This window comes from Cuculus canorus, chromosome 1, assembly GCF_017976375.1.
Source record: "Cuculus canorus isolate bCucCan1 chromosome 1, bCucCan1.pri, whole genome shotgun sequence".
Classification (NCBI taxonomy): domain Eukaryota; kingdom Metazoa; phylum Chordata; class Aves; order Cuculiformes; family Cuculidae; genus Cuculus; species Cuculus canorus.
This window is the reverse complement of record NC_071401.1, coordinates 131816965-131868051: the sequence shown is the minus strand read 5'-3', so window position 1 is coordinate 131868051 and position 51087 is coordinate 131816965. Positions and strand designations below refer to the sequence as shown.

General features: G+C 41.9%; 2 protein-coding genes across 2 annotated transcripts; one reads left to right on the top strand and one right to left on the bottom strand.

The window, feature by feature from the left end:
- The first annotated feature begins 19144 nt into the window (after positions 1–19144).
- FGF23 (fibroblast growth factor 23) lies at positions 19145–22552 on the top strand. Its single transcript, XM_009569250.1, has 3 exons — positions 19145–19367; positions 21497–21600; positions 22115–22552. Exons 1-3 carry the CDS (start codon positions 19145–19147, stop codon positions 22550–22552), a joined length of 765 nt encoding a protein of 254 aa, XP_009567545.1.
- A 15002-nt stretch (positions 22553–37554) lies between these two features.
- TIGAR (TP53 induced glycolysis regulatory phosphatase) lies at positions 37555–49810 on the bottom strand. Its single transcript, XM_054053936.1, is given in 7 exon segments — positions 37555–38970; positions 39364–39474; positions 41836–41892; positions 41894–41914; positions 45183–45304; positions 47540–47577; positions 49685–49810. Coding segments are annotated over 7 exon segments (834 nt in total). The 5' UTR covers positions 49717–49810; the 3' UTR covers positions 37555–38517.
- Between the last annotated feature and the right edge of the window lie 1277 nt (positions 49811–51087).

Below are 51087 nucleotides of genomic sequence, written 5' to 3'. Positions count from 1 at the left end.
CTCAATCAAGACTAACTCTGGAGGGCAGCTTCATGAAACCATTTCTGAAGGTTTTTGCCTCACGGTGCCTCAAAGTTGAGTACTTTGGAAACCATGCTACATTTCAATGATTTAGTAAGATTTGTGTTCTGCCCCTTCACTCCCACATTTCCACTTTATCAGTCCTGTTATGTGACTGCAGACCTCTCCCAGTCAGGGACTCAAACTGAAGTATTAGAAACCAATAGCTGAGAAACTGCCCCCCTGCTTCTTGGTTCAAGTGCACTGTTTAATCCACACCAGCACGATATTGCAGAGTAGACAGGCTTTCAATGGTCTGATTGCTGGTGGCCTTTTTCAGGAGAGTATCAACACCACCACACTGGCTAAATTCCATTCTCTGCGTTTGAGTTTCAGCTGACTACACTCCTGCAAAATCACTCCCTTGGCTTACCAGTTGTCGTGACTTCTTGCATATCATTGCTCTGTGTATGTGCCACATTTCACCTGAGAGAGGACTGCATTTCACAGGTGGTTTAAGCAATGATTGTTTCTGCTATAGAAGCACCTTGTTTACAGCTCTGAAGGCTGGTCACTGTAGGCAGAAGTGGGAATGGGAGAAGATGCACAGCCCACTCGCAGTGACTGGAAACAACAGGGCAAACTGACAGCTGATGTAAACCAGCCTAGCCTCAGCAAAATAGAAAGATAAATGATATGGTAAGGAGCCATCTGCGGAGGCTAGGAAAAGGCTACATGTGACAACCTCACAAGACACCCCCTCAGATGCAGGCTAGTCTCTTCTCCCTGTATTGCAGTTTGCCCGTTGGAGGGAGATGCTCTCTAGATACACCTAGGCGAGTGCTCAGGTGCCCTGGAAGTCAGACAGTCCCATGCTCCTTTCTCAGTATGCACTTTCAGCTCAGGGGATGAAAAGCATTCAGGGCATTTGAGGGGCAAGAGGTGATGGCTAAGCCCTACATCTCTGTGAAGACCAGGAAAAATTTTGGCTGAATGCTGCTTGGTTTAAGCTGTTTTATGCTTTTTCCTGAGTAATATGAAACTTAAAGGTGTACCTGTTCCTATAGGTACAGCTGTGAAACAGTAACCTCGTCCTTCTTCTTGCCACTTTGACTTGGGTTCCCATCTCAGCAGTTCTGCATTGCTCACCCCAGGCTTTGTTCCCAAAACTCTAAGGCTGTGGGATGATTACCATGGAAGGAGAAGATTTAATAGACAAGGGAAAATGCAATTTAAACCAAAATAGAATCAAATGGCTTTAAAAAGAACCATTCCTATCATTCTGCACTAATCCTGTCCCTCTTCTTTCTTCCACATCTTCTCCTGACCTATCACTGAAATTCTAACTGCTCCTCTGAAAAGTCTCTCCCTATATCCAGAGCAGAGCAGAAGTATCCCAGTATGTCCCTTCCTTCCAGCAAGTCATGATGCCCTCTGTGTCCCCTGGCACGAAACCGTTGGCAGAGACCCATAATCTGTCTACTTACTCAGGCTCTGGCTTCTCTGATGAGCCACCATCTCCATAAGGCAGCAGGTGCTGTTTTCATTAGCTTGTTGAGCCTGGGTTGTCAATAGCTCCTGATGGACATGCCAGCCCTGAGCTGGCTGAAGCTTACAGTATGAGCAACACACTACTGTGTCAGCAGGCAACACTACATCTTCCTGAAACCAACAATTACTCAGCAATGGTAGCAAGATGTAAAAAAAAAAAAACCCAAAAAATTACACATGAGAATGTATTAAAGAGCAATATATAAATATATATGAAAGAGCAGGAAACCCTTTCTACTCACGGAAAGTTAAGGGCTAAATAGGCGTTGCCCTGGGAACATCCTGATCATGGAATCAGAAATATTTAGACTAGAAGGGATTGCTGGAGGGCTTGAATCCAACTCCAGTTTAATGCAGGACCAACTTTAAAGCTAGGGGAGCTTCCATCAGGAAGAATCCCTTCTTTCCACCCCTTCCAACAACCCCTGCAGTAGCCTCATAATTCATTAAGTTTGGGATGAAACTCTGGATAGCAACTCAAAAATGGTGAATCACATATAAATCATAGAATCATAGAACCACTAGGTTGGAAGGGACCCACTAGGTCATCGAGTCCAACCATTCCTAACACTCCCTAAAACATGCCCCTCAGCACCTCCTCCACCCATCCCTTAAATACCTCCAGGGAAGGTCACTTGACCACCTCCCTGGGAAGTTTATTCCAGTGCCCAATGACCCTTTCTGTGAAAAATTTTTTCCTGATATCCATTCTGAACCTCCCCTGGTGGAGCTTGAAGCTATTCCCCCTTGTCCTGTCCCCTGACACTTGGGAGAAAAGACCAGCTCCCTCCTCTCCACAACCTCCTTTCAGGTAGTTGTAGAGAGTAATAAGGTCTCCCCTCAGCATCCTCTTCTCCAGGCTAAACAACCACAGCTCTCTCAGCCGCTCCCCATAAGACTTGTTCTGCAGCCCCCTCACCAGCTTCGTTGCCCTTCTCTGGACACGCTCCAGAGCCTCAACATCCTTCTTGTGGTGAGGGGTCCAGAACTGAACACAGTACTCAAGGTGCAGTCTCACCAGTGCCGAGTACAGAGGAAGAATAACCTCCCTGGACCTGCTGGTCACACCGTTTCTGATACAAGCCAAGATGCCATTGGCCTTTTGACCACCTGGGCACACTGCTGGCTCATGTTCAGATGACTGTTAACCAAGACCCCCAGGTCCTTCTCCTCCATGCAGCTTTCTAATCACTCTTCCCCCAGTCTGTAGCACTGCATAGGGTTATTGTGTCCCAAGTGCAGGATCCGGCATTTGGCCTTGTTAAACCTCATGCCATTGGTCTTAGCCCAGCGGTCCAGCCTGTTCAAATCCCTTTGCAGAGCTTCCCCACCCTCGTTCAGATCCACGCTTCCACCCAGCGTAGTGTCATCCGCAAACTTGCTAAGAGTGCACTCAATGCCTTCATCCAGGTCATTGATAAAGACATTGAACAGGGCTGAATCTGGTACCGAACCCTGGGGAACCCCACTTGTAACTGGCCTCCAGCTGGAGTTAACTCCATTTACCACTACTCTCTGGGCCCGACCATCCAACCAGATTTTAACACAGGAGAGTGTGTGCCTGTCCAGGCCAGAGGCTGACAGTTTCTGAAGCAGAACACTGTGAGAAACTGTGTCAAAGGCTTTACTGAAGTCCAAGAAGACTACACCCACAGCCTTTCCCTGTAGTCGAGTCACTTTGTCATAGTGGATGATCAGGTTTCTTTGGCAAGACCTGCCTTTTGTGACCCCGTGTTGACTTTTTTGAGCCTGATCACCCGGTTCTCTTGCATGTGCTTTTCATGATAGCACTCAAGATCACCTGTTCCATGACTTCCCCCAGCACTGAGGTCAGACTGACAGGCCTGGAGTTCCCTGGATCCTCCTTGCAACCCTTCTTGTAGATGGGCACAGCATTAGCCAACCTCTAGTCCAGTGGAACTTTCTCAGTCAGCCAGGACCTCTGGAAGATGATGGAAAGTGGTTTGGAAAGGACATCTGCCAGCTCCTTCAATACTCTTGGGTGGATCCTATCTGGCCCCAAAGATTTGTGGGTGTCTAGCCTGGCAAGCAAGTCTCTAACCACCTCCTCTTGGATCATGGAAGCCTGATTCTGCTCCTCTAACTCCTGGGTTTGTACACAGGGGGAACAACTTCCCTTACTATTAAAGACTGAGGCAAAGAAGGCATTAAGTACCTTAGCCATGTCTTCATCCGTTGTCACTGTTGTTCCTTCTGCATCCAATAGGGACTGAATATTCTCCCTAGTCCTCTTTTTCTTGTTAATGTGTTTGTAGAAAGATTTTTTGTTATCTTTCACAGACTTAGCCAGTTTGATCTCTAGTTGGGCTTTAGCTCTCCTGATTTTTCCCTGCATGATCTCACTTCCTCCCTGTAGTCCACCCAAGTTGCCTGTCCCTTCTTCCAAAGCTCATAGACATTCCTCTTCCTTCTGATATCTCTCAAGATCTCCCTACTCAACCAAGATGGTTTTTTTCCCCCGGCTCCTTTTCTGGAACACAGGGATGGCTTGCTCCTGAGCTGCTAGGATTTCATTTTTTAAGAGCGCCCAGCACTCGTGGACTCCCTTGCCCTTAAGGACTGTCTCCCATGGGACTTTGCTAACCAGCCTTCTGAACAGTCCAAAGTCTGCCCTCTGGAAGTTTAATGTGACTGTTTTGCTAATCCCCTTCTTCATCTCACCTAGAACTGAAAACCCTATCATCTCATGATCGCTTTGTCCCAGGCGTCCTCCAGTTGTCACAGCCCCGACAAGACCTTCTCTGTTCACAAACAGCAGGTCGAGGAGGGCACCCTCCCTTGTTGGCTCACTCACCAGTTGTGTGAGGAAGTTGTCCTCCACACACTCCAGGAACCTCCTAGACTGCTTCCTTTCTGCTGTATTGTACTTCCAGCAGATATCAGGAAGATTGAAGCCTCCCACGAGGACAAGAGGTAGCAATTTAGAGACTACCCCCAGCTGTTGTCTTAATGTCTTAAGGTGATCACAAAAACAGCTCATGCTTTGCTGGAAAGCAGTCTAAAAGCTGATAACATCTTCCTTTTGGACCTTGACATAGGCCACACCTGTCCTGTGCACTGAGCAGAAGAGGGCTTTCCTACTAGAGCTCACCCCTGCCAACACACATGACTGCTGAAGCCATTTGAAGAATTCATTTCACTTAAGGGGAAAAGAAAAAAAGATTTTCTGTCAACTCAGGGATGCAAGGCTACCTCAGCTGCAGACACACAGGATCTGGGGGAGGACACACTCACAAGAATTGCACAGCTTCAGTGCAACCCCAGACCACTTTCTGGGAAAAGAGCAGCAGCGGTGCTATTCTGAAATGGGACCGCTAGAGACAGGTAGAAAGAGTCTGACCTCCTGAGGCTGATTTCTGCACATTTTCATTGGCTGCTATTATTATTGCCCTCTGGTGGCTATTTTGTTAGTTAGCAGCTAGATGTCTGAAACCAAGTATGGGTTCTGCACCCATGGGCCTGGGCACACAGAGGAAAGGAGGCTACCACCTCATGGCTCTGATTGGATACAGGCTTCATGTCCTTCGATGTGTTAGCATCTGTTGTGTCCTTATGCAGGAAAGCCACTTGCACGGGTTGCCCAGGGGAGTCGTGGATGCTGCCTCCTTAGAGGTCTTCAAGGCCGAGTTGGATGGGACCTTGAGCAGCCAGGTCTGGTGGGACGTGTCCCTGCCAGTGGCATGGGGGTGGAACTGGATGATCTTTAAAGTCCCTTCCAACAGAAACCATTCTATGATTCTCTGAAGGTCACTATTTTAATTGGGGGGCCACAGAACACAGGATTTGGGACTCACGTATCTTCTTGAGCAACTTTTCTTAACAGTAGACAGGTAAATTGATCATGAAAACTACTTTATTTTTACTCCAAATTTTTAAGCCTGAAGATTTGCCAAGTAAGACCTGAGCATATGCATCAAAAGCAGTGCCTCATGGAATGCCTCAAAAGATATAAAATGACACTGAATACCCCCCATGTTCCTTGTGACACCTGTGGCAGAAAATGCCATTTAGCAGCATGGAGCATCTTGAGCTGTAAAGCAGAAAGCAGCAGCCAAATTATAATGAACAGAGCAATGCTAAAGCATGTTAAGAAACCTTTTTCTTTCCTCTGTTACTTCACTAAGTGCATGATTAGAAACTGTGCCGTGGGACCATAAGAGATCGCAGAAGTGATCCAATCTCCAGTTCATTGACTGCCAGAGATGCTCTTCACAGGAGCAGGAGCCCCAGGGAGGATGCTGGTGCTCTGGCTGCCAGGGGGCAGTGTGCCACCTGCAAAAACGGTAATTTGGGGGAGGGAGAGGAATGCAGCCTGGACTAGGACAAAGCTAAGTGAAGATATTAGAGCTTCTGAAGAGCGCATGTAGGGGCAGCAGTAATGAAGCAGGGTACGCTGGAGCAGGATTTTTTTTTAAAGAGAGAAAAAGAGGTGTCCCAGAAAAAAACATCCAGGGAAATGGGGCTGAAGGATGCAGAGGGAAGAAAAGTAAAGGAAACAGCGGGAGGCAGGCAAGATAAAATCAATGCCTGACGAAAACTCAAATGATACCTAACAGACTTTTTTACCTAATTCCTATGTCTATGAAAAAAAGTCATCTGACTGGAAATGAAAGCACAGCAGAGCAGGCACTACCTATACAGTGGCCATGGTAACAGTGCTTAGCCCTCCTCGTTAAGCTGTGTGTTTGCCCACCTGGGCAACTCACAGCCCAGGGAGGCTGGCCAGGCCAGCCCTTTGTCCCTGCCAGTCCCACCATCCCTCTTTATTGCTCCCTGAGGGCAAGTGTAGGACTTTCTAAGCCCTGAGACAGTGTCACGGGGCTACTTTCTGGCCACATAGGGCATCAGTGCTACAAGCCCTTCTGAGAGACCAGCCTTCCCCTGGGCTCTGGCATCAGCACCAAACCCTTAAAGAAACCTCGTGGTCCCCCTCTAGCCTGCCTCATAAGGGGCAGCCTGAGCCCTCCCTGTCACCACTCCTCAGCTCTAAGTTGCTTCTGCCTTGTCCCTTTACTATCCCTTTTCTAGCTCTGCACCCCACAAATCCCCACTAGTAATGCAGTCAAGTCCCTCCTAATCTCCTATCAAGGTGAGGATCTGCCTGGCTGGGCAGAGAGGCTGCTGCCAGAGCCCTAGGGACACTAATTAGCCTTAATGCCGATGACTAACTTCACCCAGGACCTCCTGGATTGAGAGACAACTGTAAATCTGGAGATGAACATGTTTCTCTGGATATTGGCAATATTACGGAGATTTTAGCATGAATTTAGCATGAATTTTCACAGTTCTGTACATTATTTCTAATTCTGGAACTGGAGGAGAACAAAACCTCTGGGAAAAAGTGCACATTGAGGATCTGTAACTGGAAAGGCAGTAAGGAACAATTTACAGGGTGCTGGACTAGCGTTTCGGAATCACAGGCTGAGTTCTCAGCTCTGCCACAGGCTTCCCATGTGACCTTGGCAATGCACTGAGTCTCTGCACTGTGCCTTGTATGTAAGGAATGCAGCAGAACCAATAGAATAGAAAACTAAGTTATCTATATATACTAGATTGTGGCACCTCTGATAAATGGGAAGTGGATAAATCCCTCAGCAATGTATTTTTCACATCCTAATAACATCACTTCCATCTTCTGTATGTTGCCTTCCATGTGGTGAAACTGCAGCCAGATTTTTCGCTCCATCTCTTCCAGGCTGTACAAACCCCGCTGCCACTGACACTCCTTGTGTATCATGTGCTGCAATCTGCATACCTCTTAGTGGCCCTCCACTGGACTTGCTACTCTCTCTATTGCAACATGAAGCTCAAAACTAGACACGGTGTCAGATGTGGCCTCACAAAAGGGAAATAAACATTTCCTTCAAGCTGTTGGCTGTGCTTCTGCTAACGCAATCCAATTCACCATTGTTTTTTAATGGTTGCATTCAATATCTTTCTTACACTAAGGAATCTTGGAGGGTAAGGAGCAGCAAAAGTAGAGAGTCTGGGGATTCCCCCTCCAGCCTCTCAAGGGACTTGCCAGACATTCATTTAAGACAGATTTGTGTAAGAGCATAACAATAGGGTGAGGTTGTTGTCTGGATTTCATAAAGTGATTTGCAAATATATTAAATTGTCATGAAATAATCCAGTCCCTGCAGAGCTTAGCAATGCTTGTTTCCATTCTATTGTTGCTAAGGAAAGCAGAGGATATTTGACATCTTTGACAGGCAATTACAGACCATGATCTAAAGGTGTCTCAGTGACTTCAAAAGAATTGTTACTATTTGTCATATAACTTAAGATATCATCATAAGAATTAATAAATAGCCCCAAATCCCTTTTGCATTCTCTACTTTTTTAGTTTTCCCTTTGGCATTGACTGAAGCTGCCATCTCTTCATCAGTTTAAACAACGGAGGACAGAATTAGGTGCCCAGTATTGAACTACAGATTACTTTTTTTCTTGAAAAAATGACCCAACTGTAAACTCTTGTGTCTCAAGTCTGGAATCACAAATGACTCAGCAGAAGCCAAGAGGACATTTGGTTTCCTTGTCGGAATGCAAGAGTGAAGGGTGAAGTAAGGATTTCTTCCAGCTGTTGGGCAGTTGAGGGAGGGATTGAAGCTAAAACAGACAGTGTGGGAATCTTCAGGTTAATATACATAATGCAACCTGGAGTAACAGTTAACTGCAATGAGCAATGCTAGCTGATGAAATAGGTGTCACTGGAAAAAAATCCTAAAAACAAACAACCAAGTATGCAACCATAATCAGAGATTCCTTTTTCCTATCCAGCCAAGCTCTGCATCCAGCTCAACCGAAAAGCATGTTTGTTTTGGAAGCAGTAGTCTGATGAAAAGTGTTTGGCCAAAATCCAAGGAGCCAATAAACCCTCATGAGTTGAACAAGCTGTGCCCTTGGATCATGAGATGTGAGAGTATTATTCAATCCTGAATTGCATATGCACATATTATTGGTTATTTTTTTGGTACAGGGTGTGGACAAAAATTCCTTGATCGGGACTAAATTTCTTTCCTCTAAATTAACTGTTTACAATTCAGAACTTTATTGTGTGCTTTTGATTTCATGGGTCAGAGCTTGCACCACTAGAATAGCACCTCCGATGACAATATGACTATATTAATTTACATTAAATGAGAAATTATTAGCAATAATATATAAACCATCAGAGTTGTTTGCAATTATTTTTGTTTCAGGGCTGTCTGGAGATAAGAACCTATTTTTTTCTTAAATATTTGTTATGAGAAGTGATCCAGCCTGAGATATGCCAGGGGATCGAACCCTGTTTTTTCTCCTGAGGTTACTCTGTGACCTGGACTCAGGGCTCACTGCACCAACACAAATCTTCCAGTTTATTGAAGAGGCAACATCTTGGTGATGCTTCGATACAGCTGGGTATTCAGATACCAAGCTGAGCAGATGATAACAGCAAGTAGCACAAGCAACATATTTGACTCTAACATCATTAATTTGCCTGGTTTCATCCACAGTCCCTTAGTGAAAACATGTCAAATACTTCTGCACCTTAATATAACCATGTGGACAATCCTATGCGAAAGCACTTAGGCCAGTGCCAGCAGCAATACCGGGGAACGGCAAACTTTACACAGAACAAAGATTTTTTTGCAAAATAAAGCAGTCAGTCAGACTACTTTTAGCTGCCTTGCAGTGTAATGCAACAGAAGATGAATGCATGAACTGGTTTTCTTGTTGAGGCTGTATATCTGCATCCTCAGTATTCCAAAGGACTTAGAAGAAAGCAGACTAGGAGAAACGATACACATTTTTAAACACATGACCTTGTTAAGCAGGTCAGCAAGATGGGGCATGGCCATGACCTGTAGCACAGGGCAGATTTTAACCTCTAGACAGGAAAGTTACAGCCCTTCCACACCAGTTAACCAGGAAACAGCATTTGCAAAGGCAACAACTAGAGCCATAGAAAATGTGGGAAAGGGAAGGGGATATGTGTGAGGCATGTAAGATTCCATAAATCTTGAGCAAATCTGTAAACGTGTTGTAGATTTTGAAGAGAAACTTGTAGATTTCAAAAGAAGACATGGTTAATATCAAATAGGATTTATCTCCTACATCCCTGTAACAATCAACATGCAGGTCTTCAGGTCACTTGGGTGACTGTAAAACTTCTTCTGTATGAAATGCCTTATGCTTTGCATTCTGCACAACCTCAGTCTATCTTGAGCTGGTCATCAGCTGTAATGAAGGTGTTAATTTGAATTAATTTCCATTTTTCCCCAGCACTGAAAATTGAGTTATGAATGAACCATGAAGAAGGGGTCTTGAAGCGATACCATATCAAAGAGACATAGATACATTAAGGCTAGGCAGGCGTCTAGTCAACCTCTGGCATGTAAGAAGGTCCATTATGGCTACGGAAAGGATAATATAGAAGACTTTTTTAATTTAAAAAAAAAAGTGTTAGGTTGTATTTATAAGGTTTTTTTAAAAAAAGTCAGCCAGCAAATCTTTGGTATTGGAAAACTGAGTCCAAAACTTCAATAAAGATGATAAGAACAGATTACTTGTCTTCTTTGAAACAGAATGCATTTCTCAACCAGCCCTGGCATGACACCAGCTTGTACAAGCTGTGAAAATGGGCAAAGATCAGTATAGCCCAGGTGCAGGATCAGTGTCCCAGCAGCTGATGAACTTGTGCATTCAGGGCACATGTGTCACTCAAGTCCTCTTTGCCAGCAGCGTGACAGGCTAAGAAGGCAATGGGAAGAACAATCACGTCTGCAATGCACAAATACTGCAGCTGCAAATCTACCTGAAAATCCATTCTGTGATGGAAATACAGATTCCCCTGAATATTTCAAGACATACCTTTGCCAGATTTCCATCAAATCTAAGAAATCCTCGTCTATATGCTCCAGGTGCATCACAGAAATACCTCAACAAACCAACCCTGAACAAAGCTGAGCTAATAGAGTTTTAGGTGAAAAAATGAAGTCATTGTTACCCATCTTGCCATGCCCCTTACAAAGTCTGATACCCACGTTCCTTTTAAGAAGTCCAGAACCATTTATTGGTCTCGCAGTAGCTTAGGACACCTTTTTACTTTTATTGTATTAGAAGTACTGGCTGCAAGAGCAATGTTTGGCTCACTTATGGGCTCCTTCATTTACTGATTAGGCTTTCAGAGTTGAAAAATTACTCTTAAAACTTATAAAGTAAATGTTTCTGAAATCAAGTTTTAGTTCCAAAGAGATCCCACTAAAAATATATCTCAGCCGAAAAGCAAGACGTGCAATTCTACTGAAGAAATTCTAACCATATCAGTCACATACTATATCATTACTGTCGCACAGCAAAAGGGTTCCTGGCTGATGATGAGGTTGTCTACATATTTTATCTTTCGACAGTTTCACAACACCCTCTCTTCCCTTGTTGCATTTTCTATTCTTCGTTTCTTTAAACTAAGCCTTCCTTTCTCTTCTTCCAGGAGACAGAATTGGGTGAAATGTGAACTCAAGAGACTGGAGTAAGTTTAAAAATAGGTTAGAACAAAGTTTCTGATCTATTCTCATCTTCTATCTAAGAAGGGGAAATTACCCTAACTACCGTATTAGTTTATTGCAAACTGTCAATAAATGCAGAGAGGTGTATTACTATGCCAAATATCATAGAATCAGAGAAAGATTTAGGTGGGAAGGGACCCTTGGAGATTTCTAGTCCAAACTGAGACAGCAGCACCAACTCCCAAGACAGATCAGCTCACTCAGGACCTTGCCCACTCAAGTTTTAATGTCTCCAAGGCTGTGGGCTACAACTTCTTTGCGCATCTGCTCAATTGCTGCATCTCGAGGGAATGATTTTTAATCTGCCCAACAAATCTGTCCTTTTTTTCAACTTGGGATCATAGCACATTTTACCCCAAAATTACTGATACTTACTCTGAGCCTTAATGGATTTTGATGTACAGTTTTTGTACAGAAATTGTTCATTACTAGTAGAGCAGATCGTTTGAAATAATTCATGGAGATGGCAGGGGACCAATTCACTTGCTTTTTTATTTTCTGGCCAAGGAAAAAGATATGTTGGGTGTTCTGCTTCTGCTTTATTAATTTTAAGCCAAACACTACTCTGGAATGCTTCATAGCTGCATTTCAGATCAGTTTGTCAGAATATTTTGTAATATCTGTGTCTTGTAAGATCTTGCAAGGTTGTTCTTGTTTTTTTTACATCTGAAACCAAACTCATGCTAGAGAGGTCCATTGCTAAATGTCATCTCTTCCTCAGAAAAAAAAGATCTTGCATAATCAATAAAACTCAGGTGCAAAGCTGTGAAGGTTGACTGGTGAGATTTGACTGCTTAGACTTTATTTTTAATTATGTCTAGATCAAATATCATTGCTGTATAGTTGAAAACTTAAGGGTTGTGGATAGTGTGTTGATTTTTTCTCCTCGAAATAAATTTGGAAACATAAAATAAGAAAACCATTTAAAAAAAAGTGCCTTTTAAAACTTTTGTTTATGCTTATAAGGCTGTCATCTCTGTCTCTCCTACCCCTTGTGTAAGGGCAGACATTTCTCAAGAGTAAACTCATATTGCAGCTGTGAAAACAAATGTCCTTCAAAGACTGTAAGTGGTTTGCCATGCTAGCCTACTAGATGTTACAATATCAGACCCTAAACCAAGTGCCACAACGCCTTACAAGGTTCTGCAAGAAACAAGGAATTCACACATCTAAAGAAGTATCTATAAACCTGAGTCCTCTACTTCATGAGTGTTGATGAGCAGGAGAAAATTTGTTTCCTTGCCTGGCTTAATAGCAACACTATTTCAGCGGTGTTTGGCTATGAGGGTTTGGATTCAGCAAGTGACCATAATTAAACATGAAACATGATAAAGGCATCAAGAAATTTAAGTTCCCTACAACCCCGAGTGCCCAGATGCTTCTGTTTCAAGTCTGAAAAACAACACAGGAAAAGGTGGCTTCCTCTAGGGCACATTTCTATTTATACTGACTTTGTTCCCAGTACTAAGAAGAACTGAACAGAAGTGAAAGACAACAGAGCTGTTGTGGGCAAAATGCTTCACAAACAGCTGAGTGTCGGCCTTTAAACTAGAGTCTATCTAAGAGAAGTCCTTCAGAGGCTGTTCCCCTCCCATGCAGATGAATCAGAAGATATTATAGTTATCTAACTGGTTTGTGAAGAAAAAAAAAAAGGCAAAAAGCAGCAACTTCATTATTTTTTCACTGCTATCTTCTTCTGAGACACTTCAGCTGCTGATTCAGCTGCTGCTTACCCCTGGAGAGACCTGCCGGAGCTCTGTGGGCAGCTGGTGGCCTCTGCTGGCTCTGTCACTCTGGGAACTGCCTCTACTCTCGGTCAACCTGCTAGACAAAAGCTGCCGGACACACATTTAATGTCCTTCTCATCTCAGGTCTGCTAGGTTAAAGAGCATTTAGTTATGCCACATTAGGGAATATGGGAAACAACAGAGATATATCCACGGAAGACAAGTGAGTCATGCAGTGAAATGAGGAACGGAGAAGTGCTGCAGGTTCCTACTGTAAGGCATGTGGATTTTCTTTTATAGAGGGTGGACTGAAGAGAATCAAGGTGTTCTGGCTAGGATCTGAGTGGCAAGAGCAACAATCCAGGCACTCTCACTGAAAGCATGGAGGTATCTCTATGTGAGAACTCAGATTGACATGGGCTGTCTAGTTTTGAGGAGAAAAAAATACTTGAAAGCTGATACAAGCTTGTGTGTAAGTTCATGGTACATTATGTGAAATTACAAGTTGTACATTGAGAGATCAAAATATGTATTTTTCAAAATATATATTTATTTACATATTTTAAGCCACAGATGGTCAGAAGAACTCAACATCACAAGGCACTGAGAAAGAGCATTTTGTTCAGCCACCTGCATCTTTCAAGCAGATTACTTCAGAATTCGCTCACGTACAAAGAGCAGCAGCTACCACAGTCATTATTAAAAGAGGTCTGTTTTCACACCCTCTTCCTTAACTTTCCTTGTGTACACCCTCACAACAATACCTCCCACCTGGACTATTTGCCTCCCACTTACTCCTGTGCTGTGACCCACCATCAGATCCCCACAAACTTCACTTATTTGTCTCATTCTACTGCAAGGACACCACCTCATCTACCTACCACCAAGCGTATTGGATGATCTAGGGGGTTGGCTGTGTTCAGGTGCTGTCTTGAGCTGCAAGAGAAGCGGGTAAGGGGCTTCCCATCCCCAGAGGAGTGCGTGCCACAATCTGAGAGGCTCCATTTCAATAAACTAGAAGCATCTCTTTGGAAATGCAGTGTATAAGGAGCTCTGATTACAGATTGTAACCATTCTCTATTCCACAATACCTAAGAAAATTCAGACCCTTTAAAATGACAGAAACACTCTCTGTGCAGAAAACACAACCTTTTAGGGACTCGTTCTGCTTTGACTGGGAGCTCTGCCAAGGATTTCAGCTGGAGGAGGCATGAGGCCCTTCATTTCTGTTAGTTAGAGCGAAACAACATAAACAGCATCACAATTGTGCATTTGGGACATTTGCAGGCAGGGAATTCTGTTTTCCTATCTGCCTTCTCAGAATGCAGTGAAATATTGGGGCTTTCTCTTTCTACCTGTCTTTGTTGCATTAAATTTTGAAAGCTCACAGTCTCTAAAGCCACCGCTAAAAAGCAACAACCCCCTCCCTCCCAACCTTTGGACTTGTGAACCAGAGCTGAAAGCTTATACCAGTCTTCTTCCTGACTGGAAAGAAAAGTGCCAAGAAGGAAAGACAGACACTTCTCAGGAAGACCCATACATCCCACATTCTGTAAAGAAACGCATCAAGGAAGCTCCTGTTGCAGTCTCACTGTCTGAGCTGCCTGTGCAGGTGACTTGGCACTTCTGAAACTGGAAATGGATTTCCAAAATGCCTACTGTATGAAGAAAGGATGAGAGGGGAAAAACAGCAGACCCAAACCAACATATCTGGCAAGAACATTGCAGAAACTGCTAGTGCATGCTGTGGTCCCAGATCCGGTGGGTAGTGCTTACCTCACTTATTTCACGTAGGTGAACCTAGCCAGGATGTTTTCTTTAGTCGTGGGCAGTGTAACAAGAATGGGACGTCCAAATAAGGTCACTCAGGATGTGTTTAACAACACCGGGTAAAGTCTGTGGCAAAGGTTCATGCACACACATACACAGAGAGCATCCTCTGTACATACCATTGACTTTAGTGCGTCATTATTCCTAGAATAACTTCTGGAGAGGCACTCCACCCTTGTACTTCCAACACAGAAGATGTGATTGTCCCAGAGCCAGCTATTACAGTGATTTTAAGGATGAGGAGTGAAGGAGAAGGGCCCCTGATTTCTCTTACCTCTTTGAAGAGATGCAATACAAAGAAAATTGTTAAAAGCAGAAGTATTTTCAAATCAGCTAACCCAAACTCCCTTATGATCGTTGAAACAGAAAAGAGCAAAAGGCTTCCTGAGGCCATCCCAGAAACCTAGATAGCACAGAGTTCTGCAGAACAACCACCCACACACCTGTTTAAATATAAGTCAATATGCTTTATTAAGCAACAGCAATACAGGTGCTCCTAAATGATTAAAGGTAGCCCAGCACTGTGAGGGAACATGCATATTTACACGTAGGAGAATCCTGGAAGGCAACCTGTTCCTATTGAGTAGAAAACTCAGTTCTTAACCTGCAAATTCTTCATGGTGTATAAAGCCCTTTCAAGGAGTCTGCAAAAGGTAACTGAGTGGAAATCACTTGTAGTAACTTAAAAATGTTGTAAAAAAAGTTTTTTCCCTTTCCTCTGCAGTTGACTGAAGTGACAAGCAATGAAAGAAAGGAGTTAGTTACTTTGGTAGCAGCTAGATAAGGGATGGCATACTGTTGCTGAGATTAGGAGTTCACACATCTGAAAAGGTAATATTTGATTAAAAAATGACCTAAGACTGAAACTTAAAGCAGTCCAGATGGAGAAAGTCAGGTCCCAGGCTTCTCCCATGACCCTAACTCAGTTCTTTCTTTGTACAGTTTTGGGTATAATTTGCAGTTAAACTATCGTGTTTGAATATATTACAAAACTTCCCAGGGAACATTTGTTTCATTCAGCACAGAAAGATTTGATGTCCATTTACAGATATTCAGTGCTTTGTGTCACATTTACTTGTGTCCTGGGATGGCATTCCTAGCACATGCCGTACCAGCAAGGCACAAGCATTACAGGTGTCATTGCTGAGGCACTTGTCCCAGCAGAGCACCCAAACTAACAATCTTAGCAAGACCTGTGCTGCCCCTGGAACAAGGAGCAAGGAGCTGGCAGGAGCAGACCTGATCAAGGCATGGCAGAGAGGTGGAGGGGAATGGGAACCACTAAGGGTCAGAGCATCAATGATATTCTCAAATAAATTCCAGCCTGAAGTTGTGGCCTGTCTCACCATGTTTTCCTTTTATCCTTGCTCTCAAATGAGCATTTCCTCACTTTGTCTTGGTGGTTCCTGACATCCCCCAGAACTGGTATCCCATGGGTTGTTTTCAGCTGCCTTTGCAGGATGATTCCAAGGAAAGCCTTGTGCCACTCTGGCACCAGCCACTGACCGTATAGCATCTCTGCAATGGGAAGAGGAAGAAGGGCCATCCTGACCCTTGAAACATCTGTATTCAGTCCTAAGCCATAAGTCAGCCCTGTTCTTTCCACCAGCATGTCTCAAGACCCACGTGTGCTTACAGTGCTATTTTCACAGCACCCACTTTCCCTCCTTTCTGTTTAAAAAACATAGGGTCCTCAGAGGAGGGATTAAACAATTTCTACATTTGAACAAAACTTAGCTCCAGCTGAATTATGCATTTAGACCAAAGTAATGCTTAAAGAGCAACTTAAGAGCAACTTAGCGGTTCTGAGTTTGCTGAAACTTTTTTGGTCTTCAAATGCAGTTTCATTTCTTTGTTCCTTCTAAATCAAGTGAAATATGCGAGATTGCAGATAATTCTTTCCTGAGAACTGAGAAAAACTATCTCATTAGGATGCAGAGATCTAAAAAGCAATATCGACATATGTGGTAAAAGTTGCAGAAGTACTGTTATTATTGATGGAAAAGCATAACAATACACAAGAAAAAAGGTTGTCATCACTTCTATTGGACTAATGGACACAACTGAAAAAGTAAGCAAGCTTTCATAACTTGGTTACTTCATCAACAGCCCAAAGGGGAGAGGAAGGTAAGGGGCAAACAACAGAAGGAATAAATGTATCAGCCTGAAATAAAAAAAGAAATGGACTGTTAAAACAAACAAACAAACAAACCAAAACACATAAGTTCAAAAAAAAGACAAAGTCTATGCAAAATTTGCATTACTTCCTCATGCTTTGTGAGGCTTAAATAAATTCAACCATCTAGAATTTTTGCTGACTCCATGGGAAATCTGAAAATGCTAGACAATTTAAGCATGTGAAAGTAGTATTTGCTTATTTGTCATATAAAATAATGAGATAGCTGCTCACAACTAGCATGTGCTAAAATGGGGCTGGAATATTTTTTCAAATGTCTGAGAACAGTTTCTCTGCAACTGAGACACCAGAGAGGGATCAGATAGCTGCATAATGACAAGCACAGACAAATTTCATGATGAATGTGAGGTATCAAAAGAGAAAAACTGCATTCACAAAAGAATCACAAAAAAATACCAAGAGGACACACTGTCCCATCAGTGTCTCTCATAGAAATCTTCGCAACCACTTCTGAGGTATGCAGATCTACGTTTCCATGGTAGTCCAATGAAAGGGAACGAAAGAAAAACAAAACAAACAAGCAGCGACAGAACCCCCCCAAAACTTTTGTTTTAATATCAGAGTGAAAAATGTTGGTGGGTAGTTTCAACAATTGATAGATATATCGCTTTAAAAAAAGAGAAATAAAAATATCCCTCCTTCCAAGTTGTCTCTTAATTAAGATAGTAAAGAAATTCAGATATCATAATCAGTAAAATATCTAGCCTAGATGAAGACAGCTTTGTCAATCTACTCAGTTTAAGGTATGACCCTTATACAGCCTGGCTAAAAAATGCTGCCATTTACACAGGTGTATATACACTGACGCAAGTCTCTAAATTTACACAGGTGAGACAGAAGAATTTGGCAGAGCTCTGTTAATTTTAAAGAACAACGAAAAAAAAAGAGATCAAATTTTGCTGTTGGTTACAGTTACAACAATCCATAATATGCTTGGTGCTGATGGCACAGTTCCACAGCTTGTTAATGAAACTAAGAATTTTGCATACTGTGTCCAACTAGAGATGGTAAATGAGGCTATTACAATTTGAATTCTCATGCTTCTCTGAAAAGAAAAGCATTAATGTATTGTTTATTATTCTGTTCATGTTTTTATTATTTTTTGAAAGAAACCTTAACATAGTCAAGGTTTATAACCTGTTATTCCTATCATAATTGTTTTACACTGTGTCCCATTATCACAGAATTTTCATACGAGAAATGAAGCCATATTTTTTTATATCAGAAGATTTGTTTGTAAAGTTGCAGAACACTGGCAGGACAACTAGAAAACAGGTATTGTGTCTCAGGATATTTTTTAACATCATTATCAACTTATTAGTTTTCAGCTTGGTCCTGTCCCTACAGTTTTTCCAAGCTTGCTTGCTGTACCTGAAGTGATAAAAATGTGCCAATACGAGTGATTTCAGGTTTGATTCAAATTCAAGACCTGCTGGCCATGCTAAGCTTCATGACTCTGTAAAAGACTGCCAGCCAGATGTGCAATGTAGGAAGAAGCATGCAGGTTCTCATTGTTTCACAGGTTGTTTTCAGCTGCTTGGCCAACTACAAATTATTTGAGTGAAATAATGAAACCAGAGAAATGAAAAGGACAGCTTATTTGAAGTGGATTTTGCTCATATCAAGTTTCCTTTGATTAAATGCAGTGGCACAAGTATCAGCCCAGCAGGCTCACTGCTAAACTTACACCATAATGAAGTCGGGGTCAGGTCCAGGACAACCTAATATCAGCTTTTGATTCATTTGCAAAAAAAAAAATTAGCAGTGTTTGATTTTTCCACTATATCAGAAATTATTATGGCAACTGAGAGGTGAGGTGGGAATCTGAATAAGCATATCTGAGAAATAAAATGTAATCCAGGTCTAAAGGGTCATTGCCTTCAGTAAAAGCAAAGTGCAGTGGACTGCTCTTCCTGGATCCAACAGCAGGGGCGTGGGAAGCTTTCAGATGTCACAGGGTTGCAGATAACATTTGAACATATGATTAGCTTTTGTGAGCTGTCTTTAGAAACCTTACATTTTTCCCCCACACACCTTAGCCAGAGATCCTTCCCTTGAGGTTTCAGGACACTTAAAATGTTGCTTTGAAAAGAATCAAGGATGTGGAGAAGTTTTTCCTGTGTGATGTCACTTTGCTGCCCTTTATAAGTCTGTGCAGAAAAGAAGGGAACCTATCTGAGGATTCATGCTCCAGACACAGGAGAAGCAAGCAAGAAGCACAGAGGCATATCAAGTTGCAGGTACCAACCACCCACCAGGAACAGTGAGCCATGCCACAGACCAGTCCCTACAGCTGCCTGGGGTGCATGCTACTGGCACTCTGGAGCCTGAAGGCTACCCTTGCCTTTCCCAACTCCTCTCCACTGCTGAATCCCAGCTGGGGAAATGAAGATCGCCTGATGCACCTCTACACAGACACTGAGAGGAATAGCTTCCATCTCCAAATCAATGCTGATGGCTATGTTGATGGCGCTCCTCACCAAACCATTTACAGTAAGTAGCTTACTATGCACCTTCATGTTCACAGAAGCAGGAGAGGGAGAACAAGACTTCTGCTTTCTCACTACCTCTAAAAATTCCTTTCTTATTAGTCAGGCAGATAGAGGACTAGAGCTACAGGGTGGGAAGCAGATGTAATTATAATCCTCTTTTTGTTTAACAAAAAAACCAAAGGACTCCAAAGAAATTTAGCGGATGGGGAATTTAATTCTTGCCTAACAGAAGTAAAGTCCTAAGGTTCCTGTGATACTCTGCAAGAAAACTACCTGAATTGCCCTTCGTTTGATTATTTTACCCATGGATTATTGTGGAAGTTTGCATTAGAGGCTGGTGATGCCACCTCCCCAGTAGCTACTTCCCATTGCAATAACAGTGTTACCAATGGAACTGCACTGAGGAAATTCACCACAGCAGTGAGGGAAAACTGGTGGTATCTGTAAAATCTTTATTTTGGAGTAGAGAGCTGATAATTACTAAAACTGAGTAATTTACTTCCAGATACGTCAATACCTCTTTGCATTGGAAACTGCTACGTGAAACAATGTTTAGAGTTGTGTCTTTGATGTTAGTGCATGGCAGAAACTCAACTGACCGTAGGACTGAGTACGCAACAGTCAATTCATAGTTTCAAATGGGAAACTATGATAGGCCAGACTTTATAAAAGAAGTGGTAAGCCTCTGGAGTAACCATTCCCTACTGCAGCTAAAAGGTTCTCGATTTGTTTCATCATAGTTTATTTTTGTGGAAAACTAAGATATTATTATTTGTTTGCTGAATACCTGGCCCAAACACCACAGTTAGTAAAACAAAAGGGGTTTTTTTAAGACTTAGCATTCTTTTATAACATTTCAAAGGTATTTCTCTTCTAGCAGCACTCAAATCACAAGTAGCTAGGCATCATAAGATCACGTTTATTGTTATCATTGCTGTATAGCATCTTCTGCATCCACTTAATTAAAAATGTAAGCACATGTAATTATGTTTTTACCTAAATATACAAGGAGCAAAGGATGTTTTAAAAAGTTATAATTTAATCTAAGAGAAAAAAAGATCAAGTTCTACTATTTTTTTAATCATTATTATTTTAGGAATTACTAATGAAACTTGGAGGGATGCTTGCACTACGTTATTGTTATTCATCCAGCATATTTAAAGGTTTTATAAAACTCATTTTAAGCATGTTGGTCGAGCACCAGTGTGATGTTCTAGAGAACAGTAGCCAGCAAAATACCATGCCAATTTCTGCCATGAAGCAAATCCACCAGTATTTGGAATGGTGGAGCAGGAAGGTTGGAAATCAGACAATGAAAGGGATTGTGAAAAGGAGGGTGACTGAATCTCTGCCAGGTCACCGTGGTACCACTGAGGTGCCAGATAAATTAGAAGTGCAGAGTTCCACACCAGGGCTGCAATAACTCCCTGCAGCCACACAGGCTGGGAGGAGACTGTGGGTGTACAGCCCTCCTGGGTAGGATATCGGGGTTACTGCAGGCACTGAGTCAAACGTTCAAGTCAAGAGCACGGTCAGTATGAGAGTAAGGCGAACCACCTACTGTGGTCAGCAGATCAAGGAGAGTTATTATTCCCACTTTACTCAGCACCAGTGAAACTGTTCCTGGAGTGCTGTAGCAACCGCAGCTCAAGACGGACAGGGAGAAACAAGCTGGTCTGGCAGAGGGTTTTCAGGATGCACGATCTATTAGGGAAGGTTGAGGGAGATGGGCTTGCTTAGTATAACCAAAAGGAGGTTAAGAGTCATCTAATACCACAGGGCAGTCACAAAGATGAGGGAGATGAACTACCCTTGGTATTGGCCAATGACAGAACTAAGGACAGTGGCCCCTGACTGTAGATTGGGAGTTCAGAGGGGATGTTAGGGAAAAAAAAATTAAGAAGTTAGTGCAGCACAGGAATAGGGCACCCAGAGAGGAGCTTTCCATCCTGGGAGCTTTCCAAAGCTCACACAGACAAAGATAACCTGATCTGGGGTGGGTAGTGGTCCCAGTTCACATGGGAGGTTGGTTCAGACCCCCAAAGGACACTTGCAGCTAGAGCATCTGTAGATCTGTAAGTGTGGTGTCTAACTGGGTCCTGAATTTGGAATCTTTGTTTTCCTAAACAGGTGCCCTAATGATCAAGTCCGAGGGTGCTGGCTCAGTAATAATCACAGGTGTGAAGAGTGGACTCTACCTATGTATGAACATGAAAGGAGACATTTTTGGTTCGGTGAGTAAGCTTTACTAAGACTGAGTACGAAAAGGCAGGTGCAGTTTGCTGCTGTGGTGCTTATTTTCTCTGCTAGAACAAATTCTGCAGGAGGATGTAGATATAAGTGAGCTGAGGACCTGGCATTTAGGTTAAACTTTTCTCTCTTCTTTGATTATATTGAGTTGCAGAGATGACAAAAATCATCTGAGTTTCTATTGGGTAAACAAAGGCAGAATGAGATCCAGTGATGGACCAACCTGAATTCCTGCTACAGTGTAGAGCCATGGGTTAAGAGTAGCTTAAACAATGCAGCCTTCTGAAAGAAAACAATGTTCTCACTATAATCCTCTTGCTGAAAACATGGCCATGCATCTCAGATCTACATTTGGCTGAACTTGAGTTGTCTGAGTCACAAAGCAGGCAGATCAGAAAAACACCTGCTGACAGATCTCTTTCCTCTTTCCATCTTTGATCAGCATTTGTCATTTGCCAAATCATTCTGCTCACAGGTGTCATTTTTTTTTTCCCTAAGCATTACTTCAGTGAAGAGGACTGCGTGTTCCACCACAGGACACTGGAAAATGGATATGATGTGTACCAATCTCCCAAGCACAACTTCCTAGTTAGCTTAGGCAGAGTTAAACAAGCTTTCTTCCCCGGTATGAATCCACCACCATACTCCCAGTTTTTGTCTAGGAGAAATGAAATCCCTTTGTTTCGATTCAACACACCTGAGCCCCACAGAAATACTAGAAGTGCAGATATTGATCCAATGGATCCTCACCAGATCCTGGTCCCACAGAGAAAGATCTCCATGTTCGGGTCTCAGCTACAGCAACAAGCACACATTTCACACATGCCCAAAGAACCTGTGAGAATCAATCAGAACGATGTCGTCGACCCAGATGATCCACATGCTATGATGCATGCCAGGAGGTACCCAAGTCCTCGGTTTTATATTACAAGATAACTGTCGCCCCGTCACTTGCAAATTGAAGACACGAGTGAATATAATAGGCAAAAGGAACTGTCTAGCACACTCAGCCTGAATGTCAAATGGCTTTCAGCAATCTGAAAGACATCGGGAAAAAAAATCTGTAATTTCAAATTTTGTACTTAAAGAGGACAGTTTACAACAAAAACAAGTAGGACATTTTCCAGTTGGGGCTCTGTTTTACTGGAAAGAAGGTACATTTTTGAAAATAATAATACAAACTAGTCATTTTTAGGATCTGAATCATCTTAAGTATGCATCAGTGAAAAAAAGATTTCACAAGAAACTAATGTTATGTTACTGATGTAACTGGGAAGAGATATGGAGCACATGAGTTTCAAAGAGAGGGAGTCCTCTTACTACCACCATCATTGCCTGTGCAAGCGCAGCAGAAAAACTAACTGATGGTGTTTTACGCTATTACATAAAAATTACGGTATATGTTTTTAGATCTTAAGTTGGAGCTTCAGTCTCTTTTCATGCCCATACGAGTCAAATAGTGACCACTGTGCTCTCATAGGTACAGCACACATGGAAATCTGAAAGGAGAATAGGACAGGAACAAACGGACTGGTGCAGGAATCATTTCCACACTTATTGAATCCAAGCTGAAGTCTGGAAACAAGGGAGAGTCTCATTGTCTCTCAAGTGTTAAGGATTCTGAAAATTGTGTACATACTTAGCTATTTTTCTCCTTAATTTCTTTTCATTTTCATTTTATATTCCTGAAATCTTAAATCTGTGTGGTTTTGAAAAAGTTATTCTCAATGTACTCTGCAGACATCAATAGCAAAGTACCAATGAGCTGAACAAAAAAATCCAGTGTGGCAGATACTTAAGAAGAACTCTTTATTTATGTTTATGTGTCAAGATGCAGATCCTTCTGTTTTGCTTATTTAGTATATTCAACAGCCAGACAACAGCATGAAAATGGTACATCCATTCCAAGCATGCTCATAGCAAAAATGCAAAAGACATTAGACTAGATTCTGATCCTATTCTTTTTTTCCTGTCTCATGATGTAATTCACTGGAGTCACTGGAGTTACAGCAGTATAACAAAATAAAAATAAGGCCCCCCGTGTTTCTAGCTTTTGTGAAATTGTTCTAGGTTTAGTGCAGAGTCTTTCCTGCTGACAGCATTTAAAATATCTTTTTTTCCCCTATATATGTATATATATAAGTGATATCTCTTTATCTGCAACATTCAAGTTCTTATGTTAGAAAAGTCATAGGGCCTGATTCTGCTGTTAGAATAATTTTTGTATGAGGAGTGACTCCTAATTCATATATGTTCTTAGTAGCACAGGACAAGCCAAATCGTTAGGATTAGACCAACAGTTCTCTCTCGTAATTTTTTTTGTTTTCATCCTCTAAGTTCATCATGTATTTTATTCGTTTCAAAAGGAAAGGATTGATTCTAATGGATTTAGGAGAACTGCAGGACAGGCAAATAGTTGTGTATCTTCTTGCGTATTTGAAATACAGAAAGACCTTGCTATCTATAGAGTGGAGAGGTGATATTATTTATGAGTTCTAGTTTACTAATGTGACTTGATTCCTACATCATTCTTATTGGCTTTTACTCCTTGAGAAATCCAGATTACAATTATACAAACTAAGTTTTCATTTGTGTCAATTGTTGTAAGCCCCACAGACCTCTCTAGGACTCCAAGTCAATGGGTTGACAACAATTTCAATCATGAAAAGTTCTGTCTCAGTCCGTATTGAACTTCAATGAGAAATGTCAGTGCGGTTAAATCTCTATACCATCTCTGTATTCATAGATTAGAACAAAGCATGAAGGGTTGCTCACTCCATCAGTAACCAGAGAATTTAGTCCCTAAGATACAAGTGAATGCTCTGCGGATTTTGCATAAGACCCCCATATTTGCAACTATAGAGAAACGTATAAAATTATCGAGAAAATTAATTTTTCAAAGGAGATGCTGGTCATCACCAGCTAGTGAGAAAGCATTACTTATTTATATTGCAATATTTATTTATTTATTTGAGTGGGTCTTAATTCCCACAGAATATTTATGACTATTTATAGCAATGTATTATAAATACTATTTCCTTTTATAAAAGTACCAATAAACTTTTCCTTCTCTCTAAACGCTGGATTCTGCATTGTCTGTTCAAGCTCCCCAGTCCAGAAGGACTTGAGTCAATAAATGATGCTAGCTGTGTCTGAAAAATCCTGTGTCCAGCTACCCCCTGTGATTTTCTGCCTCAATGGCGGCAGCTTCCTGGGTATTTCATGCACCACAACTGTGAAAGTTCTGTGAAAGATGAAACCAAAGTCTTAATAGGTCTAGATTGACCATGAAGGGACTCTCATCTCTACTGGGAAACTTCTTTTGTGACTCAAAAGTGATGGAAAAACCACTGCTCTGGTAGTTCAGTCCTGCTAGGAAATATTTGTGATCCTGGCTCGAAAGTCTTAGAGTAGGAAATACTCTAAATTATCATTACTGCCTACTTACTGCTGTTGATACAAAACACTCTAACTCCATTCCTAGGGCTATGCTAAGCCTCTGTTCTACAGCAGAGAGGTTATAGACCCAGAAGAGAGCTGCAAAATGGCAAGTGCCCATGGGTCTGACAGATTATCTCCTTGGAGTGCTTCCTTTCAGCACAGATATTCTATGGAACTCTGTCATAGTAGCATCATCTGCACCTGTTATCTTGCCAATATCAAGAGAAGCATCACATTACCACCAGGTGCTATAGTGCTGTGACAAGAGTACTTGTGGGCAAGAGCCGGTGGGCTTCGATGAGAAGATGGTCGAGTTGGTGAGAAACTGTCCTCTCTTCTCCAAGATCCCTTTCTTCTCCTGTTGCTGAAGTTTAGGTCCATGGAATTCAAAAGGGGAAGAAGCACAGCAGGAATGTGCAACAGTATTGAAGCATATGAGAGATTCAACAGATGCTAAGGTATCAAAAAAACCCAGTATCACTTAGTCTCCCATACACTGGAAATCTCAGTACTGCCTTGGGACTGTTCAAATTCACTCATGGGGAAAGAAGAAGAAACCATTCTGCAGAGCAACTGTGGTCCTAGAAACCATCTCTGCCATCTTCTTCTCTGTCCAAGAACAGGGTAAACACAAAGGTATGTTTAGTTATTGTTTCTCCTGGTCCAGGAAAGCTTGCTGTGTTGTGAAAAGAAGCTGCAACTGCATCATAAAGCAAGGAATAAATAGTGAGCAAGAGAAACAGACTGTCACTTTTGTGGATCATGAGGTGTTATTAGAAATTATTCCTGAGACTGTTTTCTCTATGGAGTAACCAAATAAAATCCTGAGCATCTACAAGGCACAGGACTGAAGGTGACAGCATAGATGTCTATGGACAAAGGACTGACTATCAATGAAATCAAGACTGCCTGTTCCTGGTGTCCTAAAAGCAGACATCTCCTAGAAAAGCACTTGCTCCCCCATATAAATTCTGGGAAATGCAACTGAAAAGAAAAGTGACCGTGTGTCTAGAAGTGTTTGTAAATGGTGACATTAAATAATAGCACTTGAGAAATGGCACAAAGGCAACTCTCAAAGGACATCTCAAAATGTTCAACTGGGCCTTTTTTATTTAGTTACTAAATACAAAAAGCTTTATAATGTAAGCCTACAAAAGACCAGCAGAAAACTGGACTGCGTGTAAACTACTGTACGTATGTACGTATCTGAAATATCTTTTTGTAAAAACTTTTCTCAGTTTCCACCTTTCAGGTAAACCCAAATTAAAGAGTCAGCAGAATCAGTTGCATTGGCCTTTTTATGGGTAATGTGTATCTGCAAAGTGAGGGGAGCAAAATAACTACAAAGAGTGGACTTCTCACAGCTGAGAACAAAGTGCCAGGTAGACATCACCCATCTGTATTTCGTCCCGATACAATTGCTAGGATTGTAATGGCAGAGACCGTGCCTCTGCTTGGGCTGTAGTGTATTTGTCTTTATCTATTTTACAGCAAAGGAAAAGTTAGGTCAGGAGTTAGAGCAATGGTGATGCCAGTAGAGCAAAACCCACACCCCACCTTTGGGGTGCAGGAGGGCACTCTTAGCAGCCTGGGTCTGCCCAGCGCAGGGCTTGTCTGTACACAAGTGCCTGCCAGGGAAAATTTCCAAGACCTCTTTTCACAGCAGCTGTCTCGTTATGGTTCCTTCCTTCTCAAGTCTATCCATGCTTTCTTTCTAAAACCAGATACAGAGAAGGTAAACTCGTTCCAGTTCAGGCTTTATTTCTCACTAGTCTGAGGTGCAGATCATGACACCTACTAATTCTTAAGTTTTTGCTCCTCCCCCCAGGTTATTTCCAGATCCCAGCAGAATTCTGCCTTGATGTGACAGAGGACAACATGGCACAACTATAATCTAGCTTTTTTTCCTCACTGTTCATTATTTCTTACTCACAAGCCACATAGAAGAGTAGCTCCAGCATAAGTTCATCTACAGCTTTATTTCCTCCTAGATTTCTGTGAGTTTAATAGAGTATGTTATAAATTAAACCCAGTGTGGCTTAAATCTAAATAATATTTCTCTGACTCTCCCATGAGTCACACAGATCTGTACAGAGAGCATGTCTCATGTCAGGTCACACACTGATCACACACAGAAATTATCATGTTGTCCTAAGCACAAGGCAGCTTCAAGTTTAACATAACTCCCAGTTTTCAAAGAACAGGCTCAAAGCCTAACCCGTTGCGGGATCCCAAAACAAACTTTGAGGATCCTGCAAAACCAGGAACCTACAACCCCTGCCTAAGGGCAGTGAGTGTTTGGTGCAGGAGGAAGAGTTGTTGCTCACCCTCCCTTTCGCTCACTGTGGGTGTCCTGCAGGAAGACCCAAAACTCTTCCTACCACTCCTGCTTCTGAGAGAGAGGCCCACTGGTGTGCGAAGATGGTCCTGGCAGCCCATGCTGGGCTCTAGTCAGGAGCATGCAAGTATGTAACAATGTACTTTTCCAGGTCTTAATATATAAGGAAGAACAAAAATTTTCCCTTAAGTTTCCCTTAAGGTCATACACAATGCTTACCTTGCTTCTCAAGTTATCAGTGCCTTCACGGCATGTCCTAGGCTTGTAACCTGCATATGTTTTTATTCCTCATGTACAAGTCAGTTAAAATGATTTTGTTGCAAGCTGGAAATAATTGATGGTATTTTCACAGGCTTCTGGGTGCTTTTTGGACATATTTGCAGGACAGGACCCCGTGTACAACTGCTGTGTAGCTCATGTAACCTGTAACTGCATACGAGTGATTCCACCTGCGCTGGGGATCAAGGAGCCTGCCCTGGTATCAGCCACAAGGCTACGCAGGGCGGGGCAACTTGGGAGCCAAGTTCCCACTTGCTTTTTCACAGGGTTGATGTGACGCTAACAATGTCTTTATCAATGACCTGGATGAAGGCATTGAGTGCACCCTCAGCAAGTTTGCAGATGACACTAAGCTGGGTGGAAGTGTGGATCTGCTGGAGGGTAGGGAGGCTCTGCAAAGGGATCTGAACAGGCAGGACTACTGGGCCGACGCCAATGGCATGAGGTTCAACAAGGCCAAATGTCGGGTCCTGCACTTGGGGCACAACAACCCTATGCAGTGCTACAGACTGGGGGAAGAGTGGCTGGAGAACTGCATGGAGAAGGACCTGGGGGTGCTGGTTGACAGCCGACTGAACATGAGCCAGCAGTGTGCCCAGGTGGCCAAGAAGGCCAATGGAATCTTGGCTTGTATCAGAAACGGTGTGACCAGCAGGTCCAGGGAGGTGATTCTCCCTCTGTACTCGGCTCTGGTGAGACTGCACCTCGAATACTGTGTTCAGTTCTGGGCCCCTCACCACAAGAAGGATGTTGAGGCTCTGGAGCGTGTCCAGAGAAGAGCAACAAAGCTGGTGAGGGGGCTGCAGAACAAGTCTTATGGGGAGCGGCTGAGAGAGCTGGGGTTGTTTAGCCTGGAGAAGAGGAGGCTGAGGGGAGACCTTATTGCTCTCTACAACTACCTGAAAGGAGGTTGTGGAGAGGAGGAAGCTGGCCTCTTCTCCCAAGTGACTGAGGACAGGACAAGGGGGAACGGCCTGAAGTTCCACCAGGGGAGGTTCAGGTTGGATATCAGAAAAAAATTCTTCACAGAAAGAGTCATCGGGCACTGGAACAGGCTGCCCAGGGAGGTGGTCGAGTCACCTTCCCTGGAGGTGTTTAAGGAATGGGTTGATGAAGTGCTTAGGGACATGGTTTAAGGGAGTGATAGGAACGGTTGTACTCGATGATCCAGTGGGTCCTTTCCAACCTTGTGATTCTATGATTCTAAGGAGGAAAAGGAGAACAAAAAAAGGGGAGCAGATGAGAAATGGCAAGTGACCATTTGATTACATGATGTCACACAGAGCTCAGCAGCTTGCTGCAGTGTGAGGCTTTCGAGCTGTATTTGCCTTTGAAGCACAAAAATGTTTGTGGAGGAGGAGGAACGAAGGAAGGAAGATGATGATGGGGAAAGCAGAGATGAGAGAAATGCCAAGGAAGGATCAGGAAGGGCATATGCAGCATCAAGACGGTCAGCTTGCAGAGGCTTGGGTGGGGTGCAGTGCTGAGGGATTGTGGATCTCACCACAGAACAACACAGGAGATTGAAGTAATGCTAAATTCTATACAGTTCTTTGCATTTTGACTCCTTTTGGGTCAAATGACTGATATGTAGAAAAAAAACATGGGGTATAGCTGTTGATGCACGGGGTAGCGCAAAATTTCTCTAAGTTACTGAACACAGAGAAGGAATTAAGTCAATACACCAGAAGGAATACTAATAGAGAAGGCAAATAAAGAGTGCAATTCAGTATTTTGAGCCTTTTCACACAGAGTTTGGGATGAATCTGGACCCAATTTAGGCAAAATCCAAATGCATGAAAAAAAATCTGTGTTGTGAAGTCAACATGGAGTTACAAAGCTAACATCTACAGCACAGGTTCAACTTCCCACAGATGGATATACCACAATAAAGAAGGCAGGACCTCACTTTTGGTTTTAAATTGAAGAATTCCCTTTGATGTAAAAAATAAACTGGTCTGCTTCTTTTACCTGGGTGAGGGTTTGGAAATGCAGTAGCCTGGTGTCTTGATGTAACATTCTAACTTCTCCCAGAGATCCTCACATTGCCTTTGGCCAGTGCTCTCTCCTTCCAGAGCTGCTGAAGATACAAGGACAAAGGGCAGAGGGAACTGAGATACCTGCTTCAGGAGCCCCCAGCTACCCTTTCTATTCTGAGATTTTATTTTGTTGGAAACTGTGTAATTTTACAGACTGTTCTTCAGTACTAATCCTGTTTGATAACAGTACCAGACAGCAGCAGTGCTCAAAATGTCCAGAACAGAAAACCTTTTGCAAAACACTGATCAGCCACAAATTTTCCTGCAGTGTGGCCTAGGCTGTCGGTGGATTTGCCAGCACAAGCTCTAAGGTTGCTAATACTTTAGGCATAACGACAAAGCACTAAGTACCTTGTAGCACAAGCCACAGGGGCTGAGCATAACACAGGTTCATGCAGCCTCCAGTTCTGCTCTCCTGCCAGCTGTGTGAGCTGTTGATAGGCTCTTTTCATCACCCATCATTCTGCCTTCCCCTACTCTTGTCTTTATGCCTTAGCTTGACTTAACAAGGGTTCACCCTTTTTTATATTTCTTATCTGATTCTGTGCTTTTTAGAAGATCACACATCCTTGGAGATGTGCCTTTCAGAAAACCACAAACCCTTGGAGAAAATCCACGGTTAGGAGAGGAAGGCACTCCTGTAGAAGGTATATGCTGAAACTGAAAGACAGAAAACGTATCTGCACACCTTTAACCCAAACACCCATGGTTTTCAAAGGGATGGAAGAAGCTCTATTTTCATCAATCGTGTATGCTTGAAAAACAAGCATGAAAAAGAGCAGAGTGCTAGTCACAGGTCTCAGGCACTACTTGCAGTTGAATGTTATGAGGCATATTTGGATACTCACAGGAAAACTCTGAAGTCTATGTTTTTTTGCCTGGAGTTGTGGCTGTGGCAGAGGAAGACAGGACTTGAAGGGTCACATCTGGTCCAGACTTTCTCTCCTTGAGTGACTAGTACCAAACAACTGAAAGAATGGTTCTGGCCATACTGTGGCACCTCTTTTTTCCCAAGTCTTGTGACACTGTTTTAGATCCTAAAACATGACAATTCACACCTCTTTGAGTACTCTTGTACTTCCTTTTAATCTTTACTCCTTTAAATCTGTAAAACTTCATTAACCTACCATGTATTCCATTCTACTTTGTGTTCTGTTGTGTGCTTGATCTGGATCATATCTTACAGAAATGTGAGTATTTTGTTTAGTAACTTAGTTTATTAACTTAGTTCAGAGCTATGATGTTTTGTTGAAGCACACTGAAGACAGCAGGTTGAATAAGACCACAAACTTGTTCCAGAACTTTGGGCTATTCCTCAACCCAAACAGCTCTGCTCTGTGTTTAAACAGTCTCAAGTGCACAAACCATTTGCTGAGGCTAAGGCACAATCTTAATACAGCCAAAATGTTTTCAGAAGGGAGAAGAATTGATTTTAAGACTCAAGCATCAGTAAAATTGGCAAGTTAACTAAATTTAACCTCTATTTCTATGACTATTTTTTGTGGCTTACTGGGCTTGAAATCCTTCTGTAAAGCAGGTCTCTCCTTCTCTTGCCCAACTCTGAGAATTTAAATGAGGTGCGGGACATGTACCATTTATCTGCCTGAGAGTGAACTTCATTCCTGTCATTAGCTTTCAGGGTAAGCAACATGTTTAGGAAGGCACAGGTTAGAAAAAGCAACTTTCCTAAATGAAATATTGGCTCCTCGATGTCCAAGAAATAACAATGCAACTCCTGGATCTATTGTTAAGAGAAAATCTTTTACAAAATTCTGTTGGTGTTTATCTGAACAACTCAAGGTTTTCATTGTATTTAACTCAGGTTATTGTTTCCTGTTTTCAAAGTAGAGTTACATTTCCCAGCTCCTCCTTGGAAGTAGCAACAAATACACATAGTATTGCAAGACAGACCTCATCAATGCTTGTACAATGGCATTAATGACTCCTTATCTTGACCAGAGACACCTTGCAGGGTCAGGCTTGTCTTTCTAAATGCAACAACACAAACTACTACCAAGTCAGAACTGAATATTACCCGAGGTTATTCTTCTTTGCTGTTTTCAACAACTATCTTCCAGCTTGTAATGAACATTCTTGTCATTGGTATCAAAGTGCCTGAGTTTGCAGTCTACAGCAGCTGGTTTCTTGCCATGTCTTTAATTTCTCTCCTCAAATTCCTTCCACTGCATGATATTCTGACCCATGCAGCTATGATGATGCTTCTTCATTGACATTTCCACATTATTATATTTTTATTCAAAGTCATCACAAGAAAATGGCCCCATGAGTAGCTTCAGTGCAACTTGGTGCTTGACCTTGGACATTACTACTTACTCATATGTTCACAAATTGCTTGCATACCTACCTCACTTTTCTTTTTGTAGTAACATTTATCTTCTCCAGTGGAGCTGATGGTTTCCATTGTGGCAGTGTGTCAAGTGTTCAATTAAAATTCACCTACCTCATATTTCATCATTTTTCCCTTGCCTAGACAGCAGTTATTTCATCAAAGAACTATCAGTCTAGTCTAGTGTGAACCACTTACAGTAGAAACTAATTATATTCCAGGCTTCATTTACCTCTCATGCCCATAATTACATTCTTCTTCAGAGTTTGTTCTAAAGCTCTGAATGTTATTAAGGGCAAACTAACAGTTCTGTAATATTGCTTTGTCCTCTGTTCTCAAATAAAAAGTATTTTATTTCCTATTCTCTAGTCGTACGGTCCCACGCCCAACTTGACAGATCTATTTAAAATACTTGCTTATGGATGTGTAATTTTAGATGCCCTTTCAGAATTCTGGGATAAAGATTAGTCATTTCCCCTGACAGAAGCATATTAAATTCTTAAATTCTTGGCTTTAAATGTGGTATTTTCCCTATGCTCATTTCCATTATCCATTCTCTATTAGCCTTGTGTTCAACACTGCTGTAAATGAGGTAATTCATTGTGGGGATACAATTTAAGACTACTTCATCTCCATTCCATCCACACATTGCAACATCTCTGATACTCCTTTCCTGTGGTCTAATTTTATATACATGTATCTTATGATGTATTTGCTACTTGTTTTGATCTATGTAGCAAATTCTTATAATTTCATATCTGAGATACAATGTTACACACACTAGAACTTTCTTTCTACTTCTTATAGGCTTTCTTCCCAGAATCAGTTAACTTGTTCAGAGATGATAACTGATCTAATTGGACCTAGAGAACCTCTCTATAATTTTTGCCTGTTTGGGCTGTGCCTTTAGACAATTTTTACATCTTTGATTTAAACAAACAAAGCTTTCCTCCCTTTCTTCCATATCAATTTCAGTGCTTCCATATTAAATCTACTGTCAAGTACAGCTGATTTTATTAACTAATGTTGTGATCCTTACATACAGCTGACCTTATTACATAGTTTTGTGACTCTTGCCCTTCAGAAATAAAATCTGCTTTTTTACCTCAACTTTTAAATTATGTAAACTCACTTTTTGACAGCTAGCTCTTCCAAAATGTATTCACGACTTATCACAGTCAAGTCCAGTGTACCACCTCTCTTCAGTTCAGCTTTGGCTGGATCAACAAACTGCGCCTCAGAGGAAAGAATATCACATCCTGTCACGCTCCAAAACGGTTTCTGCCTGGCCCTCAAGAGCATTCCTTGGGTGATCAGTAACTGCCTACTCATGATTTGTGCTTTTATCCTGGTGTCCTTTTGAGCCCATATTCTCAAGGCACCTGCTATCGCTCTCTGACAGCATGCTCAGGAGCCCCACTGCCAGGTTCTGGTGTTCGGGTAGGACATTTGTAGACTTTGCAAGTGACACTAAAGCTATCTCAGCACAGAAGACCTGCCCAAACAGCACTGGACGTACCACGCACAAACAGATCATTCATACCATGGGTTTGCTATGTCTGTGTGTCAGGGAAACAGCTCCCATATGACACAGCTGATTTGTGCTCACACAGCTGCCATTTGCCTGGGATTATTATATATCCAAAAACCTCAGGCTCACGGCCAAGGCCCTCGAAAGAGGGACACATCTGGGGAAGATCTGACATTTTTTAGGTCCAAGCATATAGGCTGCAGATCTGAGGCAGCCTCATGAAATATCAGTATCTTGGATAGAGAATGCGTCTGATCTAAACTGGGGAAAAAAAAAAACCCTTCCTCCTGCAAAGCTAGGGCTATGTCTGGAAAACATAAACACAACAGAGAACCATGGGAATAGAGCAAAGGTCTTGAAATAGGGCTGATACTTTAGAGCAAGGAACCTGTGATAGTTGCTGACTGCTAGACATGAAGCAAACCTGCTAGATGATGTTAGTGCAGCCAAAACCAAGGAATAAGTGTGCTACCACACAGGGAATTTTGAACTCCTCTTGGTCTTTCCTGTCACCTTTTCCAAATCAAGCCTGGCCTGGTAAAGCATTGCTTAAACACAAACAACAACTTTATCAAGGAGGTCACAACTCCTGAACCTTTTGAAGTATCACTGTTTTGGGAGTAGAATACCACAGGACTGTGACAAAAGAAAACATTGGCTTTGATAGGTGGGGACTGAGCTTCCACTTGATCTTGGTAATCTCCACAGTCACCTTTTCTTCTACTGTTGAGCTTAAAAAGCCTGCCAAGACAGCCTTTATTTTAACTTTCACCAGTTTAAAAGGCAAATTTAAAGTTTGCGTTGGTTCTCTCAGATCTGACTACAGGTCATTCTGTGGGAAAACTGAGATGTTTCTAATGTTTTTTTCAACACTAGTTTCCTACAAAGGTATTCAAAAGGAATGTACCTTTCTCTTATCACTTGAAATTCTTATAATCCCAGTAATGTGCTTTACAGCTGAAACTGCTTTCACAGTCTCTTTTACATCTTGGCAGCTACTGCTGAAAATTCACCCTGTAGTTCAGGCCTTGTCTCCTGCTGCTAATTAGAGATTGGCATTTCACAAGGACAAAACATTCATTGCCCACCACTAAGTAATCTCTCAAATATTTATGTTCTGCTACTATTCCTAACAGAACCATCTATAACTGCAGCTCTCCTTCCCCAAAAAACTGTACAGAATTACTGTACAAACGTACAAGACTCGCTTTATTAAGAGCAAGAAGATATCATATCACTGTCTAATCAAGGACTTAAAAAGACCAGTACTATACACAAGCTTAAAGAAAAAAAGGCTTGCAATTGACTTTAGAAGCATCCAAAATTACTTTCTAATGCATAGAGAAGCTTACACCTGATATAACAAAGGTGAAATAAAAAGCGTAACTTCATTAGGGCAGACCATAAGATTACCAAAGCCAGTACCCTGTCTCCACCAAGGCCAAGCCCAGATACATCTTATACTTGCCCAGCCACCAGCAGATGCATTTGCACCAATTTTTACAAGGTCTTAGTTGTGAGATTCTGGCTCTCAAGTTTTTCATTGACAAATGTTGCTTCATTAACATAGGAGATGTTTAGAAAACTTGAACGTTTCATCATTTGATATCTTTCATGGTTAGATACTATTGTACGCTCTGCTTGCCCAATATAAGAGTTAATACGAGATGGAAGAATTTGTTAACCACAACTGAAAGAAAACAACCATAAAGACAGGCTTCTTGGGATGAGCCTAAATTTTAAACACCTGCAAATACCTTAAAGACGGTAAGGCATATTACAGAGAAACAGTCAAAAATCCCTACAGGAAGAATATTACCAAAGAAGCGGCAAACCATTTAACAAATAAGTAGATGTTCCCATAAAATATTTACCTCATCAGTCAGAAAAAAATGTTAATTAAACTCCTTGGGGGAAAGCAAGAAAGATGGAGGAGTCTTTGAAACTAGGAGAAACACAAAATCACTAGTTTGTTTTGAAATATTTGACAGAAGTTATTGACTTATGGAGAAAAATGTATTGTGTCTTCACTTATTTTATAGCTGATGAAGGATGCACATTTTCAACTTGGTTACTCTGGCTCCACAAAGTATTAATGGAATGACTGACCAAATTCAGGCCATAGCAATCATGGAAAAGTTCAAGCTATTTAAAGCACCAACAGGATAGTCTCCTGCTATGTAACAGCCTTCCTGAAATAAACAGGCACTACCAGGGACAGACAAGTTAAGACTGAGCTCCAGTTCCACCCTCTGCCACCAACTCTGGTGCTAGTCATAACTGAAAACTTTTCTACCATCTCTGGCTGTGATCCTCAATTTAGTATTCAGGTGCCCTCTACGAAGATCCATTTCACAGGAAGCTCAAAGAGTCTGTGCAAAAGCCCACATTCCCATTTTTCCTTCGTATGTACACAGATTATTTCCTCTATAGCTTAAGAATGAATTCTTTAATTTGTGAAAAAGATCTCTGGACACCTTTAAACAAAAGTCTTGAGCAGTTCCTCAAGCTACCGCTGTCATCTCTACACTTTTGACTTGAAACAGACCCTTTGGAATTTCACAAATACAAACTTACTTTTTGGGTGGTAATCGTGCATAATGTCAGGAATGGGTGGCTACCAAAGATTTTTCCAGTTGGCTGCCTTTCCACCCCAAAAAAAATTTTTACTAATTTTCTAAACATTTTATTGTGAGTACCCCAATTCAGAAATTTTTATTTTTAAATAACACTGAAACACTTTGCTTCATAATATCTTTGTCTAGAACACAGGCTGCTTGTATAAAATTATACTTGAAATGCAGCCATTTTGACTAAAGCTTGGTTATACATTATTGGGAAATTCTTAAGTTTCCTGGGATTCTACATTATGAAGATTTCATGTTTGCTGGAAATACCCTAGTCATAAACCTTTGCCCAGATGCACTTGTACATTTATGAACTGGCTCATTACAAGGAGCTGTAATGAAGCAGGGCTCCTCTCTATCTGTAAAGAAATGAAAGGAAGCCAGATGATAAATAAGTGGATCAGTTCATCATTCTGTTCACGCAGAAGTTCTGCGTGAAACTCCAATATAAATTCTTCAACCCAACCGAAGGGTGTCCAGTCCTTCACATTGTATAATGTGTTAGAAGTTGAAAGACCAACCTCTGCTGACACCAGTTACCAACATCCACCTCCGTACCTCAGGTAAACTGCCTTCCTCTCAATGGTCTAATTTTTTTAGACTCAGCAGCAGTATCATGGTTGTTTGATAGATAAACAAGTCCCGCTCCAAGTAAAAAGACTTAGGTTTATTTCCAGGTTCTGGAGAGCACTACCTTAGAAGCCTACCTCTGGTCACCACAGGGCTCAACACCTCCCAGTTTATCCTCTACAATTCAGCAGGAGCAGTACTGGGCAAACAGCACGGAGAACAGAAGAAGAGGAACCATTCTGTGTTCAAGTAGGAGTCATAAAACGTTTCCCATTTAATCACAGCCACAGGAATGGAAGAAGCAAAGCACAGTCACTAGAGTCAGGTTAAATGACAGTGTGGCTGGCTTTTAGTAGGGATGCAGGTAAGTATGAGCACCCATCTCTTCCAGGAAACAACAGCAACCTCTTTTTACGCCTCAAAATTCAAGTGTCTGTTTCAAGGCAACAGCCAAGTAATTTGAGTACACAGGACAGCATATTTTTAGAAATTACAAAAAATTAGAACTTCAGTCAAACAGTTATTTTTGTGCACTTACAAGCAATCTCAGTATGTTCCCAGCATTTTCATATCAGTAGTTCTTCACAGAGACTGTGGATAGCACTGAACCACTAGCCCTAAAACAGGCTCTTTTTCATAGTAAAAGATCAGCCTCGGGTTTTCCAGAAAAAAAATTGGAAATCATATGATCTCAGCAAAGCTTCATTAAGTAATATTAATAAAGGCTTTAATCTCAAAAGAAATACAGACGAAATGGAGTTCTACTCGGGAGTCTCTCATTTTTTTAAATTTTATTTTTTTTTAACAGGCTTAAAATATGCAAATGAAGAAAATATATGTGGATATTATAAATAACATAAGTCAGATAAGCTTTTACAGTAACACCACAAACACACCCCAGGAGGGAAAGAACGCAGTACTAACAGCAACTATAGGCAATCATCAAGCAATTAAACTTGCCTGATTCTAGGCAAAAATATTCATCCATCAAGTGTACAACTGCAACTGACACAAGGATTCTAGTTGGGTACAACTCAATGTATCAATAAGGTAGCTTTTCAGAAGAGAGAGATCATTATCTCAACTATGTGCACATGAGGTTCCTCATCTTTCTTACAGTTAAAAATAAATACAGTGCTCTTGAACAGAGGCCTCGACACCACCAATTTCTTACAAAACACTCCTGTGAGGTAGGTTTATCATCCCCAAAAGAGATTTGCCCACAGACTCACAGCTATTTAGCATCAGAGCCAGAACATGTCCCCTGACTCTGTACCAAACCTTTTCCACTAGGCAATGCTCTTTTTCAGGTTATACTATTGCATTCAAAAAAGTTTTTTTAAGACAACATGTATGTTTAATATTACAATATAGCATTTTGTAATAGAACAAGAATACATTATAGCTCATCTTTGAGGTACCATTCCTCTCCCCTCCTCTTTTACCTGGAGATAACCAAAATAATTATGTGCTAATGTAAGGAAGTTTTTAAAAATATGCACTGTAGGAGCAGATGTGCAAGACACTGGAAGTATTACGTTTCTGTCCATAAAGAACATTTGTGATATTTCTCTACTGTCAATCATGTTTTATTTTAAGATGGTAAGCAGTTGCATGGCTTCAGTTTTGCCGGTTAGGGTCAATAACTCCAGTCAATCTCTAATTACTGAGATACCATTCCCAAGCTTAGTGTAACAGGATCTAAAACCACTTGCCCCCACAAAGACTTTTAAAACACTTTTGTAGCTACAGGTTCAGCTCCCACATCCACTAAGTGAGAGTCTTGGTTAAGACAAACACATACGATCTCAGGTTTTAATAAATCTCCATTTTGAAGTTTGACAATAAAGTGACTAACTCCAGTATTGGGACTGACAGAAGACAACTGAGACTTTGTTAAATTTATTGGTAAAGTACAATTGAGATCTGAAATAAAATAACTGAGCCAGCTCCTCATGTAGGCTCCATGACTCACCACTAATATATTAGCATCTAATACATTAGAAGCTTCACTTTTACCAGAGTTAAGTTCTGTTTCACTGCAGTGGTTTGTCCAAGGGAAAACAAACTGTTCTTCACACGCTCCTGAGCTTCTGCTTGCCGCACTATCTTGCTCTTTGTGCTCCAATTCAACAGCTAGCTGACACAGAAATTCAAAAAAATCCCTTGCACGTTCTTTTACCTAAGGAGAAAATTCAAAAGGGTACATCATGAAGAATGCAAGACTTTGGCTTTCAGAACCATGAGAGAGAACTACTTCAGTTAAGAGATAAACATTTATCGTAGACAACTCCCAGAAATCAATGGTAAGCTACTGGATGCTGTAAAAATTCCTCTGCCCTCCAAAGCCAAGGCTGAGAGTAATTGCCATCATCCTCCTGCAAACAAGAGCTTCATTAGGAGTCAACCTCAGAATCAATAACAATAACTTAGTTCTAAAGAGGTCAAGTAGTGTTTTTAGCTTAGAAAATAACTAGCTGTGGCTGGGCTAAGCTCTCAATAAGCTGTTCCTAAGTACACAAGAGCATAAAATGGCCTAGAAACCAGGGCATAAATAAATAAATAAATACCATACTTCATCCAGTGTTTCTCCTCCAGAAGGTGTGAATGAAGGACACTGCTCTCCAGCAGCCTTTGCCATAGCCTTGAGGTCAGTCAAAGGCCTTCCTTCTGCAACACCATATTTCTGTAAGAGGCAAGTTACAAAGAGCAGGTTTAACACGATATGCCAAGTCTCCAGTATCACTTCTAGTGCAAACATATTAACAGCTTTGCTTTCTTGGATCCTCTAGCGTAACATGCAAACTTAGCTACCTTTTACATTTTAGATCAATACAGGGGGAGGAGGTATGTTTATATCTGCTATGTAAGTGTGTGTATATATACGTATATATTTGCTGGGTAGAGAAATACATTATGAGCAGCGTCACATTTAAAGTACAAACACCACCATTAGCCTGATCTTTGCCTTTATTTTTTTTTCCTACATTCTTGACATTCATTTTTAGCCTTCAAAATTCAAATATCTCTAACAGAGGTGAAATTCCAAATATCTCTATATGTAGCTGTTCACACGAGACAGACTTCATTTACTTTCCACTTGCAGAAAGAGTATAGGGAACTATTTTTCACACGTAAGAAACAAATACTTCCTCTACAGACCTCTGAAATCTTCACAACAGAAGAGTCCATTTTAAAATCAGAATTCCTGAAAAAGGAAAAAACAAAAAGAAACCCCCCCAAAACCCACAAGTGGTCTACCTATTAAAAATAAACAATAAAGCCTCCTCCCATTTTTTCAAGAGACACATTAGAGCTTTGGAAAATGTTTTCAGGAAAAAAGGAAAGCAAAAAATCTTTAAAATGACATGCTTATTCCTGACACCTCTAAATGGAAGGCACACATCCAAGAAATGGTAATAAGAACTGATATATACCAGCTGGTTATTCGGGATCACTAGAACTCCTATTTTTGTATTTTACAAGACAGGTATAATTGAATGTGCATTACCATTTTTGACCTTGAAGGCCTTTTCAAGGCACACCTCTAACAACTGTAAAACAGATCAATACTTCTTCTTCCAAAGATTAATACTTCACTATCACTAACAAATGAAAAATGTATTCAAATGGAATGCTTTGGCCTTTCCTTGGAACATCTGAAGATGGTGAAAATGCTGCAGTTACAATGTTTTGAGAAAGTAAGAGCTGATGCTATACTGTCAAACACTCCATTACACGCATTCCAGAAATCCAAGTGTTCATGACCAGGATACAGACACATACTCATTACTGAGGCTTTTTGACTTCTATCTCTCCATCCGCTTGCTGTGGATATACAAATAGCTGCCATAATAACTATAATAACTAAGTTATTACAGTCTTCAGAGTTTAAATGTAACATTTACTTCAGCCTCTTGATGTCCTTCTCTCAAGCTAAATGTTGGCAATTTATGAACACTAAGACAGAGGTGACAAAATCAGTGCTCTGAAGCTGCTGAAAATGAAATCCTAATTTAAAGATTTTTCCCGACCTCTCTCATGAAAGTAAGGTATGAGAGACTAAAACTTTCTTTAAACAGAGTCAATGATATATGCTCTTTGAGATGACTTTGCTTATTTTCATACAATTAAAACCTAATTAAGGCTATCGATAGTAATGACTTACAATCTGTGGTCTGCAGACACTGCACTGGCATTTCTATATACCCATACAAACACCATGAAAGCAGGGGAAAAATGGAACAGAGACTTAAGATTATTGTCTCAAAAATTCTATATCCCAACCTGTCATATTTTTGAAAACATCAGGTGATAAAGCAATTAAAGAAGACTGGGAGGCATTTAACTTGCTGATTCCTGAAGAACTGGAATTTCTGACAGAAAGAGATGATCCAAACAGGAAATGCTACAATCGCATTCTGCTCCTTAAACAGGAGCCTGCCTGCTGCCAACAGTCCATCCCACTTCTGGTTTTGTAGCATTTCCTTGTTTAAAATTCAGCTGACACTCTCAGTGCAGCATCTGAAGTGTGATGCCTGTTACAGCTACAATGATGCCTGTTATCAGGCAGAGGCACTAATCAGGAAAGAAAATTGTCCCATGGGCAGCAGAAAGCTTTCCAGAAGTCTTTGTGCAAATGAAAAGATATAAGCAGCTAAAAAGCCAACACTGATTGTGTCATCAGGATAGAGAAGGTAGGCAGAGAAAGTATCTTTAATGCTTTACATAAGGGGTTAGAAAACAGAGCTAAGCTTTTTATTACATGCAAGACAATTACCCCGACAGGTAAATCTTACCATACTTAACCCGTTAAGAGCACCACAGTTACAACATTAATCACTAAATTCTGGCCTTGCTTCACAATTCTGCAAACAATTTATAGTGCCCAACATTAAGCGTTCTATTTTCAGTGATTAAAAACATACCAACTAGAGCTCTCCGCTATTAAATCTATCATTTAATAAGCCAAGATGTCCATAAGCAGTAAGTTACATTTTTTAATTTTCCAATGCTCAACATTAAAACAAACCCTTTTGGCACTTACTCTCTCTCGAAGTCTTGCATCATACTTGATTTCCAGATCTTTGCAGAACTTGTTTTTTTCCTAGAATTGCAGCAGCAGTCTAAAAATTGAATATACAGTTGCATCTATGAGCTGTTTTCTCAAGGGATAGCTAGACTATCTTACAACACAACAGCCAATGTGAATTACATTAGTAGTACCCAACGACCCAAATAAACAAGTTTTTAGCTAGCAGTGTCTGTCAGAATTTGATACATGGCCTATCTCATGCCATAAGAGGCAGAAAAGCTGCAATCTTCTGAAAGTTCTTTCACAATTCAAAGTCCAGGACAGTTAAAGATGCTTAGCACCCATGAAACGAGGGCAGCAAGATGCACAGCAGCAGCAGAATTAACCAGGATAAAAGCAGTATCTTCTCTTGAGTGTACTGCTACTCACAAAGCGATCATGCCAACACATTTTTTACTTGTAGTATGTAAGTCAGACTCACAAGCAATATGTTCCTAAAAACTGATCAGTCAAACCAACTGCAAAAACCATAGCATCTAACAGATGGAATTACTTTCTGGTAAGTGGCTACTTAATGCACCTCAGAAATCAAACACTCTTGAAGCAGTTAAGAGACAGGAGGGTGTTTGCTGGCAGCCTACTGAAGCATCAGCCTCAATATTACAAGGGAGAAATGCACTGGATGACATGCTCAGAGTAAGGAGGGGAGAAATTTGGCTTATTGTAGTCACCTTTTGATAGCACGGCCAAGAGACAAAGAAAACCCAAAGGGCTTAGTTTGCCCTTAACAACAGTCTGGGTATCTTGAGTTTTGTACTACGTGTCTTTTTTCCTTCCAAGGAAGCATGTGACTTTGGGGGTGCAGGGTCAGCAAGACAACTGACAAAGGGGAAATACTGATACCACTTTTTCCAAAGTATTGCCTAATACAGGCTCTAGTGTGTTGGACATTATACAGCTGTCTGGCTGCCACAGCCAATAAAGGGAACTAAAGAACGCCTAACCTGCTCCTGTTCTTACATGCACCAAAGTGTGAAGACTGTACTGCATTTGCACACGGTTTTGACTGGTAATATCAGCTCGATGTCTTGTGCAAAAATCCACATCCACTCAAACTGACATTCAAAGAACTCATTTTGAAAAGGCTCCTTGGACTCTGGAAAATAATAAGCAGCCTTGTTGTCTAACAAGATTTTATGACCTGTTTAATGTTTTGCTCAAGAAAGGCTTTTATGTTTCAACTGTAATTGTCTCACATGGAGGAACGTCAAAATCAGATAGGGTTGAATAAATTTTCTTGAATGTATGAGTAGCATAGTTTATTGCATGATTATATCCTGAAATTTTTCCAGGTCTTGTTCATTACATAGCATAGACAACATTCACCATCTGAGCACTAACTGATGTTGTTAACTGTAAATAAAAATGAAGCTTCACTTACTGCGCTGAAATCAAAATCTGCTCTGAAGAAGCAGCTAACTTCTTGGTGAGCACCTTTCCTACACCACCCATTATTAGGATACTAGTGTGCTTCAGAATCATTACTACTTTATACACGGAAAAGACTCAAGAAATTTTTTTCTTATTCTTTTTCTTATTTTCTCCTCCTCACTGCTAGTACCTGGAGCTAGTCTTTGACCTTCTCTCCTAAGTGTATTCTCTTAAACTGGCTTCCCTGCAAATACTCTCTGTGTTCCCTATACATGCTGACTTTGCATCTCTTTTCACTCTCAGAATTCATGACCAGCAAGTACACCACCACATAACACCCTGCGTTCCAGTAACCAGTACGCACCCTTGATGACAGCTGATGAAGAAGACATTGCAAGAAAAACTACCACTAACAGTTTAAGCATTGTTTTTGCTTCTTTTGCGAGGGAATTTGTGCATTCCTCTCATACTTGAACTATGAAGTGACAGCATAGTAAAAGACACTTCTTCATCTATTTGCAGCTGCCAAAGAAGGGAGTTCCAGCCAAATGGAAACTGCAGCCTTACACATCTTTGGAAAAACTTCCACCAAGTCTGCATAGCAAACTTGTCAAACAAATAGCAAAACACATTTCCTTTATGCAAAGGATGGACAAATTGAGGTAAGTCTACATTATGGGAGTGCAAACGCTCTCATGGAAAAGGTCATCTCTAATACAAGGGAAAAATTACCCATCTCACTCTCGAGCAGCTCAGCATTCAAAACCAATTCCCCTAAGGCAGGCCCATAGCACAGTCTTATGAACATTACAAATCACTATTAATATTTTAAAATATAATCACTGCCATTCACACACCTAAAGGAAGCGACTTGTCAGGCAGTTACAATGCATTTTAAGAACATCTAATCACTGCACTCCTCCTTCCCTGTGCTCCTCCCTCTCTAGTTTGCTTTCCAGCTAAAAAAGCAAAATTTTTTTGGTACTGCTACAACAGTTTATGGGACTGTGCTGCAAAACTGATCAGCAATATTGATGATTTATGTTTTAAGAAAAAAGGGAGATTTACGGTAGATTTTGTTCATATACTTTACAGCAAGGCTTCACAGACATTTGTAGTAGGACAACAAATCAAAAAGCAAGCAACAACCAAGGCTAACAAGAACGGCTCAGTACTTTTAAACACATGGAGTCTACATGTCTCCTGAAATCACAGCATAAATAAAAGAAGAATTAAGGATAGGGCTTTCACAGGAGACACGATCTTCCCAGAACAGCTGATCTATGCTTTTACCTTTAAAAGTTCTGCTTCCCTAATTTTTTGAGTATTTTGTAAACTTGCACACAAAACTACATGTAATCCCAATCAGTAATCTACCTTTTTTTCCCAGTTCAATTAACCTATTAAAGTAGTGGATCAAGGTGAGATGTGTGCTATTACGTTCCTACCAAAACCCAACCTCTGCACATTCAATGACTTCACAGCAAACCTTGATCTTGTCTATATTGCTCTGCTCTCCTCAGAAAAACACAGCATACAGCCACAACGCATAAGATTGTACAACAATCTGAGTGAATTTGTTTTGTTTTTATGAAGAAAAGATTAATTCAGTCTGTATTACCTCTAAATCCTCATTGCTCTTTTAGCAAGAACACGCACATATAAGATAATGGCAAAGCCATAAGAACACCACTGCATGACATCCCGCAAAACAAGGTAGCTTTCATTGCTTCCTGATTCAGCAGTTTTCGTTGACATTTCCTTATTCAGAGAGGCCTTCTGGAATTCCACACAACTCAAACTGCAGTTCTAAGTCCATCAAACAGATTTTGGTTCTCCTGCACTTATTATTTTTGCATCATTAACAGCAAATAAATGCCACATTCTGAAGCTAATATTTACATTCAATTGCCTCAAGAAACACTTGCCTGTTTTGCTCGAAGGAGGTCACTTGAAAAGACATGAGTAAACTTCACGTTACTGAGAAATGAACCAGCAGCATCTGCTTGTCTGAAACCAGTTGCAGAGAGTGGCTCATCCACTCCTTGACCTACAAAATAAAACTCCATCAACATTAAGACAGTTAAATTTTAGATCATTTAGCAGCTGAGCAAGTATGGCAACTGTAAAGAATTTGCTCAGTCACAGCTTCTGAAAGTAAAGCCAACCATTAGTAAAAGTCACTGTTCCTCTGGTCTTCTCTAAACTCAGTCACATAAATTGTATGAAAAAACAGAGTACAAGGTAGGAAGACAGAAGGATCAGTATCAATGATATTAATAGTAACATATACATATTTCAAATTTAAACATGAAACAGTGGCCTACATTTTCTATATTCGAATAGTCATTTCGAATCACTTGTGCTTTTTGGAATGGTCACTGACAGGCTTCCTGCAAGAGGAATCTCCCTACTGAAACTAAAGGTCTGCAAACAGATTTGTTGATTGTAAATGAGAAAGAGAATACAGTTGAGATACTGGTGTTCATACTAAAATACATATAACAGTAAAAAAATGCATATCAGAAGAATTAAGTCCTGACTAATATGAAGTGCCTGTTCCTCCCCATTCCCCAACACTTACAATGCCTTGAAGAAATGAGGCAACAAGAAGGGATTCTGTGTAACGTGGAAAGCAGTAAACATCCCTTGCCAAAGACAGTTTCACAAGAATTTTACAGTTGACGTAAACACAATCTGCTGAACGACTCTTCCTCTTCCCTACTTCACCTCACAAATTGACACTAATGCTCATGCATTTGTGTAATGAGTACACTGACTGAATGCACCTGAAAAAGCAGCAACCCCTTCAAAAACTGTGTTCAGCCAGACCAGTCTGTGAAACTAACAGGCCACAGAGCTCTAGGACAGCATTAAGACAATCAGCACTTTGCCAATCCAAGTGGAATGAAACAGGTGTGCTCCTGTCACAGCTCAAGAAGGCTCTGCGAGAACCAAGAACTGTGGCAGAGGGACAAACCTGTAACAAGTTGCTACATCCACATTTGTACTGCCTGTTTTACTTCTGTAGGAAGTCAACAGAGCAAGTACAATTCTCCAGAACAATGACAAGAACGATTTTCACCAAGTAAATGCACAATCATTCATATGCTTCCAATAGCAAAAAATAGGACACCAGAAGTCCAGAACTTGAGTTCTGAGCACCCCATCTGTAATTCAGCCATGTGAGAGCCTGTACCCCACCATGCTGGTATAGGTCTTGTACCTCTCAAAAGATAAGGTGCACATGCTTCCATAAGGGTTTGCAATGAACACTTTCTACACAAGAGGCTAGGAGGGCAGAGAATAACTAGCCATGTGTCTTCTACCACAGATAAGAGAGCTACAAATTTAAAAGACGTCACTGACACTTCTAAGAACATGAAGTATGTTGCAAGAACTGGAAATTGCAATGACAAAACAGGTGGTAAAATCTGGAAGCACAATTCTTTCTTACAGCACCCAGGACTGTATACAATTATTTGTTCAGAATACAACCTCACTATGTTCGTTATAGTGGTGAGCCTTGGTTTTCCTACAACAGACATCCAACCAGCTCAGCGGCTTTAGTTCTCATATGTACAAGTGAGTAGTCACTAAGGAGAAGTCTGGTTTTACACGTTTTGTCTACAGATCACCTTCCTAGAAACAGCTGGGACTGATCAATTTGAACATTTAAACAACCTCTACTTTTTTTTCCGCTCTACTGTAGGCTTTTTTTTTGCAAGTGACAGAGTACCTTCTTAAGACAACAGTCTCCTTCACAACACGACCTTTATCCATCCTCCTGCAGCTCCTTCCCAACTCCACTGTACAAACATGCACTTGGCTGGTTTTTCACCAGAGCTGCGGCTCTCGCTTCTCATCCAAGTCTAGGGAACCCTGTTCCCAGGCTTAATACTATTCAGATGTAACAGTGCTATGGGACACTCTAGCATCCTTAATAACAGGTGCTGCTAGTACTTTATTTGATTACAGGTGCTGCTAGTACTTTATTTGATTACAGGTAACCTTCTCTCCACCCCAATTTAAAAATAGGAACTATTCTAATACTCCTGTTGAGTATTAGAATGAATCACTATTTGTTGATGTTCTGTGGAGACTGACTTAGAATCTTTATAGCTCTCTACTGCTATCAAACTAGTCTGCTAGCTTACAGAGTCCTGAAGATTTACAATACTATTCCATAATATTAACATTTCAGCAGTTGGTCAGCTGATTTCTCACTGTGCAGGGAAGAAATATTTTCCATCTCTAACAAGCTAGTAGAATAACTGGTACTAACCTTGCAATATCTTGTCTTTGTTGTATCTTGTTTCTCCACTGAAAGAGATTATAAACAAAAAGAAAATTCTTGACATACAACAGTTTTAGTGAACTTTCAAAACCATTATTATATTAGACACCAACAGGAGACAGGAAAGTATCAAAATTTAAAAAAAAGGAAACAGATTACAGCCTTTTTTCAAAAAGACATATTTGAATACTCTACAATGAATCAAAAGCATTTTCAAGTAGTCAACCCCAATCATGCATTCAGTATTTATTAAGACAAACCTACATGGAATAAAAGGAAGGGACTTAAATTTATCGTAAATACTTCATAATTTATCTATTACAACAATGCCTGTATGCTGGAGAGAGAGAAGATGCAGAAAGACTCTAAAGTCCTCCTATGAAACTCATGTAGTAGCCAACCAGACCTCTGTGCTTTAAAGGGAAGCCAGTTCAAGAGATTATCGAAGATAGCAGCAGAGCAGGCTGCACACTTTGAGGTAACACAGCATTAAGAAGCCAGAGCTATAGAAAAATACTAGAATGAACATTGGTTTCTTCAGGAATTAGAATAGCCTATCTTCAGAACTAAAACTGACAGTGTTTCAAGAGAAGAGTGACTAAATGCATAAGCAGATTTATTCAGGGGGGAAAATGTAATCACTAAACTTGACAGGAATAAAGTTAAGCATGTTGACTTTGTTGAGATCCCCCCCCAACTAAAATGTCACGTGCTTAAGTTTTTGCAGTACTAAGGCCAATGTGCTGCTTAGTTTTTATAGAGAGCACTATCAACACTGCTGGATGGAAGTCCTCTAGAAGAGCCCCAAGTAGGTAACTGACCACAGAAAGCTAGTACTTCCAACATAAAATACTGTGTTTTAGCACACTTTAAAATCTTCCCTGTACAGCAGACAGCAATTTAATTCTTCAGACTCACCCTATTTCCTGACAGCTACTTCCAGTCTCCTGAGGAAAACACAGCAGATGGATGAAGTCCATCCCTTTAGGGGAAGGGCAGAACATGCAGTTTTCCAAGTAGTGCTAAGAGAGCGCAGCACACGCAAGCACAGTCTAGTGAATGAACTCCCATCCATTTGCTGGTGAATGAACTGGGATTTTTCTCAGGAGTCTGCAAGAGTCCCACCTGATTTGAAGTTCAGTAAACAGTTTCAGGTTCACATGTTTTCTAACAGATATAAAAATAAGGCTGCAACTAGATCACCATGTCTGCAGATCCAGAGCTTTAAGGGAAGTCAAGAGTAACTCTTAATAGGAGAAAAACCAGGGAAAAAAAAAAAAAGTCATTGCTCCAGTTACAATGGTCAAGCATTAAACTGCAGTTTAATTAAACTACAGTTCACTGCCGTCAATTGCAGGAAACCGGATCTACTTAGATTAATCAGAAGTCGTTGTGAATATCCACTGCAGCTTGAAAGGAAAAAATCACTTTAATGATTCTGAACAAGCCCCAAATGCCAGCCTTTAACACTTGGAATCATAGAATGGTTTGGGCTGGAAAAAGATCATCAGTTTCAACCCCCCTGCCACAGGCAGGGACACCTCCCACCAGACCAGGCTGCCCAAGGCCCCATCCAATTAGGTCTTCAACATCTCCAGGGATGGGGCATCCACGACTTCCCTGGGCAGCCTGGGCCCCTCCCTCCCCACTCTCATTATGAAGAATTTTTTCCTATTGTCTAATCTGAAGCTTCCCCTCTTCAATTTAAAGCCATTCCCCCTCGTCCTATCACTGCATACCCTCCTAAAAAGTCCCTCCCCAGCTTTCGTATAGCCCTTTCAGGTACTCCAGGCTGCTCTAACGTCCCCCCAGAGCCCTTTCTTCTCCAGACTGAACAACCCCAGCTCTCAGCAGCGGAGCTCCCTTCCTCCGATTCACTTCACAGCAGAAATGCCAGACTGCCCTTCCCAAACCAGTTCTTCGCCCCACCTGAAAGCTTTTGGCTTTCAAAAAGGTGTTACGATCGGTCAGGGATGAGCCCACGAACGTCGCCCACTAACGGGACACGTAACCCTCCTACCGGCACCGCCCGCACCGGCTCACCAGGCCGGCTAAGCACCGGCCCCGGCGGCTCTGGGGAACTGCGGGAGTGGGTGCGGGTGGCTGTGAAGGGGGTGGCGCCACGGTACTCACTGCCGAACGACGGTAAGCCCAAAGCAAACCATGGCGCAGCCCCGCCACCTCCGCCCGCACTGCGCCGCGCGCCCCACGCACAACGTTGACGTCACCGCCCCGCGCCACCCTGGAGGAGGCGAGGGGGGCTCTGATGGGGCGGGGCTTGTAGTGGGGGCGGGGCGAGGGCTGGAGTGGGTGGGGCGTGTGCTGGGATAGGAGGGATGTGGGGTGGTGGGACTTGTTGTGAGGTGGGCGGGGCGTAGGGTGGGATAGGCGGGGCGGGAGGGGGGCATCGTGTGGCCGGTGCGTGAGTGGGATGGGCGGGGCGTGAGCTAGGGTAGGTGGGCTGTTGAGGGGGCAGGGAGTAGGCTAGATTGGGCTGGGGTGGGCGGGGCGAGGGCTGGAGTGGGCGGTGCAGGGCGTTGGGAGAGCGGGGGCATGGGGCTGTCGTGGGGTGGGCAAGGCTTGAGTTGCGGTGGGCGGGGCGAAGGATGGGCGTGGACGGGGTGTAAATGAGGGCGGGGCGTGTGGTTGAGTGAGTGGGCGGGGAGGGTGGGCGGTGGGCGGGGCGTGTTTGGTGTGGGTGGGTCTTAGAGTGTGGGGCGGGGCGTGGAGTGGAGAGGGGAGCTGAGTCGTGGGCGGGGCTTATGTGTGGACGGGGTGGCCTGTGGGTGGGGCGTGGAGATGAGTGGGCGGGGCGTGTAGACATGTGGGCGTGGTGTGGGTGTGGTGGGTGGGATGTAGTGGGTGAGGCGTGTGGTCGATGTGCGGGGTCTGTAGGGAGTGGGCGGGGCGTGTGGAATGTGGGCGGAGGGGAAGAACCCTGAAGATCATCCAGTTCCAACCGCCCTGCCGTGGTCAGGGACACTTCCCACCAGACCAGGCTGCTCCAAGCCTCATCTAACCTGGCCCTGAACACCTCCAGGGATGGGGCAGCCGCAGCTTCCCTGGGCAACCTGTGCCAGTGCCTCACCGCCCTCATGGTGAAGAATTTCCTCCTAATGTCTACTCTAAATCTTCTCCTCTCCAATTTAAAGCCATTCCCCCTCATCCTAGCATTCCATATCCTTCTAAAAATTCCCTCCACAACTTTCCTGTAGCCCCTCTAGGTACTGGAAGCTGCTCTAAGGTTTCCTCGGAGCCTTCTCCAAACTGAACTCTCTCAGCCTGTCCTCGCGTGGGAAGTGCTCTAGCCCTTTGATCATCTTTGTAGCCTCCTCTGGACCTGTTTGACAGCTCCATATCCTTCTTATGTTGAAGATTCCAGAACTGGGCACAATACTCCAAGTGGGGTCTCACAGGAGCGGACTTCCCTGCATCAGCTCCAAGAGCTGGTCATGGCACCGCACAGATGCTCAGGAGTGCCATTGCCCAGCCCCATTTTCCTGAAGGGTGGCCTTTTCCCACGTAAAATGTGTCTG

Bases quoted from the DNA above. Each gene is read 5' to 3' on its own strand.
- FGF23 (XM_009569250.1), top strand. From the start codon at position 19,145: ATGCCACAGACCAGTCCCTACAGCTGCCTGGGGTGCATGCTACTGGCA. The intron at 19,368-21,496 runs GTAAGTAGCTTA...TTTCCTAAACAG, and splicing joins TCCTCACCAAACCATTTACA to GTGCCCTAATGATCAAGTCC. The intron at 21,601-22,114 runs GTGAGTAAGCTT...TTTTTCCCTAAG, and splicing joins AAGGAGACATTTTTGGTTCG to CATTACTTCAGTGAAGAGGA.